This window comes from Carassius auratus, chromosome 47 (assembly GCF_003368295.1).
Source record: "Carassius auratus strain Wakin chromosome 47, ASM336829v1, whole genome shotgun sequence".
NCBI classification, from domain to species: domain Eukaryota; kingdom Metazoa; phylum Chordata; class Actinopteri; order Cypriniformes; family Cyprinidae; genus Carassius; species Carassius auratus.
The window spans coordinates 4,035,283-4,107,371 of record NC_039289.1 but is presented as its reverse complement, the minus strand read 5'-3'; the positions used below and the strand labels follow the sequence as shown (position 1 = coordinate 4,107,371).

At 36.2% G+C, this 72,089-nt stretch overlaps 5 protein-coding genes and 1 long non-coding RNA gene across 6 annotated transcripts; 3 read left to right on the top strand and 3 right to left on the bottom strand.

Annotated features, from left to right (window-relative positions):
* Window positions 1-244: 244 nt before the first annotated feature.
* On the top strand, window positions 245-3,686 carry LOC113064822 (ribonuclease P 21 subunit). The gene is made up of 5 exons (XM_026235770.1): window positions 245-414; window positions 486-586; window positions 661-743; window positions 836-970; window positions 3,376-3,686. The coding sequence occupies exons 1-5, from the start codon at window positions 358-360 to the stop codon at window positions 3,477-3,479; spliced, it is 480 nt and encodes a 159-aa protein (XP_026091555.1). The 5' UTR covers window positions 245-357; the 3' UTR covers window positions 3,480-3,686.
* Window positions 3,687-17,654: 13,968 nt separating this feature from the next.
* On the top strand, window positions 17,655-19,555 carry LOC113064600 (transmembrane protein 121-like). The gene has a single exon (XM_026235440.1). It carries the CDS (start codon window positions 18,090-18,092, stop codon window positions 19,074-19,076), a length of 987 nt encoding a protein of 328 aa, XP_026091225.1. The 5' UTR covers window positions 17,655-18,089; the 3' UTR covers window positions 19,077-19,555.
* A 10,582-nt stretch (window positions 19,556-30,137) lies between these two features.
* LOC113064598 (uncharacterized) lies at window positions 30,138-30,893 on the bottom strand. Its single transcript, XR_003278849.1, has 2 exons — window positions 30,482-30,893; window positions 30,138-30,333 (listed from the first exon to the last, which is right to left on the bottom strand). It is a non-coding gene; the product is annotated as an uncharacterized LOC113064598 (long non-coding RNA).
* A 10,462-nt stretch (window positions 30,894-41,355) lies between these two features.
* LOC113064597 (amine sulfotransferase-like) lies at window positions 41,356-43,547 on the bottom strand. The gene is made up of 6 exons (XM_026235439.1): window positions 43,316-43,547; window positions 42,922-43,124; window positions 42,723-42,849; window positions 42,086-42,180; window positions 41,804-41,984; window positions 41,356-41,548 (listed from the first exon to the last, which is right to left on the bottom strand). Exons 1-6 carry the CDS (start codon window positions 43,479-43,481, stop codon window positions 41,421-41,423), a joined length of 900 nt encoding a protein of 299 aa, XP_026091224.1. The 5' UTR covers window positions 43,482-43,547; the 3' UTR covers window positions 41,356-41,420.
* A 1,206-nt stretch (window positions 43,548-44,753) lies between these two features.
* On the bottom strand, window positions 44,754-49,493 carry LOC113064532 (amine sulfotransferase-like). Its single transcript, XM_026235393.1, has 4 exons — window positions 49,400-49,493; window positions 45,598-45,692; window positions 45,296-45,476; window positions 44,754-45,040 (listed from the first exon to the last, which is right to left on the bottom strand). The coding sequence occupies exons 1-4, from the start codon at window positions 49,491-49,493 to the stop codon at window positions 44,913-44,915; spliced, it is 498 nt and encodes a 165-aa protein (XP_026091178.1). The 3' UTR covers window positions 44,754-44,912.
* A 4,446-nt stretch (window positions 49,494-53,939) lies between these two features.
* On the top strand, window positions 53,940-71,511 carry LOC113064821 (beta-1,3-N-acetylglucosaminyltransferase manic fringe-like). The gene is made up of 8 exons (XM_026235769.1): window positions 53,940-54,637; window positions 64,743-64,788; window positions 64,870-64,972; window positions 65,477-65,630; window positions 68,343-68,428; window positions 68,980-69,145; window positions 70,123-70,208; window positions 70,891-71,511. The coding sequence occupies exons 1-8, from the start codon at window positions 54,296-54,298 to the stop codon at window positions 70,985-70,987; spliced, it is 1,080 nt and encodes a 359-aa protein (XP_026091554.1). The 5' UTR covers window positions 53,940-54,295; the 3' UTR covers window positions 70,988-71,511.
* The last annotated feature ends 578 nt before the right edge of the window (window positions 71,512-72,089 follow it).

Below are 72,089 nucleotides of genomic sequence, written 5' to 3'. Positions count from 1 at the left end.
AAATCAATGATGCACATTTTCAACACATAGACCGTGCATACAGCAGATAAATAATAATAAGCTATATATGCATGCCAATATTCAGCTCTAACTATGCATACAGCTACAAACCCCAAGACCAGAAACGCAATAGAATTGTCAAGCCGCTCTGAGGCGCAGTTTGGTTATCTCACATAGCATTAGAAAAAATATATCGTTTCATCGCTGTTCCACTAGATGGCGATATACCGCAAAAATACAGTGATTTTACCGGCCGCTGAGAAGCAGAAGGAATAAAACCAGCATGCTGTTGTCATGATATGCAGCACAAGTTCACACTTTGTAGTTTTAAACACAGAAAAACGTCTATAAAGAAACATGGCCGGGAATATAAAAGATAAAGAAGCATATCAACGCTTGAACTTCCTCTATCAGGTAAGTGAGGTCGTGTTCTGTTTAATTAAGTTAAATATCTTCTCATGATGTTTTCTCATGATGGATCCCAGGCTGCTCATTGCGTTTTGGCTCAAAATCCAGAGAACATCGAACTGGCAAGATTTTACTGCTTCACACAGAAGACCATCTCCAAACGACTGGTGCTCAGACAGTGAGTGGCTTTTTCGTTAATATTGCGGATGTTAAATAAACGAATATAAACGATGACGCTTCGTTTCCTTCCAGAGATCCATCAGTAAAGAGAACCATTTGCAAAAAATGCTGCACTTTACTAATACCAGGTGTCACATCAACTGTACGACAAAAAAGTAAGTCTCTCTCTCTCTCTCTCTCTCTCTCTCTCTCTATTTATCTATATTTTTAAAGCATCAACAATGTATATTATATCTTCATATTGAAGGAGGACCCAGGCGACAACGTAAGACTATTGTGCGATGTTTAAGCTGTGGACTGACCAAAAAATTCCCAAACAACCCAAAACACAAACTGTGGGTGGATCAACCTGAGGCTCAACTAGAAAACCAGACTTCACGAGGTAAAGATGACCAGCGGCTGTCTTTGAACAGTTTTTGTCATAATTTTTTTCTTACTTAAAAGGATAGTTCAACCATAAATGTAACAAAACTCCATTATTTACTCACCCTCGAGTCATCCTAGGTGTATAAAGCTAGGAAGACATTTTTTTAAAGGTCCCATTATGTGGATTATTTTTTTATTAATGTTTTTGGATGTTTCCTGAGGTGTACTGTATACTGTAAGTATGATTTTTACATTTAAAATTTAGAGTTAAAAGGCATTTTTATATCCTGATTTTAGTCCTCTGGCTTGAATGCTCTGTTTGAAGGGGGCGTGTCTGCTGAGAGACTCAGAGTAAATAACAGTTTTTGTGATTGGCTGACATATTTGCATTTAAAATGCCTATTACATGTGGAACCCCTCTCAAATACTTTTACAAGTTTTTCTTTTTTTTTTTACTATTACAGCTGTCGAGATAAACGAATCAGTTGGAAGTGTTGTTTATAGCATTGAGTAGACAAAGTATGTTTATCGCGTGAATGCAATGATCTCGTCATTGCAACGCGTTTTCTCCCACAAAATGCTTTCACCACAACTAACAGCAAACACAGACATGAATAACAGTAAGAGCTTTGTTGTGCAGCAGAACAGCGTCATTCATTATAACGACAGTTTGGGCAAGTGTGCAGATAGACTCGCGATGTGTGATTGACAGCTCCGAACAAAATAAAGGGAGCATACTTTGATCGCTCTCTGTAGTTTAATCACAATTTAAATAACATATTTGTTTCATGCTACTAAGAGAAACAGTGTGTGAAGTTGATCGTTTCGTCACTGGCTTGATTCACTGATGCATAAACCGTATTTAACGATTTCGAAAGAAAGTCCTTTTAGAAAGAGAGTAATTAGCTACACATCAGAAATCACTGATCACAGATCAGGCATTAATGAACACTGTTACTCACTGTTTGTACCGGTGCTGTCGAATCCATATCGTAAAAGTCTGTAACGCCTGTGCTGACATTGAGACCGAATTAAATGTGAAAAATAAATGTAATCCATTTTCTCCAAATTCTCTGGGTGGGCAAAGAAGAGAAAGGGGAGGTAACCTTTCCCCTTATGACGACATAAGGGGAAGATTCTAGATTGGCCCGTCTGAGCTCTCGTTTACTCAAAGGCAGAGCAGGACACCCATGGCTTGGCTTACACCTATCGAAATTTCTAGCCACTGGGGGACCATAAACAGGCTATGGGAAACTAATAATAATGTTAAAAAACCTTGTAAAGTGAAATATTCTTGTCATGGGACCTTTAATATAACTTAATTTGTCAAACTTCAGAAGGTCAAACAGACCTGTAGAAAATATCAATTTCAAAATCTATTTTAAGCTTTCATATATCCTCAATTAAATTTGTTTGTCCCAAATTTGTACTAAAATATTTCCAAGTTTTTTTGTTTTGTTTAAGCAGTCAAAGCTAAGCTAGCAAGTTAAGTGACTAATATATGCTATTCTAATATAATAGCAGAATAATAGCTAACAGAATTAAAAAAAAAACAACAACAAATTATCCTGTTTGTTGCAGTAAAATCTAAGCTAGCTGGTTAATCAGCTAATGATATGCTAAACTGTCAAACTAATCAGCTAGCAAGTGAACTATCTAGAAAAACACACCAAATGCTCCTGTTTGTAACAGTGAAATATAAGCTAACAGGGTAATTGGCTAGTGATAGGTTAATCTTTCAGGCTAATTTGTTACGGCTATGTTAGGATACCAAGCTAATCGGTTAACAGCAAGCAAAGCTAATTGATTAACTAACTGAAGAAAACCAGTGTTCCCATTTGTAGCAGTGAAGTGGTAGCTAGTGATCGAGCTAATCAGCTAACCAGCTAAAGTTTTTGAGTTCTGATATACCCATTTGTAGCAGTCAAAGCTAAGATAGCAGGCTAATTGGCTAGTGATACTAATCTAGCAATTTAATCTCTTTAGTTGTATGTTAAAATTGCCGGGTAATTAGTTATTCTGTTACACTTGCAGGTTACATTGCTATCTTTATGCTAAGCTAATAGGCTAATCGCCTAATGGGATGCAAAATTGATTGGTTAACCAGTTGGTTTGTAAGATAACTGAAAAAACAACAACAGAACAACAGATGTTTGACAATTTTTTTTTTGCATCAATTTAATAATATACATAAAATATTATTTATATAAGAGCGCATATATCATACACAATTTTGTACAAATGACACAATTCACCTTTAGCATTGTATCTGGCCTCTAATATAGAAAATTGAATTCAATTCTGTTTATTTCGGTCCTTACAGACAGCTCTTCACAAAAAACAAAATCAAATGTCCGAGCAAATACTTTCTGAATACTTTCCATACCCACTGTACAGTATCTTTTATTCTTCTGTCTGCAGATGCTGGTCCTTCTTCAAAGTCCACAACCCAAGAGAAAAAAAATGATATTGGCTCATCGTCCAAAATAGCGAAGACTCAAACAAATCTGACTAAACCTTCATGACACTTTAGTAAACTGTACATGCATTGATATAACTAGATAAAGTTAACTTTAAGGGGTGGTATTTTTATTTTATTATTGTTTGTTTTTGCAGTCTTTAGATTTGCTCAAAAACAAATTTTTATTTTGATAGAAATATTGATGTGCAATATTGTTTTTCTTCGGCTTTGAGTGGATTTTTTGAATTGCAATAAAGTGGCTGATTTACATTGCTAATGGATTTTATTCTGTTCTTTTATGCATACATTAATATCATTGAACTCTACACAGCTTCCTGCAACAGAAGCGGTTTCTTTTATCACCGGGAGCATATGGAAACCTGGTGGGAATTCAGTTGCCTGCATAAAAATGCATTGATCTACTGTTGCTAAATTACCTCTTTATCCAAACCATCAATTAGACACATGCCTCACATTTAGTAGTAACTTGAATGCGTTTTAGAACAATGTTTCGAATACAGCTTCTAAAAGGCCTTAGTGTTTTTTTTTTTCCCAGTCAGTTGAACTCTGATAGTGTCTTGATCTCAGGGTCACACTTTTACATCCCATATCGGGTTTAAAAGTTTTGATATTTGTACTTTTGAAGTTTTTGATGAGAACAAAAGGCTACTCTTTTGCGCGTTCATGAATTATTAACATATGCATGCACAACCTCTTTAGTGTCATGCTTCAAATGTTAGATGTGCAAGTGATGTTGCATATTCATGATATCCTGCACCCTGGCGATTATTAAGACATTTACACATGTATGAGTGTAATTCAGTTAGTGCTGATGTTGTTAATTGGATGGGATATGGATCTTGCTGAAAATGCGCAGTCCCGAGGATATTTATCTATATTGCTTGTCAATATGGAAAGTAGCACCAAGAGGCTTCGTCAAAGCCGAAGAACCCCTCCCACTTCCTCTCATTAGAGAACGAATCAGTTGCCCTGAAGGCCAGAAAAAGATGCATGGGAAGACAGGATTTAATTCCATTTGCGTCACATAATGTCAGAAGGAGTGCATTAGAAATTAAAATCATGTGGTTGAGGAATCGTGCTAAATGATGATGATATGGACTGGAGCTGTATCGAGGAGCATCAGAGGTGAAAGAAAGGTTGAAAAAGTTTTTGATGAAATGACTCATACTTTCTAGTATTTTCACGTCTCCATATATACACATATATATATATACACACACATAAAGAATTATAAAATAAGCAATTTTTTATAATATTAAACATTTAACAACATTTAAGTAATTTAATGATATAGTGATGATTTTCCTAATCTTATATTTTAAAACCTGTTATCTTAATTATTTTTGAAATCATATTTTTACAATGAAAATTAATCCCTTTGAGGATTATTATTATTATTTTGTGTACGTTTTCACCTCAAATTTTCACTTCTGCCCAAAATTATTATACCATATTTTTGAATATAAATATATATGAAAATCTATGTAAATGAATGAATGGTCTTGAAAGTAAAAAATGCCCAGTCACATTACTGTAATGAGAATTTAAGGAGTATATAAGCCTTAACTGTCATGATGGGGGAAAAAAGGGCTTATTTTATTATGCAAAAAATATCTGATTTAAAAAAAAAAGTTTTTCTGCTTTGGATTTTGGGTAGAAATGTGACCTGCATATATCTTTGTGAGACTAATGGTTTGTCGCAGCTGTGGAATATTAATATAAAATCCAATCGAGGTGCAACCATGCATGCACACATCGGTCATTTTACAAATTCCTTTGAATTTGGCTCCTCCAACGAGACTGGATTTGTTTATAAAGTCACTTTATTGACCCCCGAGGGGAAATTTAGAATGACTGTTAGGCTGAAATTAATAACCAACATTTATACTGCAGCATGCTTCGAAACGTAAGCTGACATATGACTCTAGAGATGCTAAGTCATTGGTATCCTCTGCAGGGTGCATATTGGCAGTATATATTGTTGGTGCACAACTGTTCAATATGCTATGAAAATGTGCTCCAGGAAATGAACTGACCCGTGCTCTCAGTGCTATGACATTTCTGTAGACTGATTTTAAGTCTGCCATGTTCCATCTGTGGGAAAACAAAACCATTTCTGTGTTGTCAGAAATATTATGCATGCCCAATAGCAATATCGTTTTTGGCAGCACTGGGAATTGGACAAAAACAGGAATATTAGAGCACAAAATATCAGGCCACAAATAACGTACTGCATTTATCTGAAGCAGTGAAGTATTTTTGGTATTATAATCGCACTATACAGTACGTACATCCATTTGAGGTTGGTCCACTGCAGGTTATTTTGACAAAAAACATCCAATTAAATGGGAAGAGACTGGATTGACATGAAACATAAAACAAAAAAGTTTCCTTTTTATGTCATGTTTAAACCTGTGCACTTGAAGGTGTAAATAACAATAATAATAAACAAAAAATATATATATATATTTTATTTAGCTCTTTTTGTGACACTTAACACGACAAACAAACAAATAAAATAGATTTTTTTTTTTTCAAACATTTAAGGACCAATTACACAATATTATATCACGTAAGTAAATAAATATAAAATGATTAATAAATAAATATTTTTTTAAAATACTGAAGGACTTATGCAAATTAAATTATTTGGCTCCTTTCAGACACTCAAGGACACCTTACACAATATAAAATTACATAACTAAATAATAATAATAATTATTATTTTCAAACAATGAATGTCTCCTTACAAACACGCACACTTAAAAATAAAAAATAAAATGTGTCTCTTTTCAAACACTCAAGGGCATGTTATACGAAATAAATAAATGAATAGTAATAATGATAATAATAATAATAATAATAATAATTATTATTAGGCTTTTTTCCACAAACGTTTAAAAAATTACAAAAATAATAATAAAAAATTATGTAATCAATCAAACAGCTTATAAACCAGAAAGAAACCAATCATTTAAAATTACAAACAAACTGAAATAGCCATGTATAACATTCATAAAGTAGCCAGTTTTTCAAAGCAGATTATGTTTTATAGATTATTATGGGCAATATTTTTCTTTCCGTACATCATACCGAGTTGCATTCGCAGAATGAATAAATACTTTCATAAAAGCCTTGACAAAACATATTCTGTGCTTGGCAGCACTGTACTGATGTTACAGACTGGGGTGCAGTGTACTGAGTGTCAGCAAGCCATAAACACTTTAATAATTTACATTTATTGATAAATGATAAAACCGAGCCAAGCTTTCACAAACCCTCACAAAACATCTCTGCAATTATTGGCCTGCTTATTGGCTGGTTTGGATCCACAGCACTCCTACAAATTGAACAAGAACAAGAAAAGAGCTAAAAAGATTATCCACAACACAGCTGAGGCTGCCAACTGTGATTACCCATAAGCACTCGTAGGCAAGTGGTATTAGTCACAAGAAAAATTAGATGGGAAAATGTGGCAAGAATGTATTGGAGGATGCACAGATGTGAAAGCGTCAGGCGCTTATCTCTTTATATTTAAATATCTTTTAAATATAGCAGTGTGCAAAATCAATTGTATCTTCTGAAGATGGGCGCTGGACAATGAAACTGGTCTTGTAGGAAAACTGCCATTATCATAAGCATAATTACTGGCTTTTTACGAGACCCGCTACACGAGCCTTTATAGTTTATGAGGCACTATTAAACGAAGAGCAAGCTGTGAATGTTGTTCTGGATGAGTTTATGGAGCAATATTTTCTTCACCTTTTTATATATTGATCTCTGAGAGAAACAAAACAGTGGTTTGCTGCCATTTTACACCAAAAAAAATAAATAAATAAATTTCCTGAATGCAAAAAAAAAGTGTATACGTACATAATAATAATGCATTAAGTGCTTCAGTATATACACAAAAAATTATATATATATATATATATATATATATATATATATATATATATATATATATATATATATATATATATATATAAGTTGCCACTTTTATTTATTTTGATTCTTATCTTTTTAACTATATGTATCTGTAATTATATATAAAGTAAATTATTTATGGTTTTAATTCATCATCAGGCTGTATATAATTAATTCTTTATTGATTTGAATTTCTGTACTTTTGATTCATTTATATTGATTTATTATTTTTCCATTATTTATAACTATACACACACACACACACATAGGCCTATACATACACATTGTTCCACAATATATATCTAGTACCTCTCACAACAAAATTCTGCCATATTTGTGGAAAGACCTTATTATGTACTTCTGCAAGATGCCACTAAAATACGTCTAAAAAATATATTTTTTACGGATTTCCATCCAAAGTGGTCTCTCATCCCTCGACAGGGGGACAGGCTTTCATTAGTCTCCCGCAACAGGTCTAGAAGACCTCCCTCCTCTCCTTCATTTTACTCAGTTACGCCAACAGCTGCCTCAAATTAACATGCTCCTTCAGGTATGCAAATGTATGCAAATGTGTGGGCGGTTGCCCCCTCCGAGCTTTGAAGATGAAGTACAGAGGAAAGGAAAGGTTGAAGAGATGGGAAAGCATGCTTTGGTAAACATCTGTTTGGGCCTCTGTGCTCACTGTCCCTGGAGAGTTAATGAGCCAGATTCAGCTTTAGCAAATGTTATCAATGATTACATATGTCTGATTAATGGTATTCCCACACTTGTGATTTTTGTTTTTCTGTATATCATTGCGTCCTGCATCTCTCTCTCTCTCTCTCTCTATATATATATATAATTCACATTTTCCTTCTGCCTGCAACAAACATATCTCTTTTTGTTTTATTTTGAATAACAGTTACTTAGTAAAACATTTATAGCTTAGACTGTCTATCAAAATGCCAGAAGAAGAGACATATTTTGATCAAAGATGTTCTGATCTGCTGGGTAAACATAATCTAAAAATATGTCTTGAATACTGAAACGACAACAGTGGCAGTTTTTTCAGCGCCACTTCAAAATACCATGGCCCAAAAAGTTATTTCGACACTGGAGGTTTAGAGCTAAGTTAGTTAAAAATGAATGAGTGGCATTTGTAAACAAATGCTGCGAGACCTTTCACAACTTTACTTGTCTGGGCCATTTTTTTTGCAGTGACTTTTTGATCTTTAGATGATTGTTTGAGTTTTCCCTCAGGCTTCACGAACATTTGACAACCAAAACATGTCCAAAATGTGTTTGACCTCAGTTTCAAAACCTTTAAAGTGTTCTACACGGGCAATTCCACAAAGAGAATTCAACAAACATTTGATTTCAGTGGAGTTTGCCGTTAGCATGTTGCTAAGCTAATCACAAAATACACTGAGCATTCCTATACATCAGACGAACAGATAATTGGTGAAATTATCTATTTTAAAACTTAAAATATGTTCTTGATATACCGTAAGTCTCTTGTCTGCCATCTTGGATTCGTTTTTTTCCCTCAGCTCATCTCAAAGTATTATGGGATTTCCTACTCTGCAAAGGCTACATGCGCTGCTCCATTATAGTCTATAGCCGAAACTAGACAGAACAGATCTGTGCATGTTTCTCTCCTGATTCAGATGTGACTGACCACCTTTTCACAGGAGAAAGCAATATACTAAGGGATAGCGGATGCATATTTCAGCCAGAAGCAACTGTTTTAAGTTAAAAGCATCTTAATGATGGATTTGTGTTATACAAACACACAGCTTTTAGCTTCATAAGACGTTAATTTATGGTCTGGAGTTCTGTGGATTATTGTGATGTTTTTATCAGCTGTTTGGACTCTCATTCTGACGAAGACCTGAGATTAAGTAACTATTAACTATTCCTTTAAATAAAGCAAAAAAGCACTTTAAAGTTCAACCAATTGCATTTAATATCAATTAAAACTATGACATTTTAATTTAACCGCAATTAACATGCAATGAAATGTGCTTTTTTTTCACAAGGGTATCTTTTGTTTTACTCTTTAAAAACCTAGAAAACTACTTTATGTGAAATGCTAACGCTAGCTTTAAAATAAATGCCACTTGTTTTGATATCGAATTATGCAATGCATTTTTAAGTATGTGTCTACAACCTTTTAGGTGCCACTGCACATTATTTTCAACAGCTCCTGAATCCTAGCGGTTGGCTAGAGGAAGAGAGAACACAAGCAACACAGAATGCAGTGGTGCATGCAGGGACACATGCATTACACAACATTAATTAGGCTAATTTGATGCGGCCGAATGCATTTTTAGCAAGTCTTCTCATGACTTTTTAATACGAGCACCATAAAACTCGGGAAAAGATGAGGGGTTGGAATTATTTTTGTGGGTCAGAGGCAGCCTTCCTAGAGATTTCTAGAAACTACTGCGATTAATCAAGTAGGCTCGTTAAAAATAAACTGCCTGTGATGTGATGGTTCTCAACAACCACGTGATTGCTTTCCATTTAATTGCAGAGCAATAATCATAGACTCGGATGCTATTTATGCTGACATTGTGCTGTGTGTGTATATGCTTATGATGCAAATTTACACACAATGCATTTTTTTCTGTTCAACTGGAACAAAGTGCAGAAATCTACCGAACAATACACTGGTTGCACTAAAAAGAACCAATTCATTAGTCATTTGTTCACAAACCAGACTACACTTTTTGCGCTACACGTTCACTTTTGTTTGTTTTTCCGTTCGTTTGTTGAATGAACAAAGCGAAAAATGCTTTGTAACCGTCATTCTTTGCTTGAACTGCTCTGTATTTGATTCCTCAAATTCTATTCCAGCTACATTTTGGGATTCTGTATAGATTCCGTTATTCTGTAGATTATTTACCATAACGAGTCATCTAGATACAGTGAAAAACAGATGTAATTTTACATGATGTTTTAAAAAATGCAGCAACAGTGAAATCAGATGCTGAAAAAACCATGCACACACATACACCGACATTTTAAAAAATCTGCTTGCAATGCCGTATGCAATTCTAATCAGATGCTTGGACATTTTTCGATGCTTATCAGCAAACGGACCCATTCACGTATGGACCAACACTGCCTCCATAAACATGCTGGGAATTTATGCAATGAACCAATATGTTAACTTGCAGTTGCTAGCCATAAATCTGACAGTATGTGTTGACGAGTTATTATCGGAGAGAGAGGTACTGTACTGTAAGCTGCCACTGTGGGTGAACCATTTGAAATGAATCTCGATTTGCCTGAGGGCGACATAGTCTGCAATCTTCGTCTGCAGTTACCCAGGCAGAAACCAGAGATCTCGAACTCCCACTCAGCTCACACACACGTACACACAATCAAGTTATGTTAAATAATGCACAAATGCATTATGATCTTCTGTTGCATGTGTACATGATGTATTTTTCTCAACTTAAGTAAGTATCGGTCTTTTGCACTTTGTTTAACTTTCTTAGCTGTATTCTGTTCGGTGCCTGATTAGAGATGACAGAAAATCCCTTAACTAATTGTGCATTTATTCACGTGTTTGAACATATCAGATTATATTACCAAAGCCAGTTTTCAATTAGCACACAGTATACAATGTAAAACAGGATTTGGGGCTGAAACTTCTTAATATTGGTAGTATAAAATTCACACTTAGTACGCCATATTATTACTAGTGTCAGTTGCGTTACGTTGCTTTTACATATCCTCTCCTGTGGCCTCATGGGAAAGTAAATTATCCATTTAATGTCAACTTCAGAATCTAAGCAGTAGTCGTTTTCCTGAATACTTTTTGCTGTCTGTTTTTTGAATAATATGAATTAGGACATACTGCTCTTTTGACGTACTGTTTTTTGCATAAACGGTAGTACGGAAATAGGCATATTTGGACAGTGTTAGAATATTGTGCACGAGTCTGGCATGTTTTCTAGTGTTTTGTTGACTTTTTTGGACAACTGTCATGTCGAAAAGAGTTTCAGTGTATCAGTTCTTAAAAAATACCTTTGCTCTGCAGAAAAAAAATAACATTCAGGTATAGAGGGTGAGTAAATAATGACAGACTCCTGATTTTTGGATGAGCAATTCCTTTAACAAGCCTCTACTGAATATCCTGTGAATTTGTGTGAAAACTTGAGGTGCATGGAAAGAGAAAAAGGGGCGAGGGAGAGAGAGAGAGGGGAAGAAGGAAGGAGAGAGGTAAGAGGAACAGGTCTTATGCCCGAGGACAATTCTTCATGGTGACAGAGAAGTAGGCCACTGCTAAAAATGAACGCTTGGAGCCCGATCTCTCTTACTCACAAAAGCACATTCAAGAAAATAAGTGTTTCCTCTGTGCACACAAAAGGAAAAAAAACACAATAATCTTCTGCAGACACAATCTTTCCTTTCATCGACAGACGGGTCATTCCTGTAATTTTTGAACTCTGTGAGAAAAATTCACTAAGAAATGGTTGGTTTTTATTTGCACACTCTTTCTGTATTGCTTTCATGGCTGATTCTGAAGGAATTCTGAAAAAAAAGAAGAAAAGAATACCAGACAAAACCATGATAGCGACATAATTTTGGTGGGAAAGCAACTACATAAACCATCAGAAAGTATTAGCAATGCATTTGATAAATTGTGACATGATTTCATACATGACAAAATTACAGAAAAAAAAATTGCGTCCTGATTTAAAAATAAATAAATAAATAAAACATTTGAAAATGTAATTCATAAATAATATTATTAATATTTGAAACATTTTAATTAGTAATTTGTGCTGAAATACTATGTGCAAAAATAGCAATTTATATTTAACTTCGTATGATTTTTATTATATTTATTTTAACCATGCTTTGAATTTTTATAAAAGGCAAACCTAATACCACAAAACATGACACAATTCATCAAATGCATTGCTAAAACTTTTGCGTAGTTATTTCCCCTCCAAAATGATGTCACTTCCTGAAGGTTTTGTCAGATATTCTACAAAAGACTGCATGGGAAGCAGAAGGCAATGAAAAATGCATAAAATATCATATAATGATATAAAAATATCATATAATCGTACTTATATGACTGCCATTAGTTCGTAGCAGTGAATGAAGATGTATCATATCGATCACAAGTGCAGTATGGAGTACCTCAAGGCTCAGTACTAGGGCCGCTACTCTTCACGCTTTATATGTTACCCTTTATATGTAACCACCAATTTGAAAAACGAATGGAATGCATAGTCGATATAAAAAATTGGATGACGGGTAATTTCTTACTGCTAAATTAAAAAAAAACCAGAGGTGTTAATTATAGGACCCAAAAACTCTGCTTGTAATAACCTACAACACTGTCTAAGACTTGATGGTTGCTCTGTCAATTCTTCGTCATCAGTTAGGAACCTAGGTGTGCTATTTGATCGCAATCTTTCCTTAGAAAGCCACGTTTCTAGCATTTGTAAAACTGCATTTTTCCATCTCAAAAATATATCTAAATTACGGCCTATGCTCTCAATGTCAAATGCAGAAATGTTAATCCATGCATTTATGACTTCAAGGTTAGACTATTGTAATGCTTTATTGGGTGGTTGTTCTGCACGCTTGGTAAACAAACTACAGCTAGTCCAAAATGCAGCAGCAAGAGTTCTTACTAGAACCAGGAAGTATGACCATATTAGCCCGGTCCTGTCATCGCTGCACTGGCTCCCTATCAAACATCGTATAGATTTTTAAATATTGCTTATTACTTATAAAGCCCTGGATGGTTTAGCACCTCAGTATTTGAATGAGCTCCTTTTACATTATACTCCTCTACGTTCGCTACGTTCTCAAAACTCAGGCAATTTGATAATACCTAGAATATCAAAATCAACTGCAGGCGGCAGATCCTTTTCCTATTTGGCGCCTAAACTCTGGAATAACCTACCTAACATTGTTCGGGAAGCAGACACACTTTTTAAATCTAGATTAAAGACCCATCTCTTTAACCTGGCATACACATAACATACTAATATGCTTTTAATATCCAAATCCGTTAAAGGATTTTTAGGCTGCATTAATTAGGTAAACCGGAACCGGAAACACTTCACATAACACCCTATGTATTTGCTATATCATTAGAAGAATGGCATCTACGCTAATATTTGTCTGTTTCTCTCTTGTTCCGAGGTCTTTATTTAATTTGGAATTTAACTGCTGGTTTCGTCTGGTAAGAGGAGAACTGGCCCCCCAACTGAGCCTGGTTTCTCCCAAGGTTTTTTTCTCCATTCTGTCACCGATGGAGTTTCGGTTCCTTGCTGCTGTCGCCTCTGGCTTGCTTAGTTGGGGTCACTTCATTTACAGCGATATCATTGACTTGATTGCAAATAAATGCACAGACACAATTTAAACTGTACGAAGAGATGACATAACTGAATTCAATGATGAACTGCCTTTAACTATCATTTTGCATTATTGAGACACTGTTTTCCAAATGAAAGTTGTTCAGTGCTTTGACGCAATGTATTTTGTTTAAAGTGCTATATGAATAAAGGTGATTGATTGATTGATAAATTGGTTATATAATATATATAAACATTCCAATTATAAAAAGTTTATATATATATATTATATAAATTGACATTTCTCATTCTACAATTCAAAATGAATCTACTTTCAGTTTATAAAATTTGTGAGTTTAATATTTTATCTATTATAGACAGATAAAAATGCACTACATAGCAGGAACGATCCAAGCGTTGTATTTGTGGGTTACTGCAGTACCACCTCTTATTCCAATTTTAAAGACTTCAAGTGCAAGATTTATTTAATAGTGACTCACTGTAAGCAAACTCTTTGAAAGATTTACACGGATTACATTAACACATCAGCAGAAGGCAGAAAACTTCTGTATTTCATCCTACTGCATCCCGGTCCCATGTATAATGCATGTTGCTGAGGTCCGAGCACTTGTTATATTGCTTTCACTGTTTATTGCCTCTCTGATCGAATACGATTACGAATGCTCCCAGTTTGCATCTGCATTTCCCCGTATTTTGCAGTAATGGAATTATACCTCCCTCTACACTATACAGAAGATGCTCAGTGTCACTTACATTTACAACTAGCAGATTTAATTAAGAGACATAAAGGGTATGTTTCATTTCGTTACGCTGAGGATATGGGGTGCAGTATATTCTGCGGCAAGTTTGGAACTTGTAATTGCTCAGGTTAAGCCGAGGGTAATTTTGTACTCCTTGCCAAGTTTGTGTTAAAGTGGCTCATTAAACGAGACAAATGTGCTTTCGGAGTGAAAAATTTGGACGCAGCCCATTTGATTACCTAGTTGGTGCATTTGATATTTTTTGAAATGGCATATTACTTATTTCTTTTCAGACAGCCAAAAGTTAAGCATACTATAATTGCATAGTATTATACTATTTTATACTATATAAACCACTATGCCGCTGCACTGGGTACTTTATCCCACAAGGCATTGCACACAGTCTCACAAATTAACTGCAAATAACAGCAACTGCATTGTTTAAGATTCTTCTTAATTAAAACATTACCAAAACTACACACAAAATTAGATTACAATGAAAAATATTTTCAAAAAAACTCCATGCAACGTGCTCATTTTTTTTTTTTTTTTTTTTTTTGGCATGCAATGCTACATACAAATGATTATAATGCTTATCAGTGCATGCTGTTCTGTTTTACATATTATTTAGCTTTTTTCCAAAATAAAAACAGCAGTGTGCAGTACATTAGTATGCAGATTCTTCTTAAATTCGCCTCGCTCTGTTGAATCATTTATTAATGGTCATTTATGGCCATGTACTCATCTGAGTCACTGTCTCATGGTGATTGTGAATGGATGCATATTTTGACACTTCGATGGTAAAGACTACCATCTATCAGACGATTCGGCCTACTGTAATAGCTCTCAGTGGCACATATAGATTGATGTCTGGTGCTTTTCAGAAGGGGGCAGGGAAAGTGATCAAACACATCCAATTAACAAAGGGAGGAATTGGCTTCTCGTTGTTGGAACTAATGGTCTGGATTCTTGTCAAATATTCATGACTGTCTAATGCTCTGCTAATCTAAGTTGGGAGGACATTTATAAGTAATATGCTTTATAATTAACAACAAAGTCTCGGTGCATTTTTAATTCATTGTCGATCATTGTGGTTATTTGATTTGAAGGTTTATGAATAATGGCTGATATAATCAGTCATACCCATGTGGTTTGTTAAATGCATATAGTTGATTTTGTCGACATGTAGGACTGCACAAGCATATAGATGAGCTGAAAGCTAACAGGCTTGGACTAAATGCCATAAAAAGCTTTGTTTGGTCCCGAATTTGCTCTCAAACACCTGTTATTTCGCAGTTCAGGTTTACTTCAATGGAGTTTAAATGTGCAGGTATATCTTTAGCTAGTTACACTTTCATTTTTTCTCATTTCATGCTTATATCTCTATCAGAAATCTTTGTTCTTCCTCTTTAGTTCATAAATGAAAGCTTTGACCCCAGCCCTCGAATCAAACACAATATTTAACTCTCTTTCCAATTTTCATAATAGCGTGCATATGGTTTCCTCTTCACTATCGAGAACCTCCCCAGCAATACATCTACATATGTATAACGAGAGCTCTGAAAACATGATCTGAACTGAACTTTAGTTTTGGTTGAAGTTAAAACTGCATTCATATTTTTTTGATATTAATGCTTTAATTAATTTACATTTGCATTTTACTAATAATTATAATTCAGTATTTTAAAAAGGACAAATTAAATTGATCAAAAGTGACAGTAAATACATTTGTAATGTTACAGAAAAAAAATATTCCTTTGAACTATTTTAAAGAACGCATGGCTAAATGTATTATTGTTTCCACAAAAAATATTAAGCAGCAAGACTGTATTCAGCATTGAGATTGATAATAAATGTTTCTTGAGCAGCGATTTTTATACTAGATGATGATTTCCGAAGGATCATGTGAAGAAGACTAATGGCTGCTGACAATTCAGCTTTTCCATCAAAGGAATAAAATACACTTAAAATATATTTATTTTAAATACATACATATATATATATATTTATATATATATATATATATATATATATATATATATATATTTTTTTTTTTAATGTAACCCGAACCCTAACCCTAACACTAACCCTAACCCTAAGAACATAGGTATTTTAAATTGTAATAATATATGAGTTTTTACAAATGAGGTCCCCATCTAGAACAACTATCTTTGTCCTGATGTACACAGTGGTTGCTTCTGCATTGAACACCTTTACTCACTCTCTTTGTTTCAGTCACAGTCTCTCTGAGATTTCCTCTGTCAGATCAAAGACCCCTGGACCACTACACAAGTCACGATTTGAAGCAGAACTTCTGAGGAACTGAAGGTCTGAAAGAGGGAATCCCTAAGAGAGCTACTGTTTGTAGACCCTTGGTCTAGTTGTGACAGCGCAGCTCTGATCAAATGAAAGCTTCACGTGGACTTTATCTGGAGCTGTTGCTGAGCGTTCCTCTTTGACACCCAACGCCTGACTGCGCATAAGTGGAGGAGAGCGGAGAGAGGGAGGAGAGAAGAGAAAAACAGCAGGAGGAGGGTGAAATCTTTCCAGACTATATGGAGGAGCCACAGGCTGCGCACAGCACGTTCCTCTATAGTTTGAGAGGATGAAAGAGGGAAGATTGAGATTACTGCTGCAGAGATTTCGGAGGTGAGGGCAAGTGGAAACTTATTGACTTCTTCGACGTCGACACTGGGGTGGAGATGAGAATAAAGTGATTTTAATCCACAGGAGGCACAGGACTGTGGAGGAGTGCCGTGCTTGTAATCCTTCAGGAAAGAGGTCATTTTCTTATAGATAAACTTACTTTCAAATACTTTACCTTACAACACCGATTTTCGTAGGAGGGAGAGATCTGAGGACTGGATCGGATTTGAGAATTCGGGGCTTCAAAGACGTTTTCTGCTGCAATTCTTTGGAGAAAAACATGCACACATAAAAAAACAATCATGCAGGCTTACTATTCCGTACAATCTGGAACGATGAACCTCACAGGAGAAGCATGTCAGCTTTACTCTCGTGTGCGGCGCTCTGAGGAGTAGTGCTGGGAACGGATTCACTTCTGGCGTTAAATGAGAAATTTATCACAGCCGATCATTCCTGACCCACTCTTTCAGAGCATGCGGCTTATTTCATCTTCCCCTCTTGCGTTTGGAGCTGTGAGAGTCTTCTTTGGAAAATAAGAGCAGGTGGTTGTGCTTACAGACGGCATAAAAATACTTAAGACTCTGACTGTGAATGATGCAATTAACGATTTATGGAAACCAGCTGTGATCAGTATGCATAGGTTGCCTACGTTCACTCAGAGAACTGTGGGAGTGAGTTAAGACGAGAGGACTATTGACTGACAGCAATATCAGGTTTGCTGTGTGGTACCAAGGAGTACATCATGTGCATTAGCTTCTGGCTGAATTTAGAAACAGCAAGTGTGGCTCATTCTTGATATTTTCCTTGTTTCCTCATTATCTCTTTCTCCCATTACGCCCATCATTTGGAGAAACAGGTTGCTGTGCTTTTTAGCAGATTTATATACAACATTGTTTCCAGGACTGCTGTGCCTTTGGAATGAACAGTTTAGGCAACTTGTATGGGTCTACAAAACTCTGATTGAATGTTCAACCACTCATAATTTTTTCCTTGTCCCTCATAACCAACATGGTCCCACCGCCCCCTTCCAACAAGCCACACGTTTGCCTTTCATGTGTCCTTATCATGAGCAGCATGGCGCTGCTGGACGCCTACCTTGTGGAGCAGAATCAAGGTCCACGGAAGGTGGGTGTCTGCATCATGGTCATGGTAGGGGACGTGTGCTTCCTCATTGTGCTGCGGTACATTGCTGTATGGGTCGGTGCAGAGGTACGAACTGCTAAACGTGGCTACGCCATGATCCTTTGGTTCTTCTACGTCTTTGTGCTTGAGATCAAGGTGTATTTCGTCTACCAGAACTACAAGGCAGAAGGCGAGAGAGCGGATGCTCTTACCTGCAAGGCGTTGACAGTGATGCTTTCTGTGTTTGTCCCGGGACTCTACATTACGCTGGCAGCCATCGATCACATGGAATACGTTCGTCCGCTCAAGAAGAGGGAGGAGTTGAGGAGTCGGCTGTTTTGGGTCGTGGTGGATCTTCTCGACATTTTGGACATTCAGGCCAGCCTATGGGAGCCTCAGAGAAAAGGGCTCCCTCTATGGGTGGAGGGCCTTACTTTTTTCTACTGCTACATACTACTTCTAATACTGCCGTGTGTGTCACTGAGTGAAATTAGCATGCAAGGTGTGAACATTGTGCCGCACAAGATGTTGTTGTATCCCATTCTGAGTCTGGTCGCCATTAACGTTATTACTATTTTTATACGAGGAGGAAATATGGTGTTTTATAAGGACATCCGGGTGTCAGGAATACTCATGGGTAAGAACGTCCTCGCCATTGTCCTGAAAACCTGCAGCTTTGTGCAGTACCGGAGACACCTGCAGGAGGCGCCAACACCCGCTCTCGCTCCGGAACTACAGAGGGACGCAGTGCCACAAAGTTCCCGGAGGGCAGTGCCAGTCGCAATGCCCATGCCTGTCACCATGCCTACTCCGCAAGTAGTCATACAAGATCTGACCACGCTTCCAGAAGAGCCCGAACTTGAGGAAACATGACAAAATAGGGAATGAAAAGAGTTTGCACTGAGGATACTAGGACAATACACAACATGAGGTTTCTTGTCCTAAGGCTTAGGTTAGGGTTAGGGTTAGGTTAATCCAGGTGTACACTGTATGATTTACTACTTTAAGATCGTTTCTTATTTTATGATGATGTTAATGACTGGATACATACCAGACCGTTCTGCACACAGGCCAGACATTTACCAGGACTTGACTGCACTGACTAGGCATTTTAAAGCACCACTTAATCATTTTCTTCAGTATTTGTCTTTCCCTCCCAGTAGAAATATCTAAACGTCCTTAAAATAAGATAAATATACTTGTATTTTTTAGAATATTTATCTTAACATACTGGTAAATTACCTTTTCTTCTTTGAAATGTAAACATAACTACATTTGGTTAGATTTATGCTTAAAAATGACAATATCTGCAAATGGCTAAATGGCAAATATATTAAATTAGTCAAAAAACTGATTACATTTTTTTTTTTTTTTTTTTTTGCAGTGCAGTCCACATATTATTCTTACTTTTTAGGGTTAATCACTAATTTTGCCTTGAAAATGAAAAAAGGTGAATACATGGCAAAATTCATAGAGCGTACACCTAGTTTTAGTGAATAAATGTGATTACATTTGTTGATGAGATGACACATTTTGTGAAATGAAGACACAAGGCAGCTGTGGATCTGGGGTCCATTCATTTCCAGAAAAAGTCTTTCAATCTGGAATGTAATAGTTTATAAACATCATCAATTAACGAGTGGAATGCCAAGCAAAATAACTCCGAGTGACCCTATGATTGTACGATCACAGACAGCTGCGAATATTTCATCTGCTTTCGTTTCTTCTGGTGGGTGTTAAAAGTGTGGTAAATCATAATGTTTTTTTTTGCAGTACTTAATCATCATCTTTTTGTAGTCTTGAATAAATATGGTGAAAAGTTGTGTTTTTGAACGAGTCGTAAAACAATTAATTTCTCTTAACTCATCACAAAGTGAATGTTTTATATTTGATGGAATTATGCTTGATATGTTATTTGTTTTGATGTTTTATGAAACCAAATGAATGCTATTTTGTTATTAAAACAATGTTTTTGCCGATATCTGTTATAGTTTTTTTTTCTTTCTTACTGAAAAACTATTTACAATCTCAGAACACCCTAGCAACTCTATAATAGCACCCTAGCAACCACTCTAGTGCAGTGCCAAAACAATTTCTTGAGAAAATCTAATATTCACTCCATTCTTTGTTCATTTTGAGCAAAGTTACATAATTTTGCTAAAAGCACAAATCTCAATCACGTTATTAGGGCTCTGAATTCGTCACGTTATTAGGGCTCTCTTATCTTGTCAGTTCAAAATGATGATAAAAACCAGCTTGTCTTTTTTTCTACAAAAGTTTTCATGATCAAATGCAAATTTAGAAAAGTTTCGTCTTCATTTCTTAAATTATTTGCCGCTGTTTACGCTCTCCAAATCTCTGAGGGCTCTTTTTTATTTAAATCCAACAATCAAAGCTCAGCCATACTGAGTATTTCAATAACAATAAGTAAAACACTGTGTGCCTTGGGTGAATTAAAAGAAATGTTTTATGACAACGTATACCCAGAGCTTCAATTTTAGCATGTTGCTATAGCTACTGTTAGATCCAGTCGACAAATATAGCACAAAGACATCTCATGAAAAAAATAAAAAGATCTCAGTAAATACACCTGACAGCTTCTTATTCCTTCAGTGACAACGTAGCTGCTACTGTGCCTTATCGAAAGACATAAAATCAAAAATGTTTTACCTTTCAGTTAGTCAGTAATTTATGGCTGTTTATTCCTTGCCAGGTAATTTGTAAGGTGCTCTGTATCTTAATACAGAAATCCTCACACTTGATGACTACACATTTGATGTAGCTGCTTAAAGAAAAACATATTTCACTTCCCCTTGTTCACACGAATGCATGGGACTACGTCTTTCAAGCTGCAAAATCACAAAAAAGCACCTTAAAAGTAGGTCAAATGACTCGTGCGCTATATTTCAAGTCTTCTGAAGCCATATGATAGCTTTGTGTCATGAAATCTGTTTTGAATCTCACACAAGACACTGTTTTTATTTTCAGCATACTGCACATTGTTTACTAAAACTGTATGCAAGGGTAAAATGAACTAGAATAATGGAATTAGATCTTGAATCATCTGAAGTTATCTTGAGGTCCCATTTGAAAGTTTGCTGAGACTGAGAACCACTAAGCTAAAGCCGTGACAATAAAATCACTTCACCTGTTGGGTCAAAATCTAAATGTTACCATTGTATACAAATAGCAGACTATGCCTGGACAATTTGTTTTATAACCAATTGATAGTTGCCCACTGAAAAACCTCTTAAGTAATGACTCGCTGGGTCTGCTTGAGAATACAGCTCTCGCGCCACGACGATAATAGCCCAATTACAGAAGCAAAATTGTGTGAGTTGTTATTTTGGACAGAGGGTGGTATTAAACTCGCTGCTATTTGCCAAGAAAATGGAGGCCACTGCTGCATCAAGGGATTATATGTCAGTCAGTCCTAATGTGGGTAAAAATGAAAAAAAAATTGGACTGTAAAGACATGGGGCAGCTGCCGGCAATGCTCTAGCGAAGCTAACTACTAACCCGCAGCTGATAAATGCATCCGGAGGGAGCCATGAAAGTCAAATCAGAAATAGGGGACAGCATAAAAAAAAAAAAAGATTCTCTTTGGGTATTCTAGATATGCACATAATAGTGTGATTTTGTGTGGATAATAAACGTCTCAAGGCTGTTGAGTTCAGGATTTGAGTGAAGATATAGAAAGCTAGATAGATACAACAAATGCTCTGAAATGACTTTACCTTTCAATGACGTCACCAAGCCGTCCTATGCTTTAGCCCCTCCCCTTAAACAATTTTTAAATATATAAACCTATTTCATAATTCGATTAAATACCGATTGAAAATTGTTTAAAACTCGACCGTGTCCACGTCTGATGAAAATTCACTCATAATCCGTGATGGAAAATCAGGAAAGCTTTAACACACTTCCCCCCCACTATGATTCAGAGCCATTGGCACCTGTTGACAGAACCAGTGGGTGGCAATTAAGCTGCATTTGGAAGAACATGGCATTTCAACACATTGCGGCTGCAGTCATATACTGGAACAGCTTCAGGGGCATTTAATTGGACATGTCATTATCCGTCAACACCGCATTTGGATTCTTAAATTATACAATTGTGTAGTTTTGTTCCCGCCGCACAGCCTACAGGGGGTCTCAGTCCTCTTGTTTCCACTTCAATTAGTCTAACAATGCATTCAGCTGGCCGTTGTGCCACCGCAGTGCCCAGACCGCCACACAAGACCAAAACAAAATGCATCATCCAGACACCCAAGAATGCCGTCAATCTGCTGAAACTCTGCTTAATTTAATACAACAATTAGGTACTACAGTAACACCTTATGCTCTGAAAGTTTCTTATTAGCTCTTCTTAGCTGTCTCAGATTGTTTACTTCCTCAGGTATAATGTGGTTAGATAAATGCACCCAAGTGGGTGAACAGCCTAGTACATAACTGAAATAAACATTTTCAATATTTCAAAGTAAATTTTGGAACAAATCTATATATTTTCATTGGGATAATTAACCCTAGAATGTGTATATTTGCATGCATGTGCATGCATATAGCTGTATACTGTTACATCGTGGTGTTGATAATGTTAGATTTAATGAGTCTTCATAGTAAGAAGAAATCAGAATAATTTTTGTAAATTTTGACTCTTTTGAAGAAATAATGCCGGGCACACAAGCTAATCGGACGGATTTTACACTTGTCACATAATGGCACTCCACACACTATAGTAGCAAAACGATAAAATCTAGGATTTTTTGTCCTCATGTTTGTGGTTTCTCATTTTGAAAATCTTATAAGATTTTAAAAATCTTTTAGTGTGTAACATAAGCAACTCTGTGAAGTATAATTAGGACTACACCTTTGCATATTGAAATACATGCTCTAAAACAGGGGTCACCAAACTCAGTCGTGTAGGGCCAGTGTTCTGCAGAGTTTAGCTCAAACTTGCCTCAACACACCTGCCTGAAAATTTCTAGTCTGCCTAGTAAGACCTTAATTAGCTGGTCCAGGTGTGTTTAATTAGAATTGGAGCTAAACTGCAAAACTGGCCCTCAAAGACCACGCTTGGAGACTCCAAACGTTAATACATTTCACCCTATCTCGTGTCAATGAATCGGCTGATTCTTTGGTTGTTTTCACGTTTCATCAGTCAAAAAGTCTTTATTTGGCTCAGCTACACTGATTGCTGGACGGCTTTGTCCATTTTAGGTACTTTCTGGAATGTCAAGTTATTACTTCTGTGGGTCCATTTTGGACTTTCTGCACAAGAGTGCCCTCCGGATTCCAGTATGAATGAAACATACACTGCATGAGAGTGTTCAGCACTCATTTTGTATATGAATAAAACATCAGGTCATGCATAGAATATCTTTCCTCTTTGAATTATAATCTGGATTTTATGATCAGGTTTTATGCTCTTCAACTTTAGAGCATTACCAGTGGATTGGTGCGAGAGTGCACAAAGAAAAAAAGTGTTGTGATTGGCTGAGAAGTTTTCTGAGGTGTGCTGTGATTGGTTTGCACCCCATTTTTCCTGTTCAGTCAGTACGGTTGGACGAATCGCTTTGCACTGCAATCTTGCCCCATCGCCAAAGTTTTTATTTTCTTATTTACAATTATGCAATGAGCCAAAAACTGTTTAAACACATAATTGTGTTACTCAGGCAACGTGGTATTATTTTTTTTATCCCCACATCTGATCTCTGAAGTAAACATCTCTTTTTACATAGAAATATAGGTAAAGTGATCAGACACCATCAGATCATTTAAAGTTAAAAAAAAAAAATGGTCTCTTAAACTGAGCTTATTAAGCAAAGGTACTTCTCGTAGAAGTTTAAACTAAAAGAAACATCACCATCGCAACAGTGAGATGCAGTTGTCATTGCTGCCTCACACCTGAGGGAGTTCCTATGGCAACATGAGCCTCAGGTGAACAGCTTCAGCTGTTCTGAAGCTCAAAAAAGAAACTCAGAAAGACTTTAAGGAGAGTCAACAATGAATCATGCTCTATGAGGGCATTGCCATATTAAAGACTGCTTCTGTACCTCTTTGAACATGGCAGATGGTGTGATAATAGACCAGTTTAAAAATCAACATTAAACCACATTTGTAACCCATTTAACCTCTGTAATATGATGTAATTTTGGGTGGCACATATGTCTGACAGGTTAATTTAAGAATGTCATAATACCATTCGCCATAGTTTTTCCATAATACGGTTGCTATATTATCACAGTTGTCAGTGATTGCATTGTTTCTGGGTTGAAAGGCAATTTATAGCATCATTATCAGCTATTATTTGATTAAACTGTAATGAAGACACTTGAAGGCATATGTTCAGTTAATCAAAGTTTTGGCTTTGTTCGGTCATTTTTAAAAGCCATTTTGAATATGATAAAGCATCTTAATATTCCATACACATTCATCCCATTGTTAACAACTCCATATGGGGCATGTTTTATGCGGAGGTAGGAAATGAATAGATCAGTGTCAAGACACAAAGCAGGCTCCCTTTGAATGTTAAACACACACACACACAAAAAAAAGATAAAATAAAATTCACACTTTTGATGGTGTATATTCAAAATCCAAAGAAATAATTACTTTCCATTAGGTATGAAAGTCTAGATAAAATTTTTATAAGAGTGATAGTTTCAGTGAAAACTGATTTGTTCAGCGACCAGTGAGTGAAAGAGGAATCAATCACGCCGTTTGTGCCTAAGAGAAGATTTGAGAAGCCAGAGCCGCTGTGAAAAAAATCTGTCACCGACTTGTTTACATTGTCAGAAGTACTTCTCTTGAGGAGTCTTTCAAACTCTTTGTCTTTCTGCTTAAGATGTTTTGCACACATATCTGTCATATTAAACCCTGACAAGGTGCTGCCTGATATGATAAAAAGCAAACAAACAAAGCTGAGGCACTGTGGGACAGCTAAGTTTGTTTTAACCAAGCTTTATATGCAGCTCATGAGTTTACATGCTCCTCACAAAATCTGATGTCTAGTTGAAGGATAGATAGATAGATAAATAGATAGATAGATAGATAAAGCAGTTTTTTTTTTAAATGCACAGATAGTTTGAAAAAAAAAGTCAGACTTTCTTTACTATTTATGGATTTTCCCAGATGACCAAGGTAAATACATCTGTTTGAAGTAGTACAGAAGCTATATTTTAGTCTAAATTAAGAAGAATAAAATAAGGTACCCTAGAAACCACTCAAAATACATTGGTAACCACCTAGAAACCCAAAACATACTAAAAAACACATAGAAACCACCCAAAGTACCCAAACACCCAGAACTTTCTAGAAACTAAATAAAATACCTCAGCAACACCTGTCAATAACCCATAACAATCCAGAGATCACCTACATACAACCCATAACCATCTAGAAATCACCTAGGCACCACCCAAAGAGCCAAGAACCAGTACAAAATGCCCTTGCAATCACATTGCAGCCATGCACTACATTCTGAGAGCTGTAAGATTTTCCTGGGCAAGCACAAGCAACATTTTCTCCAAATCTAGTTTTGGCAAGTCTCTTATATGCCGCTATTGATGCAGAAATTACAAAGACTTTCACCTTTAAATAAATAATTTGTTTCATTGTTCTTTGCCCCTTTTGGGAATCTAAACTCAAAGGAGAAATGCTAGGAAATTCTATTTTATGAATTTGATGCATTCGTATTTATGTGCTTTCTGTGCCCATATTGAAATGCAAAGTCTAAATATTTATTTTCTTTTGTTTTGTGTTTCACACCCTTAAGTTTAGGTGCTATGCAAATGCAGACCTTTGTAAGTCCGCTGCAAATGGCACTGGGCTGATTTAACCAAATGAGATTTAACCTTCAAGTGTTTCAGCCAGAAACAACCATTTTATATTCAAGTAATATGGCTTTGCTTGGAACAGTGATAACAATTTGCCTGCTTTCACTATGTCCTTTTGTCACACATCCAAGCTTAAATCCCTGATTACCAATGCAGTTAACGCTAACTTGGCACAACATTAATCCCATCTGCGCCATGCTGCATCCATAAATGTGTCCTTAATTCCCTTTCACCAACTCATTTGTAAAATCCAAATACCCATGGTCATAAACAAATCTTTAGTCTTGAGGAGCACACATGTGGGACTTGGGCAGCATCTTGAAAATCCACTTTCCTTCTGATGGTCATCAGAAGGATAATGTGACGGGCGAGAGAAACTGAGGGGTGCGGTAATTCAATCCAGGCGGCAGTGTGCTTCTCAGCACTCCGTCGGCTAATGTCATTATGGACAGGACTGTCGTAATGTGTCAGGGGACGTGGCGGAGGTGTCATGGAGTCAGCGTCTGTAAGGCACACAGCTCCCTCCTCATTTAGCAGTAGATTTCCCAGCAGGCCACCCCTGAAATGGATTGTTGGCTTTTGGCAAGGCAAACCACTATATCTTACAAAATCTTTTAGGGGAGAACTGAAAAAAATGTGAAGATACTGTCTTTTGGTTTTTAAGGTGTTAAAAATATTGTCTTCTTGATGAAGTAGCTTGAAGTCAAGTCAGAATGATCCTATACTTATGAGTTGAGCAAGCAAAAATGCCACTTTAGGTTGTATTTATCAGTGGGAAACTTTGGCCTTTATTAGTTTAAGTCATTGATTAAACACTTGTGATGGAAATAAATTGGTACTGACCATTAGAAGTTGAAAATTTAGACTGGACAATTTAGATGTTTAATGTACCATTGGTGAAAAAAGTGAAAACTTGTCTGAAAATGCTTATGACCAAACTACGTTACCCATGGTCCTACTTTTCTATGATTTATGTAAATTGAAAAAAAATTAAATCAAACAATCAATTTTAATATCAATATATGCGCTTCATATCATCCTTCATGTTTTCTCACTGACACTCCAACTCCTAAAATTTTCATATGACTTCATGGTTATGTTCATGAGCATTTAACTGCGTTTAACAAAACTGGCAGTGATTTGTAAATTGCTTAAAATGTCCAGGTTTTGGCTTTGGTTTCCTATTGACATGCTCTCTATAATCCTCATACATCATGTATATATACACATATTTGCATTGCTTTGACTGTTCTCTATAGATCCCACCTTCTCACACACGATTGGTCAATTGTGTCAAATGTCTGCACACTACTGGTCAAGCTACTTTTCAGCCATTACCTTTAGCAAATCTGAAAACAATAAGAAAACCAAGCCAAAATACAGACATTTTAGGCAGACCTTTAGAAATCCCAACCAGGATATGAGGATGTATGGTCACCCTACACAGCTTAAATGAATCATTTGAACTTCTCATAGCATTAGAGAAGCTTCCCGTCTTTGTCAAGAATTGACAACAAAAGGAAATGTTTAATTATCCAGTTCAATTTCAAGTTTCAACCAAAATCATTCTTAAGTCTTAATCACACACTTCCAAAAGATGATTTGAACACTTAAAATTGACAATGATTTTAGGATCACGTGTTGGTCCTGTGACAATATTACTATCATCCAATTGTAATTAGTGATAGAGGAAAATTTTATGTTAAGGTGTATGTACGCCATAATTCAAGGTTGAGGACCAACTGTTTCTTTAATTGGAATGTTATTCCGGGACCAACAAAAGTTTATCAAAAATTAAAAGGAGCAAACCTAAAATCATGCATCAATATATTCCGTTTTAATGTCCTTGGGCATGGTCTTTTTCGTTTCCCAATCCCACTCCACTCATTCCACTCTTCTATCCATAAATATGAAGATGTCAACAAAGTGACAAGTTGGTAATAAAATGCAAATCTGTTGTGCATTGCAACTGTCTGAAAGGAGTCTCGGGTTGCCTTGGGTTACTTTCCTGCGCATGAAGGCTTAGCAATAACCCGTGGATGAAGAATGATGGTTCTCAGTTTAGCATTCCCCGATCCCTCCTTGTGTTCCAGCAATTACTCCTTTGGGTGGCCCAGTGGCCATAGAGCATATGACAAATGCTACAATCTTCTGTTTACCCGGAGCATCAGACTCTTTCTAATACCGGAAATACGACTGCATCTTTAACAAGACAGATTTAGGATGAAGGGGAAGGGATTGTGTACTTTAGATTCCTGAGACAAGATTTCTAAAAGCCTCAGGTGACTCAAAGAAAGGAATTAACTGCAGAGGAATGACTCCGACATAAAACCAAAGGTTAAGGAAGGCCACTAATCCACCGTTCTGTATTCAAGCGAGGATGGTATCAAACATGAAAAGTCTTAGCTGTAGAGTCCTGATTTAAAATCAAGCCCTTCTTTAAATTTGCAGACTGCATTAAATCCAGCCCCTTAAGGGACGTGATGGACTCTAGGTGCACAAGGACCAGCAAGTTAGGAAGATATATAGCCATGATAGTCCCATCCATTACGCAAGGATGCAAATTAAATGATTAAGTGAGGTCTTTACCATCGTGTGGCTTGAGCCAAGGGGAGTTTGTTCTAGGATTGCAAGGTTAAGGAAACCCTTACTACAAAGTGGGTAAATCCAAAAGAACACAGAAAAAGCTGAACATTAAAAGTTTAAACTCTGACGCTGTTGAAAATTGTGATGTCTTAATCATGGCAATTTCAAGATATGCCCGTCTTCGAAAACCCTGTGGTTTCACCACAAACAACCTCGGCCGTGTTTAAATAGGTCATGATCTAGACGAAAGGAAAATATTTTTGGATTTTGAGAGGGCAGATACAAATGCGAGCTGACTCATCCTCTTGACGGATGTCTGTGTGAAACGGGTTTATGTCTAGTGCCCTTGAGGTCAAAAAATTGGATTAACTTCATACGGTGACAGTTCAGATAGTTGATTTTCAGCATATTAAGTTTTGCTGGTTTGAACTGTGATTTGAGACAAAAAAAAGAGAGGAATCTTTAGTTAAGGAATAAGTAGCTCCATCTAGTGGTAAAATATAAGAATGTCAGAATACATTTGCGGAACTTAATTTTAAGAAAATGTTTAAAACCTAATTAAACAGCAAAACACATTGGATATTTGAGAAAAACATCACATTAAAGTCAAACCTGTTAACAAAACACATCTAAATCCATATCTGTTTATCTATTATTTGCTATTCATAATAAGACAAATAATTAACTCAAGGTGCCACAGATGAGCCATGATTGGTCCATATTTATGATATCCATAGGCCGAGATACAACTATTTGAAAATCAGGTATCTGAGGGGGCAAAAAAATAAAAAATCTATATACTGAGAAAACAGCCTTTAAAGTTGTCCAAATGAAGCTCTTAGCAATGCATATTCAAAAGTAATATTTTAATATATTTTCTGTTGGAAATTTACAAAATATCTTCATGGAACATTATCTTTACTTAATATCCTAATGATTTTTGGCAAAAACAAAATCTATAATTTTGACCCATACAATGTTTTTTTTGGCTATTGCTAAAAATATATTCCAGGGACTCAAGACCAGGGTCAGATATGGCAATTCTTGTGCAGATCGGGCAACTTTTTGCGATCCTTGGTGGCATTACATTTCGTTTTCCTATTTAAGAAGTTCTCCACCTTCCAGCTCTTTTTCGGCTCAATGTACTTCTCAGCCAATTCCAGCTCCATTTTTCTTTTTTTGCCAAAAAATATTATATTAAGTACGAAGAATATTAAGATAATGTTCCATGAAGATATTTTGTATATTTCCAACCGAAAATATGTTAAAATCTTACTTTTGATTAGTAATATGCATTGCTAAGAGCTTCATTTGGACAACTTTAAAGGCGATTTTCTCAGTATTTAGATTTTTTTGCACCCTCAGATTAAAGATTTTCAAATAGTTAATATCTCAGCCAATTATTGTCCGATCCTAATAAACCATACATCAATGGAAAGACCGGTTGACACTTAAGACCGGTTTTGTGGCCCAGGGTCACATATGTTCTCCAAAAGAAACATCTAAACTACATGTTCCATAAAGTATATTTCAAAAATTGAAAAAGTCAGCGAACAGTATAAAAAGAAAGACAGATTTTCATTTCTTTAGGTAGAAAGGTTTGTGCCCCTGGGCAACCAACTCTCTCTGTTTCTGCTTGAAATTAAGTTCCTTTTCTCTCTCATGCTCTTGCCTCTGTTGAGCCCTCTGCTGGTTTTCCTGTTGTACTGTATACACACACACACAGATGGACAGAGAGAGAGAGATTAGATATAAAATAAATCATAAGCCACAATATTACAATTATTACAACTGTAATGATGTTTTATATAGCTTTCTTTGAGTTATTAAAGTGGTGGTATATTTTAAACGTACCATTCTCTTAAGCAAGGCTTTCAGTTCTTCCTTTTTAGTGTCTGTTCTGGCTTTTCTGAGTTTCTTTCTCAATCTGAGACAAATAGCAGTAGGCATAATTCATACAAATGAAAACAAACAGGAGTTAGCAAGGCATTTTAGCAGTGGCGGATCTAGAGATTTTTTTTCCTGGTGTGGCATGAGGTTTCAGGAGGGGGGCCATGGACATTATTCATAATTTAAAAGGCTGCGGTTTTCATTAAAAGGGTGTTTTGTTCTCTACACTACATTACAATGAATGGGAGTCAAATCAGAGATGTTGCTGGGTGTTTTGATGGATGGTGTGGGTCTTAATTTGTGAATTCTGGACCCTTTCTCTGTGTAATCAAAAACAAAGACATGAAAGTAAATGTAACACGGCTGTTTTAAACAGCGTCAGTGTGGTGGTTATAAAAATAGATAAAACTAATAATAATTAGTGTCATCAATATGTCATCAAAAAAATAAATAAACTGAATGTCATTAATGCATAGTGTATGATTTTGGATGATGGCGATTGGTATTCCTTGCCTAGTATGGATGATTGATCATTTGATTATTTTTGCCTTGGAACTTTCACCTGCTGGGGGAGGGGCGCGCTGCTGAGACAATACAGAGACTCAGAAGATATTGCAGCAGCTCCGTGTCCTGTGTCTTTTATTGACTCTTTTTCTCCCCTAATCAGGTATGATATGAGTAAATCGTAGGGAAAATACACTTTATATAAGTCAAGGCTGTGAAAAATGGCAAGTGTCATTGTTTGAAGTGTATTCATTGTGTATATATCTATGTCTAAAAGTTCGGTTCAAGTTTCCCGCGTCTGTATCACATGTACAACTAGTGAATGCTAAACTGATGGCAAAGACTATGCGGTCATAGAAATGTGAAAGCAGAGTGAATTAATAACATATTGGTGTTTTTGAGAACTAATTTAACAAGTTAAGTTACAGGTGGCAATGCTTAAAGGAAAGGAATCTGTTGGTTCATAAGAGAAAGTGTAATATATGTTTATGCTAATGGTGTGTAAAGAGATAATTAGTTTTGCTGACATGCTATGATTCCTGAGGTAATTTAAGAAGTTTAAAAGAGTTGAAGATATGGTAGACGGCACATATGTCTAAATGTTGAGTATCACATGAGAATATTGTATGTAATATGCAGTACGTATTATTAACATGCATTGAGATTCAAGTTTCTATTGAAATTATTTGTTTAACTTATGGAAACAGTATCTGTTGAGAAGCTATATCTGTGATTAATTCTATATTTTTTTTCTGTATATTGTTTTATCTAAAAGAGATATGTTGTTATACTCTTCACTGATATGAGAATGCAGAAATATTTGCATTAATGTGAGACAATACAGAGACTCAGAAGATATTGCAGCAGCTCCGTGTCCTGTGTCTTTTATTGACTCTTTTTCTCCCCTAATCAGGCGGTTAGGGTACTACATTTTGGAGGCACCGCTGGGATTAAATGCAGTGAAGGTCGGCGTCCATAGATGATGGTCTACCTCCAGTGTCATTCATTCTGACTTGCGGCTGAGGAGAACAGAGTGAGAACGTCTGGCGTCCACGTTGAGTCCGGAAGAACCGTGCGTGCTATCTGAGGTTGATCGTTGATACCCGGAACATTGCCATTTTCCGACCAGCTAAGACTGCTTTTCTGCATCACACACTGCACACACCCACAGCCCAAGTGAACCATGGATCAATTAGAGAATTTAAGACTTCAAGTTGTAGGAGCATTGTATTCACTATCAAGAGAAAACCTTGTAAAATTGTGTGTTTCTCTGCATATTGAACATGATATCGACACAAGCCGCTCGTATGTCATTTCTACACTTGTGAGACATTTTGAAAGGGAGGGGTTAGAAGAACTGGAAGATGGGGGCATGTCAGAACTTTTGTGTGTTAAAGACAAAATTTGTGAACTTCAACTGGGGGGTGAAAATATCTCTGAGCAACAGACAGCACAGGTGGTTCAGAACGCGACTTTAGTAGTGCAGGTCACAGAGCAAGAAAGGCTACAAAAAGAAATTGATACATTGCAGTTAGCCTTGCAAAAACTTATTGAACAAAAACATAACACTGTTACAAGCTCACCGCAGGATGTTAGTGTCTCACACCACACAAACACGCAGCTAAGCTATGACACACAGCAAAGCTCAAAACCACAAACTACCAACCTAAATTGGCCCTCAGCATCGACACGACCAGTTATGTCAACATGGAGCAGAGAGTTTAAAATATCTGGCCAGATAGGTGAACCTGGGCAAAAAGACAAACTCTCCTTCTCAAGTCTAGCTCACCAAATTGAACATGGACGGAGCAGAGGTTTCTCTGAGCTTGAAATTGTTGATGCTGTAATCCGAGCAATTGCGCCAGGCATGCAGCTTCGTAGCTACCTAGAGGGTAAGACAAATCTTACACTGCCCACATTAAGACGGATTCTCAGAGCTCATTTCCAAGAGAGGGGTGCTACCGAGCTGTATAAACAACTCACCTCAGAGGTACAGAGCAGCAAAGAGACCCCGCAAAGCTTTCTTGTTCGCTGTCTTGATTTAAGACAAAAGATTCTGTTTGCATCACAGGAGGCCGAATCCAGTTTGAAGTATGACCCAAAGCTAGTCCAGAGCATGTTTCTCCACACCATCCTGACGGGCCTACAGAATGACAGCGTTAGAGGTGATCTGCGACCTTATTTGACACAAACTGATGTAAGTGACGAACTACTCTTTGATAAAGTCAATCTGGCTTGCGCCCACGAAGCTGAGCGCCAAAGTAAAAAGAAACTCATCCAGCCATGCACCACTAAAGTACACATAGTTCAATCCAGCGATACCCCTATGGAGAAAAAGGGAAAAACACCACCTCAGCACAATCCAGATAATCACGAACTTCAGATCTTGAGTGAGTTGAGAGAAATGCGTTCAGGCATGGCGCTGTTGAAAGACCTCAGTGCGGAGGTATCTCAAATTAAAGAGTCAATCAAGCAACCTCAGGTCATGTCCACTCAGTGTCCCCCTCTAAATAGCGCATCCCCGCCACAGACTCAATACCCTGCACCGACTCAATACCCACCTCAATACTACTGGCAGCCTTACGACCAGAGGAGAGAGACAGTTCCACGACCACAGTGGCTCCCAGCACAACGCTATCACCCTCCTGCGACTCGAGTAAGGAAATGTTTTGCATGTCAACAAAGTGGATTGGATGTCTACTGTAGTCACTGTTACAAGTGTGGTGGTAGCGACCATTTCTCAGCTGGCTGTCGAGCACGGATGCCCATGACACACAGGGATGGTTCTTTAAACGAGGACGGGTCACGACCGCGGGACAGGCAGTGACCAGTGCGATGGAAGGGTCCCGTCAAAGCATATGGAGACACTGTGATACTGGTAAACAAACACTGTATCGCTCAAAAGCATGTCAATCTAATCACTGGACAGAAAATAAGAAGCAATGCAATCAGTCCTCCAATGTTATTATAAATTCGGCCATGTCAAAAGGGAAACCAAAAGAAAAAGAGTCTATGTGTACTGCTTTAGTAGGGAAGCAGTGTCTTGTACAGTGTTACATCCAAGACCAGCTTGTTGATGTATTATGGGATACAGGATCTCAAGTGTGTATAGTGGATGAACGGTGGAAAAATGAGCACTTACCAAATATCAGACTGAGAAATGTTGCAGAGGTAATTGATGCGCCTGAAGGACTCTGCCTTGTGGCAGCAAACGGACAGGACATACCTTATGCAGGGTGGGTGGAAGTGACTTTTGGGTTAGCATCAAATGAAGTGAAAACAAAAGAACTGGTCATACCTGTGTTGGTAATGAAGGGCAGAGAGCTTCGTCATCCTATCATCGGATACAACGTGATTGAGCAAATGATGAACAACAAGGAATTAACTCAGCCAATCTCCAATGAATCAGTGGAAAGAGAAAAAGTTCAAGCTTTCATTGAGCAAGTTCATGCAGAAATGTCATGCGGATATTTAGTCAAAACCAAAAAAGAAAATGTTAATGTGCCCAAACACACATCAGTACAAATTGAATGCAGAGTACAGTCACACCGACCAAAAGAAAATACAGTGTTAATTTTTGAGCCTGACGTTAACCCACAGTGGGTGGAGGGGTTGGAGTTCTGTGAGACGATTGTAACCCTGCGACAACATGCATCTCCCCACATAATTGTCAGTGTACAGAACCCTACAGATCATGACCTACTGTTAGCAGGCAAGATGGTCATAGGCACCGTGCAACCTGTACAGGCGGTGTATCCAACTGCTACTTGTGAGGGACCTGACTTAACTTCTGTGAGGGTCAATCAAATAACAAATGAAACCAGACATAACTCTGACATCGCATGGGAACCACCGCTGGACTTAAGCCATCTCAGTGAGTCTAGAAGACAAATTGTAAGACAGATGCTGAGAGAGGAAGCAGCTTCCTTTTCAAAATCCGATGATGACATTGGCTGCATAGATGGGCTGCAGTTGACTATCAAACTAACAGACACGATCCCAGTTGCACGCACTTACCAGTCAGTACCGCGTCCCCTGTACAAAGAGATGAAGGATTACCTACACGATCTCATTGCCCAAGGATGGGTTAAACAATCAAACTCATCGTATTCCTCACCAGTGGTCTGCGTCCGGAAAAAGGATGGTAGCTTGCGGTTGTGTATTGACTACAGAGAATTAAATCGAAAAACAACCCCCGACCGACAGCCCATTCCACGTGTTCAAGATATCATGGACAGTCTTGGAGGGAACAGCTGGTTCTCACTACTTGACCAAGGAAAAGCATACCATCAGGGTTTCATGGCCAAAGAGAGTAGACCAATGACAGCTTTTGTTACGCCATGGGGATTGTATGAATGGATTCGTATCCCTTTTGGTCTGATGAACGCTCCCGCGGCTTTCCAACGCTGCATGGAAGAGTGTCTGAAAGATCTCCGAGACGATTGCTGTGTCCCCTACCTTGATGACACGCTAGTGTTCAGCAAATCCTTTGAAGACCATGTCAATGATGTGAGGAGAGTCCTGCAGCATTTAAGGCAATATGGGATCAAGCTCAAGCCTAGTAAATGTGAGGTGTTCAAGCGGGAAGTTCGTTACCTGGGGAGGATAGTGTCCGCGGAAGGAAGTAAAATTGACCCTGCTGACACCGAGGCTGTGAGAGCTCTGGGAGAGAAAAGACCCAGCACGGTGGGACAGTTGAGAGCCGTACTTGGCCTGTTAAGTTACTATAGGCAGTACATCAAAGATTTCTCCAAGATCGCTGGGCCGCTCTATGACTTGCTGAAAGGAGAAGTGGAGACAAAGGACGACGGACACAATGGAACCACCACCAAGTGTACAAAAAACAAAAAGAAAGGAGTGCCTTCCCAGAAGCCCATTTTATGGACAGAAAAACATCAGCAGAGATTGGAGACATTAATAGACTGCTTGGCGGAACCTCCGGTCCTTGGGTTTCCTGACTTCTCGCAGCCGTTTATACTCCATACGGATGCCTCAAACCAGGGACTTGGTGCTGTTCTGTACCAAAAGCAAGATGGGAAACTTCGAGTAATTGCTTATGGATCCCGTACATTGACAGCCGCTGAAAGAAACTATCATCTTCACTCGGGGAAATTGGAGTTTTTAGCTTTGAAGTGGTCCATCACAGAGAAGTTCCGTGATTATCTGTACTACGCACCTACCTTCACTGTGTACAGCGACAACAATCCGCTGACTTATGTATTGACCAGTGCCAAGCTCAATGCGACTGGGTCCAGGTGGGTTGCGGAGCTCGCGGATTTCCATTTCACCATAAAATACCGCCCTGGCAAAGAAAACATTGATGCAGACAGCTTATCCAGGATGCCACTGGAGGTTGGAACAATGATGGAGCAATGTACGGAGGAACTCTCATCCGATTGCGTCGAAGCAACCATACAGGCTGTAGAAGTTCAAGATCTTGCCATGTCATGGACAGCCATGAGTTCGCCATATGACCCAACGGAGTGTGCTGAGTCTGGCCAGTCTTTTTCCACCGATGATATACGTCAAGCGCAGAGAAGTGACACCCACATTGGACCTGTAGTACGATGTAAGATGGCTGGCGAAAAACCCTCCAGACACTTATTAAGGACATTCAGTGCACAGGGTAGAGGTTTGCTGCGTCAATGGGACAAATTGTGCATTGGAGAAGATGGAATACTCCGCCGGAAGACAGCTACCCGATCTCAGCTTGTGCTGCCTGAAATATATAAACAACGGGTCCTTCAGGAGTTACATAGTAAAATGGGGCATCAAGGAGTGGAGAGGACAACGTCATTGATTGGAGACAGATTCTTCTGGCCAAAAATGCAGGGTGAAATTGAACATTTTGTGACCAAGAGTTGTAACTGTCTGAAACAAAAGAAACCAAGTAGAGAAACCAGAGCACCACTCATGAATATTGTCACCACTCACCCATTTGAACTCATTTCCATTGACTTTCTGCACCTGGACAGAAGTAAAGGAGGGTATGATTATATCCTGGTGATAATTGATCACTTCACAAGGTTTGCACAAGTGTACGCCACCACATCAAAATCTGCAAAAACTGTCGCTGATCGAATATTCAATGACTATGCACTAAAATTCGGATTTCCCCAAAGGATCCATCATGACCAGGGAGCAGAATTCGAGAATCAGTTGCTCTACCAGTTAAAAAAGAATTGTGGAATTGCAGGATCGCGAACAACTCCATATCACCCGCAAGGGAACGGACAGGTTGAACGTTTTAACCGGACGTTGCTCCAGATGTTAAAAACCTTGACAGAAACGCAGAAGTCCAACTGGAAGGAGTCATTGAACAAACTAACTTTTGCCTACAACAGTACGCGATGTGAGGTTACTGGATTTTCACCGTTCTATCTCTTGTTTGGGAGATCGCCGAGACTACCTGTTGACTTGCTCTTTGGATTAACGGCAGCAGAAGGGACTAACAACCATAAGGAATACGTAAAGAGATGGAGGCAAGGAATGCAGGAAGCTTTTGAGATTGCCAAAGAGAACAGCAAGAAGACTGCAGAAAGGAACAAAAGGAACCATGAGGGTAAAGTAAAGAGCTCAGTGCTGCACCCAGGAGATCGTGTTCTGGTACGAAATCTCACACCCAGAGGAGGTACAGGAAAGCTTCGCAATCACTGGGAAGACGAGATACATACAGTTATCCGTCGAGTGGGAGAAGAAGGCCCTGTTTATGAAGTCAAACCGGAACGAGGGAAGGGAAGATCAAGGGTTCTACACCGAAACCTCTTGCTACCATGTGATTACCTGCCAGTGGAAATGGAGCTCAGCACACTACCAAAGACAAAGAGAAAAGTGGATAAACCTACCTCTGTAGAAAGGGATGATTCTAGTTCAGAGGAAGACGATGAAGGATGTAGCCAGTGGTACTTACCTGCGGTCTCATCTCAGCAACCTGTGGAAGGAAACAGTGAGTTAGCAAGTGGAAACTTACCAGTTATCTGGCCCAGTGAACCTGAAAAGGAAGGGGAAGAAATTGGTCTAGAGGTCATGAAGGAGCATGAAACAGAAGTTCAAATGGAAAACACGGAGATACCTCAACAGGAAGCTGATGTGATGGAGGAGGAACAACTTGGAGAAAAAGCTGACGATACAGCAGATGAACATCGAGTCTTGTGGGAAAATAACAGTGAAGACGAACTGGAGTGTAGATTGCCTAAGAGAGAGAGGAGACCACCAAAGACATTCACTTATGATTACCTGGGTACCCCTGCATGCTATAGTGTAGAGCATACGAACACAATGGCGTGTCAGCCCACACAATATGAGATGCAGAACATGACTCAGTGGACTTACCCAGCACCACAGTATCAGCCAGTATACTTTTACACATACAGAGACTTATATGCACACTAAAAAGAATGGATTAGGAAATGAAAAAGTATTAGGGCGACGAGACTATGCAGTGGCCTACACATATCTTTATTGATGAATTGAACATACAGTTAACCGGCAGTGCATACATAAGTTAGAACAGTTGCATACAACACAGCACCACCTAAAGAAAGAAAGTAAAAACAAAGTAATGTCGGGACGACATGTATTTTCGAAGGGGAGAGTGTGGTGGTTATAAAAATAGATAAAACTAATAATAATTAGTGTCATCAATATGTCATCAAAAAAAATAAATAAACTGAATGTCATTAATGCATAGTGTATGATTTTGGATGATGGCGATTGGTATTCCTTGCCTAGTATGGATGATTGATCATTTGATTATTTTTGCCTTGGAACTTTCACCTGCTGGGGGAGGGGCGCGCTGCTGAGACAATACAGAGACTCAGAAGATATTGCAGCAGCTCCGTGTCCTGTGTCTTTTATTGACTCTTTTTCTCCCCTAATCAGGTATGATATGAGTAAATCGTAGGGAAAATACACTTTATATAAGTCAAGGCTGTGAAAAATGGCATTGTTTGAAGTGTATTCATTGTGTATATATCTATGTCTAAAAGTTCGGTTCAAGTTTCCCGCGTCTGTATCACATGTACAACTAGTGAATGCTAAACTGATGGCAAAGACTATGCGGTCATAGAAATGTGAAAGCAGAGTGAATTAATAACATATTGGTGTTTTTGAGAACTAATTTAACAAGTTAAGTTACAGGTGGCAATGCTTAAAGGAAAGGAATCTGTTGGTTCATAAGAGAAAGTGTAATATATGTTTATGCTAATGGTGTGTAAAGAGATAATTAGTTTTGCTGACATGCTATGATTCCTGAGGTAATTTAAGAAGTTTAAAAGAGTTGAAGATATGGTAGACGGCACATATGTCTAAATGTTGAGTATCACATGAGAATATTGTATGTAATATGCAGTACGTATTATTAACATGCATTGAGATTCAAGTTTCTATTGAAATTATTTGTTTAACTTATGGAAACAGTATCTGTTGAGAAGCTATATCTGTGATTAATTCTATATTTTTTTTCTGTATATTGTTTTATCTAAAAGAGATATGTTGTTATACTCTTCACTGATATGAGAATGCAGAAATATTTGCATTAATGTGAGACAATACAGAGACTCAGAAGATATTGCAGCAGCTCCGTGTCCTGTGTCTTTTATTGACTCTTTTTCTCCCCTAATCAGGCGGTTAGGGTACTACATCAGCAATTATATATTCCCAATTAACAACTTAAATAATAAAACCATTGCATTGTACATTGCAGACTCCATCATCTTCAAGGTTACTATCTGTTTCATCTTCATCATCATCATCATCTCCAGGTCCTTCATCTTCATCTGCAGATACATCTTCATCTCTCAATTCCTCCTCATCCTCCGCTGAAGTTTGCCTCTTGCTCTTTACTGAGTAAAGCTAAGTTTCTCACCATCTCTAAAACATCCTCTTCATCATCTGAACTCTGATGATCCAGAGATTCCAAATGAATGGTCTGATTACGGTTGTGTCAAGTACAAAGTTATAGTTTCAAATGATAGATTTCTACATGACAATATGAAAATCATATTATCATTCAACTACAGTAAGAACTAACATTATATGAAAAGTTGCAGTTTCTTAGTATTTCTCTGAAATGGTCGTAAAGCTGCAGTAGGGAACTTTTGACGCTCTAGCGGTTAATAAACAGAACTGCTTGCGTCTTGCGGAAGAACATCGTAGCCAGAACTACTTCTCTCTGTTTATGTCTATGAAGAATCACAAAGGATTACACCGCGCGGTACCCCCGAATCAATCTAAAATAGTCCGAATATAAACACTTATTATAGGTGCACCCCTAGTGATTCAGGACAAGCTAAAAACACGGTTTGGAAAATGGATTCGTGGTGTACTCGCTTATTATGGTTATTTTTCTACATTTTGAACACAAACAAAGTTACGGACCGCAGCTCTGATTGGTTGTTTTTTACCGGGAGCGCATGACTTTCTGCAAATGGCAATAGGACCACTGGGAGGAGCCAGATGAGCTTGATTTTTTCCACAGATTATCTGTCTCATATTCTACTGTCAGGACATAATGACATGTTTAATAAATATATAAAAAATATTTTTTTTTTTACAAAAGTTCCCTACAGCACCTTAAGTTACTTACTGTGGTGGTGTTTTAATCCGGACACCTACAGACAAACATGCTAATATAATGTGGAAAATATTAACACGACATGTTTATTGAAGATGTAATGTAGTGCCACTTAAGGCAAAGAACAATAAATGTTAAAAATCATTATGTCACAGAACGAGCGAAGATGAATGGTTGAGAGAAACGCGCTTCACAATCTCACGTGGAAGTTTGAGAATAGCACATGCGCGTCACGCTCCTATCACAATAAAAGTCCTAGTATAGTTATAATTAGTTAAAATAATTGTGGGACATTTTTATATTTCTATTTATTTTATTTAATACGATAGCTTTGTAAATCCATCCATACTAATCCGGATAAGCACCACTAATAATAATAAATCAGTATTTTGGAATTAAATGTAATATTATGTTAGATTTAATTCTAATTTTAGTATGCAAAGTGACTTTCCAAACCAAGTCCTTTCATTTAAAAATATATACGTATTTCTAAGTCTTTCAAAACAATAATGAGATGGGAGTTACAATTAATATTTTGGGAATAATGACTTTAAATTTTGCGATTTACATTAGTAGCCAATTATTTCATTCGTTTGTTTGTTTAACATTTACAACATAAATTGAAAAAATTATTACACTGATCAAATATAAAATAGGCTGAAATTTACAGACTGGAAATTCATTGTTCAAAATAGCCCTGTTGTTATCTGCTGTCAGTTTTGATATGGTCCTGTAGCCAACACATCCATTCACACATTATGCCTTCCCTTTATTATTTTGATAGTGCTTTATTAGTTTGTAAAATGGATTTAACAGCTTAAGTTTTCATCCCTGTAATTCTGAGATGTCCCAGATCATGTTAAGAGGTGTGTCCTTCATTCTTTCCTGATAGACGTGGTCAAAATATTCATTCTGAACCACGGTTAAAGAGTTCTTCCAGTCCCCAACTGTTCCTGTAATACAGCAGGTTGAAAACATTAATATAACATTTTCCCACTGCAGCTGATATGTCACACTTATCACATTTAATACTGAACTTTTAAATAATGATTTATTTGAAAAGTCTTCTGTCACTCCTTGAAGAGATGTTGTGTTAAAAATGATTAGATTGTCCACAGACCCGATTGAGACATGAAGGGAAATGAATAATGCTTAGAAATATGAAAATGCTTAAATTACCAACTCATAATTTTTCGCTTTTGTCTGACCTTTGCGTAAAAAAGGTCCTTTTGGACAGTCTGTGTCAGTCAGAGAAAGGGATTCATAGTTGGCCAAGGGATCTTTCTTCATGTGCTTGAACGTGGCTGTTTCCACCACTTTATCGATCGCTGCGTCTGACAGACTCTTTCCCACAAACTCACAGATTTTCACAATGACGGATCTCAGGTCCTGATAAAAGTTAAAAAAGTCATACAAATATTCATATACAGTAACTCCAAAGAATGTTTAATGGAAGGCTCAAAAGGTCATATAAGACAAGCCAGTCTCACCTTGATCATTTCTTCATAAGTAAGGATCAGGATGTTGTATTTGTCTTTATTTGTGATCCATCCTTTAATGTGGTCAAACCAACAGCCACCAAGCACTGCAAACCAGAAACAGGCAGCATAGCCACCAAAAACAGGCTGAGAAAAAAAAGGCAAATTGTAAAATCTGCAAACTACTTTTTTACTATTTTCCAGAACTGCAAACTCGTCTTCAGAAATACCTTCAGAAGGTTCTCAGATACTTTGCTAAGGTAAAGAATTCTGAAACATGCCCCTTACTTAATAAGAACCACGAGCTGAAGTGTTGTGGAATACATTAAAACAAAATTTTTAAAGGCTTAATACAGATCAACCACCTCCTCTTGCACCACAGAATTAATGTTCACCACAGAATTTATGTTCCAGAATCTGGCAGTAAGTTTTCAGAGTTTATTTTAACTCCATCTCCTACTCTGAAAGGCCCATCTTGCTGTTTCCTGACTTAAACTGGTCATGGTACCTCAAGAGTCATTCTCAGCCTGTCCAGTGTCCAACACTGTCAATATTACCAGTCCATAAAAACAATTAAAAAATCAGCTATTTAATCTACTATATATCTAAAATTATATATAGGCCTAGGCTATAATGTTTTGGCTCTTACTGCATCCTGTAAAGAACTTTTCCAGCATCTCATCGAAGTTCTCAGATGAATCCAGGCTTGTCATGTTGTTGGAAAAATGGAAATATGACACCATGACATCTTTAGGGTTTCTCATGACGTATATGACCTGACAGCAGAGACAGATGTATAAAAAAACTGTGCATGACATCAAGCCATTGATCGATGGATATATACACACTTTTCCTCGTCTTTGCAGCATTTTGGGCATCAGCGGCTGGAGTAAATGAGAACAGAAGAGTCTTGGAGATGGACGTGTGTTGTAGTCTCTCCCCGTTATTCGATACTCTAGCCAGGGCATCTGGTAATATGTGATTTGGTTGGCTTTGTCCGGAAAATCGTCAGCGTATATTAATGTCATGATCCGTTGGGTCCATACTGAACCTTAGAGAGTGACGTAGGTAGACTTGAATTGACTTGCCTTGAATTTTTGGTATATAACTTTAAACATGAATGTGGTAATGCAAAGTTCACACTGTTCTTTTAGCTTAAACTGTGGCAAAGTAAAAGTATGCTGAAAGTTGGACTACAGACGTAATAGAAATCTCATGAATACAGCCTAACATCGGACTTACCGGATTTGGGGAAGGTAACAACAAAGACATCATCGTCCTTTGTTTCAAAATCCAACAAACTGTCAATATATTCAGGAGTGAGATCATAATTGTCTCCGAGATTCATGACCGTTCCTTTGTATGTGAACATTTTGTCACTTAGCATCTTGTATTCCTGCTGAGCCATGTTCGACTAGTAAAAAGTGTAAATAGCTAAGAAGACCTTGATTTATGCAGGGCGAGTATCACTGAGAACTGAGCTGTTACACAATAGTTATATGAAGGGTTTTTTCTTTTTGTGTAATTCATGGCCGACCTTTGGACTTTGGCTGTCAACCTTACAGTATATTATCATTTCATATAATAAATGCAGTAGTAAAGTTCAGAATGTCAATGGAATCACAAATATGAATGCAAAGACATGGTGTAATGCACATGCAATGCACTGGTTGCATGTGGTACATCTTTATATTTGTAATAATATTCTAGATCAGGGATTTTCAACCTTTTTTTTAATTTAATGGCCCCTGTTGTAGAACACAATATTCAAAGGCCCCTTGCATGCTCTGAAATAAAAACGAAGGGTGAACAATTGATTTCAGTTTACATCTTGATTTTATTTGTATTATTTCTAGCATTTTAATTCCATTTAGTTAAATTATTTTAATATATTAACAATAACTTATTCATTGAAATATTTGAAAATCTTTTTGGGGCCCCTCTTGGAGGTTTGCTGAGGGCCCCTTTTGAGAACCACTGTTCTAGATATGCTAAGAGAATAAAACATTCAATCTATAACTAGTTGTAAATGTTGCACCAGGCACTGGGCCCCATGCTTGAAAGGGCCCCATGGCGAACGGACCTAGGGAAATAATATTTAAAGCCTTTAACTTAATGCATATAGAAAGCTTTTCTTTGAATAAAAAAAATCAAAAAAGTGATTAAAATGCTGAAAAAATATTTAAAAGATAGGCCATCCGCAAACTATAGTACTTTTAAAAAGGTCACAATGGTGTTCTTTTCACACTACAAATCACACCACGAGAACCAGACGAGTCCTCTGCACAGACCCTGTGGCCCGCTTCGACCCCTTCACCATGTGATGTAGTCAATCATTAAGCAGAAGGAAAGGGATGTTCTGAGTGATGAATCAGTTTTAGCAATAAAAAAAATGTCTTAATGAAACAGGATTCAGAACCCATTTTGATTAATTTGATTGCAATTTTATTTTGAAAAGCGGAAAGTCACAGTTCATTTCAAAATTGATTTTCATATTTCATTCTAATGAAAAGAGTTTTCTTTTGAATGAGTGATGCAAAACAGACAAGAGGCTGAAGTAAAGAAAAAAGTCAAAAACTGACTGGAATAGTTGTACTTTTAAATTTCACACCACATGACCACTGAAATTAACTTAAACATGTATTTATTATTCTCTATTATTTTCGTAATGTATTAAAGCTCAGAAGGCCAGTTATACACTCATCATTGTCTGACTGTTGTCAGTTTTGATATGGTCGTGTAGCCAACACATCCATTTATATATTATGCCTTTTTTGTGAGTATCGTGATAGTGTTATCTCTTTATTAATTTGTAAAATGGATTTCACGGCTTGAGTTTTCATCCCTGCAATTCTGAGATGTCCCAGATCATGTTAAGAGGTGTGTCCTTCATTCTTTCCTGATAGACGTGGTCAAAATATTCATTCTGAACCACGGTTAAAGAGTTCTTCCAGTCCCCAACTGTTCCTGTAATACAGCAGGTTGAAAACATTAATATAACATTTTCACATTGCAGCTGATATGTCACACTTATCAAATTTAATATTGAACTTTTAAATAATTATTTATTTGAAAAGTCTTCTGTCAGTCCTAGAAGAGACGTTGCATTAATAATGATTCGATTGTCCACAGACGTGATTGAGACATGAAGGGAAATGAATAATGCTTAGAAATATGAAAATGCTTAAATTACTAACTCTTAATATTTAACTTTTGTCTGACCTTTGCGCAAATAAAGTCCCTTCGGATGGTCTGTGATCGTCTGAGGAAGGAATTCATAGTTGGCCAAGGGATCTTTCTTCATGTGCTTGAACGTGGCTGTTTCCACCACTTTATTGATCGCTGCGTCTGACAGACTCTTTCCCACAAACTCACCGATTTTCACAACAACAGATCTGAGGTCCTGATAAAAATGTGTACTTTTCATACAGATATTCATATACTGGATATCTAGAGAGAAATACAATAACTCCAAACAAAGTTTGATGGAAAGCTCAAAGGGTCATAAGCCAAACCAGTCTCACCTTGATCATTTCTTCATAAGTAAGAATCAGGATGTTGTATTTGTCTTTATTTGTGATCCATCCTCTAACATGATCAAACCAACAGCCACCAAGCACTGCAAACCAGACACATCCATGAAGATATTTTGTAAATTTCCTACCATAAATATATATAAAAAATTTAAGTTTTGATGACTAATATGCATTGCTAAGAATTCATTTGGACAAATTTTTAAGGCGATTTTCTCAGCATTTAGATTTTTTTTGCACCCACAGATTGCAGACTTTCAAACAGTTGTATCTCGGCCAAATATTGTTTGATCCTAATAAACCATACATCAATAAAAATCTTCTTTTTTAGCAGCTTTCAGATGATGTAAATCTTAAATCTCAATTTTAAGACACTTAAGACTGGTTTTGTGGTCCAGGGTCAGAAATGTTCAGAATCATCAGATAAGATGCCAAGACAGCTGCCACATCTGCGATGAGTATGGCTTTCTCTATTCGTGGATCTTGATACTGGAGATGAGGGAGCCTGGGATTGAGCTGGGGTTGAATACTGCTAGGTACTCAAGATTAAAATGAGATTGGCAGAAACTGTGTGGCTTATGTTGTCTCATTAATTAGCTGATTAGTTCAACCCCATTTATACTTCCAGTTTAGTTCAGTTCATTTGTCTGGTGTTTTCCATGTTGTGATTGTGGTTTGCTTACCTGCCTTTGTTTGGATTTATCTGTAGACATTAATAAAAACAGTTTTAAGTTTGAATCTTCCTTAGTAGTTTCTTTAGTAACTACTTATACCCTTAAGAAAAAAATAAGTTTATTAAAGTGTGCTATTAGTATGCTTCTTTTAAACTTAAAATAGGAAAGTATGCTTTTAGTTAATTTAAAATGACATTTAAGTATACTTGACTTACGCTTACAAAAAGTCAAAATATATTTGAGCTATACTCCTAGAATTTGTGTTTTCATTATTATACGGTAGAGGGCGCTTGTACACATCTTTTGCTCAGAATTAAAAAAAAAAAAAAAAAAAACACAAGTGAAGAAGAAACACCAGATACTTACACATGTTACATGATCATCTGACATTAAACAGCATCAAAACTGTACTGTTATGGGATAAAATGTCGACAGATGAAGATGCAATAATTACAGTCAAGCTTTGGGGTGTTGATCGACTCCATCTACGTTTTGATTATCATTCTGAATCCAATTCATGGTCTTTTTTCAGCTTTTTGTTCAAAATTATTTTTTCTTTTTTTTATTAAACGTACCCACATTTAAGTTTTTAAAAAAAGAATGCATGAAGCTAGAATAACATGTTTTTGTTTACAAGCAGATGCCCTGTTCTTTCTTTGGATGTTTTGTATGTTCAGATATTCATACAACAAAATATATACAAATTCAAACCTAAAAAGGGACATAGTAGTATACTTAAAAGTATGATGTAAAGTTTACTTAAAGAAAACTTATGAGTATACTTGCAGAATAAAACTACTAAACTAGTACTGTAGTTTACTGAGACTATACTCCAAAGTGTACAAAATATTTAATTAGTAAACTATCAGTATACCTTTAAGTTCTCTTTTTGTATAATTGCAGTTCAAACTAAAAACATAGAGGTGAACTATTTGTGTACTCAAAGTTTGCTATACTGTTATACTTAGAGTATACTTAAAAGTATACTTCTATATACTAGAAAGTGGGCCAATTTAGTCCCAAGGAGTATTGAAACAGAACACTTACATGTATACTACTAGAACACTGATATTTGTATACTTGCTACATAAAAGTATACTTTAAAATATACTTGAACTTTACTTAAGTATACTTAGTAAAATAAACTTGAAGTATACTACTTTTTCCTAACGGTATACACTTTTCTTAAACATTATTTTTATGCATTTTATCCTAACATCGCACTTACCAGATTTAGGGAAGGTAACAACAAAGACATCATCATCCTTTGTTTCAAAATCCGCTAAACTGTCAACATATTCAGGAGTAAGATCACGATTGTCTGCCAAAGTATAGACTGTTCCTTTGTAAGTGAACATTTTGTCACTAAGCATTTTGTATTCCTGCTGAGCTATGTTTGAGTTCTTAGTGAACCAAATCAGCAACACTAAAGACTGTAAATGGTGAACAAGACCTTGATATATCCACGGCAAGAAATAGCTGTTGCTCAATAGTCAGATGAAGTGTTATTTATTAGTTCACGGCAGACACAGTGTGCCAACCTAAATTGTAATTATCATTTCAAATAGTCAATGCTATTTTCAGAAGGCAAATAATATCACAAATATGAACGCAAAAACTTTGTGTAATGCACAGATTGTGGTTGCTTTTGGTACATATTTATATTTTCAATAATATTCTAGATCAGAGGTTCCAAGGCTCATTGAAGTTAACTTTTCTTAAGTTTCAGGAACGAAGGGGAATAAAGGAAAAAATGTGATTTCAGTTTACTTCTTGACATTATTAAAATTATTGCATTTTGATTGAGCCCCATTCGGGCCCCAGTTTCCTAATTGAGAACCACCATAGATAATCTAAATATCAATAAAACGGTCCCAAACAGACACAGAAGGAAAGGTTTCATGTGATTTATCTTTTTGTCATATTTCTTTATATAGGACAGTTTCAGCATAATTTAAGCCTAACATCATAAACAACGTTAAAAGGTACGCAACGGTTAAATTAACAATGAGGACAATTTCAAGAAAGTTCAGCCTATAACAATTAGAAAAATTATAAAATATAAAAATTACAATTATTAAGCAATTAATTTTAAGTTAAAGCCTTTAACTATAGGGGGATTTTTTTTAATCAAGTGAACTGAATAGAAAAATAAAAAAGGTGATTACAATGTTGAAAAACTATTTAAAAGTTATGCCATCCTCAATCTATACTAAAGAGGTCGCATTGGTGTTCTTTTCACACTACAAATGACCAACTGACCAAATGACTATTGAGTCCTCTGCACAGACCCTGTGGGCCTGCTTCGACCCCTTCAACATGTGAACGGGGTGTTCTGAGTGATGCCAGTCCAAGTCTGACTTGTGATGAAACCTGGAATTAAATCACATCATGTTCCTTTGGTCTGGCCAGAGGAGAACAGTATGCCTACCTATTAGATTAAATGAAGCAAATATTTAGTTACATGTGAGTAGCCCAACACCGTCACCTTGTTAACATGCGTGGTCGGGTGTGTGATACACATCAAGATTTAGGAGCCTGGGTTTGAAACAGAGATGCTTAGGTTTGTCGAGCATGTTTCTCACGGGTCACCTGATGCTTCCTTTGGAGAGATGAACATGCAAAAGGACCAGGATTAGCAGACTTCTTTTACACTACTTGAAGATCTGAGTTCAGATTTTATTCTACATTCTGACATAAAAAAAATCCTAGGTCTACACCTAGATAAAACTAATACTGATAACAGATAATAGATAATACACCTATATAATCTTTTTTATACATTATATATTTAATGTACATTGTATATATATATATATATATATATATATATATATATATATATATATATAGTTTTTATAATTAAAAGTGTCTGTTTTATAAAACAGAAAATTGATAAGATGCGATAAATAATGTAAAATGTTTGTATGTCATTTTTATTTTATACATATAATTTCATGTATTTTCCTGTATAACAAATTACTTTCATATATACACTGTTTTTAAATATTATTTTTATGCATTGTTTTTTTTATTAATATTAGGTGTTTAATATAACACACACACACACACACACACACACACAAAGGATATATAGGCCTTTTGATTTAGATTCTTAGTGCATCCTGTGAAGAATTCTTCCAGTATATAACCGAAGGTCTTAGATGAAACCAGGTGTTTCATGTTGTTGGAAAAATGGAAATATGACACCATGACATCAGGTCATTTCTTTTAATATATGATAAAGAAAATTAAAACACAATAGTAAAAAAGTCGATTGTAAATAAGAGTTGGGGGCAATTTAAGAAAGTTTACCTCTAGGTTACCTCTTTGTCCCAGGGTAACCCCATCATATGAAAACTTTTGAAAGTAAATAAGATTAGGATGCAATCGTAGATCGATGCACGAACACTAACTTCAACAAAAAACAAACAAACAGGAACATGAGCAACTCGATTACTTTTAGGGTTGAAATGATTTGACACTGAAATGATTATATTTATGAACTATGCACTTGTACTTGATGGTGTTTGCTGACATCCACTGGTCATTTTTGGGAACTAAAGCATCTTAGTAATAAGCAATATTTCACATAAACTAATATCAGAAGGTTCTAGAATTGTAACTGGGGTGGGGAAAAATACTATTATGTGCTGCATAACTGTCATTGTCATCATCTTTTCCAGTCAAAACATATTTCACACTGTCTTGGATCAAAGACAGCTATGGATATTTAACTTACTTAATTTCTTGACTATTGGGTCTTTGAAAAAAAAAAAAAGAAATAAATAAAGAAAAAAGAAAATACATTTTCCTTTTGATATTTCAGTCGTCAATTCTGGTATCCATTTTATTTTTATTTGTATTTTTAATTATTTTATTTTTTTTACAGGTTTTTTTGAATCAGATGCCTGATTTTTTTTTGTGTGGATTCCTTGATCAATGTGACTTTAAATCACTTTTTGATTGAAAGTAAACTGTTAGAGCAAAAAACTGTTAAGCATTAATGAATGTGTACAGAGGGGCAGACTTGGTCCCAGATTTGGGATCCTTAAGAAAAATGATGTTATTGGACCCCAACACCATGTGCTCTTTTACACCTAACCCTTATTTTGTTCACTCTCTCTCTCTCAGTTTATATTTTATTTACCTCTTCACAACTTAAGTAAATAATTATTGAACCTGATGCTGAAGACATTATATTAATTGTAACAAAAAGGATTCAAATGCCATAAAATTATCAAATTTAAAATGATAAATTATAAAATTACCAAACATGTTTAGCCAATATCAGATGGGGCCCCCTAATTCCCCGGGGGCCCTAAGCGGCCACGTACCTTACTTTTTGGTTAAGTCTGACACTGGTGGTGATAATCATCTAGATTAGCCTGGGTTTGAAATGATGATCGTCAGGTTTGTTGAGTCTGGGAAGCTATGGGAAGCCAAACAACCTAAACGTGGGATGAAACAGCACTGTGGGCAAACACATCCTCCTTGGGCTATTTAGTGTGACAGGTCAGTGCAGCGTCAACTCTTTAATACAGAGCGGTTTCATCCCACTTTTGGGTTGTTTGGCTTCTCATATTAAGCTAGAGTCAAGAGCTCTTTCCACGCCTCTTTTCCGATGCATGGGTCACCTAATCTTTCCTCTGGAGAGCCGAACATGCAAAAGGACCAGGATTAGCTAACTTCTCTTAGACTAAGATCTGAGTTAAGATTATGATCTACAATCTGATACATCAAATCCTACACCTCTGAGAACTAAATTTTTGAGTAATTGGTTGAGAATAAATTCAGCAAATTTTCATTTTGGGGGTAAACTATTACTTTAATGAAAATTTTACTTAAAAACTTAAACTAAATGATTTTTTTTTTAATTGTATTTTTTCTATATTAAACTTTAATAACCCTTAGGGCCCATCCAAAATGTAGATGAGCATGTTTATTTATAGATATGGAGAAATTTATAGATCTGGATTAAAAAGCTAAGGATAAAATATGAGTCCTCTATCCATAAAATTGCTTTCTCCAGTAGAAAAGTTGCTTCGTCTGAATCATGAGAGAAATATGCACAGATCAAGCACCGTTTACAAGTGAAAACAGTCTAAAACCGGTCTAATCAAATATGATCTTGGATTTTGATGTGAGATGACAACAGGAGATTGACCACTGGAGGAAGTATCATTAAAGATTATAGAATCATATTTTGATGTCTTGTATATTGTTTTTGCTCTTTCATTCTGACGGCACTCATTCACTGCCGAGGGTCTATTGGTAAGCAAGTGATGTAATGATAAATTTCTGCAAATATGTGTTGATAAATAAACTTCTTTAAATCTTCTTCTTGGATGGCCTGAGGGTGAGTATATTTTAAAACTATATGCATGCTCATAATAAATTAGATAGTGATTGGAATATTTGTTCTTTAAAAATTAATTAATTTTACAACACGACCATTAAGATTCAAAAACTCTAAAAGCTATAAAGAATCTTAAAAAAAAATCACTTTAATTTTTTTTTTCAATATTAGATGAAAAGTTTATATTATTCATACTCCTTTTCCCCCTTTAAATAAAATGAAAGGTAATGAAACTTTTTTTAAGTCTGTTTTCAGGTGGAGTAAATAATGTGTTTCAGTCTTTTTGACTGTTGGTGTGTTTCATAAACAACCAGAATATAAAAGAGGCCTCACATAAACAGAAAAGTTAAGTCTGTTAAGTCAACAATCTGTTTCTTCAGATTGTTGATGGTAACCCGCACACCTGCCGTCTGCAGACACTGGTGTTTGTTTGTAAACTTGAGTTCGAAGGCTTTTGTTCTTTTTTTTTTTTTTTTGAAAGATCTGAGACGTTTATACAGGCGTTTTGTCTGCTCTGTCCAACACTGTTGTCTGCACAAAATACTGTATATCTACAATGAATCTCACATTCAGAAACACAAGTCAAGAGGCACGTAAAGGGCTTTTCAATGCATAAAGAGTCTGAAAAGGTCTGCCTTTGTTCATACTAGGGAGCAATGTACTTGCAGTTTTAAAAGGATCTTTTCAGGTAGGCCGTAAACCGATCCTGGGCCTTTCCTGGCCAGGGTGTGCCTGGGCATCTCTGATTTACCTAAGGGACCAGACGCCCGTCCATGGGGCTGCCGAGGGAGGGGGGATGGAGAAAGGGAAGCAGCTGGTTACTGGTTGCAAAGGATGAATGGATGAAAGAGGAGAAGGCTGAGAAATTACAAACAAAGGTGCTGATGAAGGTTACTGCATAGGTTTGTGTTGATCATGCCATCCTAAATCCTCTTGACCTGAGGAAAAGTTTAAGCCAGAACATTACAATAAAGTATTTTAACACAATAAATATTCCAACTACTTGTATTGACTACATGACAAGTGATGCTTGGGATAAGAGTAAGGAAACCACATTTCTCTGGCACAAGTTAAGAGTGAAATGATAAAGTAGTTCAGGACAGATGCCAGAACGCCTACAGTGTCATACAATGAACCAGCAGAAATAAAATAGGACAGAACGATCTAACAACCTCCCTCAGAGTGAGTCCTCTGAAAACATTGCCTCAAGAAATACACATTCTCATACAGTATGTCGTCATCATTATTTGACTATTCAAAGCACTAGAGATGACATACTATGACATTTTTAGCATTATGGGGGAATAAAATGGGCAACTCGTTTCTCTTGCTAAGTGTAATTTCATAGTTCACATAAAAATTAAATAATAATAATAAAGAAATCCAAAATTACAGCTTGATGAAAAATCTTAATATTTTGTTCAGGTGATAGTTATCTTGATTAATCTGTTTTGCTTTGGAAAATTGTTGATTGTGTTCGTAAATTATGTGACAACTGACATCACAAATTTATGACAATTAAGTGTTTGGAATAGTTTGTTTATTCATTCTTAGCTTAAATTGTTGTGATTTTTTAAAAACGATGTTTAAGACGTTTATTTTATTATTAGGCTGCATATTAAGGGTTTTATTATTTATCAATTATTTAACATTTTTATTATCAATAATATACTTTTATATTTAACATTTTAATTTGACAAATTCACAACTTAGTTGAAATGCTGAAAAAACAATCTGTTCAACTGATATTTATCTTGAGTCATCTATAATTAGTTGAAAAACTTTTGGTGACAACTTAAATCACAAATTTATCATAATAAATAGTGAAACAGTTTATTCACTCTTTGCTTATATCACATGTGCAATTTTATATTTTTATGTAATACACTATTTAATTTTTAATATATATATATATATATATAAAATATATAATGCATTTGAAAAACAATGACGATTGTAATGTTAGTGGAGAAAAAAAACTTTCTGGATGTTTTCTGCTATTGGGGAGTTAAAATCTAACATATTTTGTATGGCGATTTTTTTTCTATATATGTTATTGCAAAGCAGCTTTACAGAAAACTACTTACATTTTATTACCTTCACCCCTTATAATTGCATTAACAGATTTTTGCAACGACACAACTATACAGCAGGCTACGTAAGCTAAGTGTAGGCTACAGTACGGATGCGGATGCACCTTTAAAAAAAACATTACGTTCGGTTTTGTTCCCTACCGCACATGAGTTTACCTTCAAATAAAGTTTTCAACAGGAAATTTGGTTTCTGTGCGCATTTACAGCCAAACACGTTATCTTATCAGTCACCATCGGAGCGTCACTGCGGAAAGTGGGCGGGCCGTTTAAGGTTTGCGAAGCCTGAGGGTGAATGAGTGACAGTTCATCCATCCTCCGCTTTAACAGAGCGCATGGGGCACCAGCCAGGATCCGAGCGGAATTACCAGATGAAAACTTTCACGGAATCACAATGAATTTAAACGACACCTTCCAACCCACCCAGGGACTTACTGGTTGTTGTATTTCATTATTATTTTTCAAACAGTCATGCCTTTTTTGCGCGCGTGTGTGCGCTCAAATGTCGCCTGTTGTACTTCAACAAGTTTAATATGCGGCCAAAAGTGAATGATCTATTTTAGAAGATGATCGTAAGGAAGTTGTTTCATGCACTGCCTGTCTTCGCTCTGACACTTTTCATCCTGGTTTTGCTGGATTTGCAACTGCGCTCCCGGAATGACCAAAACCCCACCGCGCCTTTTGCGCACGAAAAGACTCCATCTATATCAAGAACTACCGCTGTGACCCAACAAAGAGATGTTGTTAATAACAAACAAATTCCAAAACGTCAGAAATGGAGGGAGATAAAGCCACAACCACCTTTAGAACTCACTGACATCTTCATTGCAGTGAAAACCACTGGCCGGTTCCACAATACCCGCCTTGCTCTTCTCCTGGAGACCTGGATCTCCAAGACTAAAGACCACGTGAGTGTTCCTTGAATATGACATAGACAAAATTAATGATTAATGCAAGAAAATCCTTACTGATCAACCACCAGTCGAGGTTTATGATGGTTCCTTGATCATTTTGTGAGTCATAATCATTATTTGAGACAACAGTCTCACCCTACAACTGCTGCTGATGTCACGGGATGTCTGGCAGACGTGTGCACATCCTGTGGCATCAGACAGAAGTTGTGTGCAAACGCATTTGTGAAAGCACAGGTGCAAAACCTCAGAGTTGCATGATGCCAAAACTAATCAGGTTTGTTATGACTGTCTCACAAGTGGCACCTATGAAATTCTCCAACCCCCAAAGACTGATTGGTTGTATTTCTTTGCTAAACACTGCAATTAAAGTCATTTTTCACAAGCATGGATGAGCCAATTTGATTAATGTTGGCATAGTGCCGCAAAGACTGGCCCACAAATGGGTGCACCTATATTAAAACACAGTGATCTGCCCCACTTCCTGTTTCGTCTGCCTTATGCCCGCTTGTAGACTGAGCACTTCCTGCCTGTGTTCTCTAATTCAGCAGAAGCCTTGTCACGAAGGGTTGAGATGGACATTTAGGTCCTCTTTTTTGTCACAAGAAGCAGAACTCACAGCTGTGACCTTTTGAAAGATAAACTATAATGAAGATGACTGACTGAAGCCAGGTTCTGTTCCTTCCACTTTTTTTCTTTTAAGACAAATGAATTAGTGTGGTGTTGAATTAAAGACATTTTTAAACTCTAAATACTTTGTTTAAATATGTTCAGGGGTTTTACCAAAGGATTCAGACTGAAGGCTGTAGATACTGAAACCATGTATGATTTGACAGATCTAAAAGACCAGACCAAGTGTGTGGTTACAACAGCGGTTCGGTGAATTTGTTTGCAAAAGACCTGCAACGTGTCGTGGTCACATTTCACCGCCAAAAAAAAAAAAAAAAAAAAAGAAAATGAATATGATCATATTCATTATATGATCATGGTTTTATGACCATATTCAAATATTTTGAACTTTGACATTATGAAATAATTTAGCAATAACAATTAAGCATTTAAATGTTTCCGGATTATAAAGTTTTTTTTTTTTTTTTTTTTTGCAATCCTCAATTTGTATAGGCTAGTATATATATAAACATGCATTTTTAAAATATTATATTAAATACAGTATTTACTTATTTTATAATAATTATAAATATGATGATGATTATTATTATTATTATTATTATTATTATAAAATAAGTAATTACTATATTTTGTATAATATAAATAATATTTGAATATTTTATGTTAATAAATCACACACACAACAATGCAAAAATATTATTTTTAAGCAATAACACAGTTTAAATTAAAATAAATTAATAGCAATAATAATAATAATAATAATAATAATAATAATATGAGTAATAATACCACAATACAAAACAATTTTTATAACATAAACATTATACACAAACAATACAACTTTTATATTAAATTTAATATATATTCTTTAGTTTTCTTTTGAAAATAATAATATCATTGTTATTATTAGTATTATTATTATGTGTTAAGTAATTAACAACACAAAAATCTTAATGGTTACAAAAATAGCTTCCAATTATTTAAGCAAAATAAAATGTATTTATTTTCTGAAATATGGCCCAAAACATAAATATGGCCCAACTCTGGTGTTACATGGACCTGGTTGTCACTTAAATTCATGTTGCTTGCATGACACAAAATATTTATGAGTGAAACCCTGGTCCCTAGGATTAATTCAGAGAAAGAAATACATAAACATTGGTTATTATTGATACTTGAAATACATAAACATTGGTTATTGATACTTGGCAAAAATAATAAAATAAAATAAAACCTTGACCATCCCCCTTAATGGACCTCCATTTAAACTTTACATTATTAGATTTGACTGTGGCCTGCTGTAACATGACATTAAGAAGCAGAACAAAGCCAGACTGACATACTAACACATGCTTACACACATACACACTCGCGGTTTGGCAGGCGCTAACAACACAAGGAGGACTTTGAGAAGATGTTAGTGATTGGACTTGCTGAGCATGAGTGGCTTGTCAAAACAGATTCCCAATCTGCAATTCAGAACATACACTTTCAAAGGAGCAGCCTTCACTCTAGATATAAGATGACAAGTGTGAAATAGTGGCACTGCTGATCCAAATTTTTGTACAATCAAAGAGAAAGTGTGTGAAACACTTGGGGCTAAAATTATTCTCGCATGGTTTACTGATACTTTTTTTTTTGTGTGTGTGTGGAAGAAATTACTCCAATGTTCAGCAGTGTGGCACTCTAAAATTCTGAAGTGGAATTGTTTGATGTTGAAGTTTTGCATCAGATTTTGGCTCTCAAACAAGAATAAAAAAATAAAAAATCCCCGCTTCTGCTTTATTGCTCCTGTTTTGAGCAAATAGTGAGTGTAATGAGGAAGTGTTCATCTCATGTTTGAAGATTCAGCGTTTCTTTCCGTGGAGACAATGACTAATTTTAAATATGATTACTCAGTATTTAAATATTCTGACGAAAGGTGCTTGCAAACATAAGGGTATTTTGTTTGCGTGACAATGATTGTACTTAAAACTGAAAAGTTTTTTTTTTTTTTTTTTTTAGTTTTGGGAACTGACTACAATGTAGTCAAAATTACACCCGTTCACATTGATCTGCGAAAACGATTAAAAACGCTGTATTATGCATTTGAGGCCAGTAGTTGGCGATGTCACTTTGTAAAGTAATTTCTGTTTTGTAAGTGACATTTCAATAGGCATGTTATTTGTGTGCGTGTGCCATCACAGTTTTCACAAATTCAAATTTTCGCAGTTAACATGAATTCAACATCAGTATCATATCATTTTTTATCACCTACACATTGAAACCTGTTTTCAAAAGTTTGCGTCTTCAGGTAGCCTGGTAATACCAGACTCTGCTACTTCACTTTGCTTCGTAGACAGAGTCTGGAATGGCATAATAGAGAAGTGTTTTCTCTTTCGCTAGGGGGCGCTTGTCTGAAGTTTAAAATTATTGGTTACCCATAAGCCAATCAGATACGTTTAGTTATGACGTATGTTATGCGCCTATACAGCCGCATCGAAGCACAGACATCATGCATCGAACTCAAATCTATGACTGAACTTCCACTGTAAACCTGTTGTTAAACACTCTTCTTGTTCTGGCTTCAGTTTGAAAAAGAGTTGAATGTTCTCCATAACAGAGCGAATTGCATCCCGTGTCTCGTTTCCCATTTCCGTGGTCGTTTCGGTTTTCGATTTCTCTAACCTACAATGTAAAACTCGGTGCTTAGCATCTACGTCACGGCTCTCAGCCCGCCCTCTGTTCGTTGATTGGCCCGGCTGTTTCAAGACCGGTGGCAAACAGAAAGCTCTGACGCTGTATCAGACTGAGTACAGAAGCTAAATTAAATTGAGCGGAAGTAGGAAGTCTGACGTAGTCAGGCTAGTCTTCAGGCCCCCAAAACACTGTTTTTGTATAAATGAACAGTCAAAACGCATAAAAAGTTTTCTTTTTTAAGGTTTCATGTAAACACCCTCTTAGATGGTTTCTAGGGTAACTTGGCACTGTAATAATTTACCTGTTAATTTACATTTTGTACATCATGTACATTTTTGTAACACAGGCAACAGTTCATTAAATGAATCATAAAATATACAGGTGCATCTCAATAAATTAGAATGTTGGGGGAAAGATAATTTATTTCAGTATTTCAGCTCAAATTGTGAAAGTCGTGTATTAAAAAAAAATCAATGCACACAGACTGAAGTAGTTTAAGTCTTTGGTTCTTTTAATTGTGATGATTTTGGCTCAAATTTAACAAAAACCCACCAATTCACTCTCAACAAATTAGAATACTTCATAAGACCAATAAAAAAAAAAACATTTTTTGTGAAATTTTGGCCTTCTGGAAAGTATGTTAATTTATTGTACATTTACTCAATACTTGGTAGGGGCTCCTTTTGCTTTAATTACTGCCTCAGTTCATGGAGATGATCAGTTTGTGGCACTGCTGAGGTGGTATGTCAGCCCAGGTTGCTTTGACAGTGGCCTTCATCTCATCTGCGTTTTTTGGTCTCTTGTGTCTCATTTTCCTCTTGACAATACCCCATATATTCTCTATGGCAGGGTTCCTCAAATCTGGACCTCGAGATCCACTTTCCTGCAGAGTTTGGCTCTAACCCTAATTAAACACATCTGAGCATGCTAATCAATGCCATTAGAAAATCACAGGCAGGTGACTTTGATCAGGGTTGGAGCTAAACACTGCAGCGCATTGAACCTCCAGGGCAAGATTTGAGGGAGGGGTTCAGGTCTTGTGAGTTTGCTGGCCAGTCAAGCACACCAACAACATGGTCATTTAACCAGCTTTTGGCAGTGTGGGCAGGTGCCAAATTCTGCTTTAAAATGAAATCAGCATCTTCAAAAAGCTGGTCAGCAGAAGAAAGCATGAAGTGCTCCAAAATTTATTGGTAAATGGGTGCAGTGATTTAAAAAAAACAACAGACCAACAACAGCAGATTACATTGCACCCAAAATCATCACAGACTGTGGAAACTTAACCCTGGACTTCAAGCAACTTGGGCTATGAGCTTCTCCACCTTTCCTCCAGACTCTTGGACCTTGGTTTCCAAATGAAATACAAAATTGCTCTCATCTGAAAAGAGGACTTTGGACCATTTGGCAACAGTCCAGTTCTTCTTCTCCTTAGCCCAGGTAAGACGCTTCTGATGTGTCTGTGGTTCAGAAGTGGCTTAACAAGAGGAAAACGACAACTGTAGCCAAATTCCTTGACACGGCTGTATGCCTTGACCCCAGACCCAGTCCAGTCCTTGTGAAGTACGCTCAGATTCTTGAATCGATTTTGGTTGACAATCTTCATAAGGCTGCGGTTCTCTCTTCGGTTCTATCTTTTTCTTCCACACTTTTTCCTTCCACTCAACTTTCTGTTAACATGCTTGGATACAGCACTCTGTGAATAGCCAGATTCTTTGGCAATGAATGTGTGTGGCTTACCCTCCTTGTGAAGGAAGTCAGTGATTGTCTTCTGGACAGCTGTCAGATCAGCTGTCTTCCCCATGATTGTGAAGCCTAGTGAACCAAACTGAGAGACCATTTTGAAGGCTCAGGAAACATTTGCAGGTGTTTTGAGTTGATTAGCTGATTGGCATGTCACCATATTTTTATTTGTTGAGATAGTGAATTGGTGGGTTTTTGTTAAACGTGAGCCCAAAATCATCACATTTTCAAGAACCAAAGACTTAAAGGTCCTGTTTTACGCGCTTTTTTGAAGCTTTGATTGTGTTTACAATGTGCAATATAACATGTGTTCATGTTTCGCGTGTAAAAAACCACAGTAATTTTCACACAATTCACCTATCTGTATACTGCTGTTTTCACAGTCACAAAAACGGGCTGATGTCTTCCTTGTTCTATGAAGCCTCTCCTTCAGAAATACATAACGGGTTCTGATTGGGCCAGCGGTTCCTGTGCTGTGATTCGACAGCAGCCGAGAGCAGGCTGCCCTCCTGGTAACGCGATTGGGCTAGAACGCACGTGCTGGAGATGTATTTTTGAGGAGCATTTTTACTGACGAGATGCTCATGAAAACCGCATTCGTTTTTGCAGAGCCCTACCATCTAGTTAACAAAGCTAAACAGTGTTGCCCTTTGTGTAATAAGTTACAGAAACTGTTAAACGCACCAACTTAAATAATAAAATACACTTACCGGTTGTGGTCCATAAACAACGCCTTCTCCAGACAAAGAGGGAACTGCTCCATCTTTCAAGAATAATCTTTGTGCGAATCTGGCATTAAACTGATTGAGATTGAGAAAGTTGTCCTCAGCAAGCTGTCCTCAGCAAAATGAGCTGCACATAGTTTTAAATGTGCATTATAATTTTCAGGAACCAAGTTAAACATAAATTGTAACCATTAATCTTAAAGTACAGCGTTCCTGGGAAGCCCAAACAAAGATGATTGGACTCAGAGATGAAAAAAAACAACGTTTCAACAACATGGCGACCAACACAAACAGCTCTTCCTTCGTCTCCGTCGGAGCGCAACAAGGCCACGCCCCCTATTTGTGAATTCATGTGGGCGGTGGTTAGTCAAAAAAACTGTTTTAGTGATGTTATTACTGCAGGAACTAGAGGACTGTAGTCCAAACAGTTCGTTTTTTGTAGGCGAATTCTGTTAAATCAAATATCTCGCTTGGCATTGAACTTTGAGCTTTAGAATTTTACAGATATTATTTATACTCTAACAACAACATTACACACTAACTAAAGTTTAAAACATGGAATCACGAAGAAGGGGACCTTTAAACCACTTTAGTCTGTGTGCATTGAATTTATTTAATACACAAGTTTCATAATTTGAGTTTAATTACTGAAATTAACTTTTCCATAGTATCTAATTTATTGAGATGCATCTTTATACAGAAATTGACAACACATTATCAGAAAAGTATGTGTTTAGAATTGCAAGATACTCCATAAACTTGCAATTCTAAGAAAATAAGTCAGAATTGTGAGATATAAACCCCAAAATTCTGAGTTTAAATTTTTTTTTTAAGTTGTTTCCAACACAGAATAAAAATTGCTACTTTTTATCTCACAATTTTTTCTCTGAATTGTGAGATATAAACATAGAATTTGGAGTTTCTAAACTTGTTTCTAAATTTGTCATTTTGTTTTTGTAGGGAATTTCTAGCATAGGTTGTTGCTAAGTGGTACTAGGACATTGTTCAGAGGTTGCTAGGGTGTTCAGGGTGTCTTTGTGAGAGTCTGTTGATATGTTTCAGTTTCTCATTCAGTGCAAGTCTTTGAGCTTAATTTTTTTGGTTCATTTGATTTAGTCTGCCAGGTAAAAGTCATACATTTCATATCTTTTGGAAAGTAAGCTTCATTTGGAAACTATGAGAGTTATTTCCCAATGTTTAATGCTTACAGTTAGGGATTTGTTCAAATTACTTTCAAGTTCCAACAGCGGGTTTGTAAGCACAGGAGGTTATTTGTGTTCGTCAGTTTTGGTGCTTCTGTTTGTGTGCCCTTGCCTCTGTGCCAATAAGAGGAAGTGACAGCCGCAGACTGTGTTTCGAAACAATGACAAAACGGAAGTCTATCTTAACAGAGGAAGTCTTAAGCTGAGGAAACAGGAGCAAAGTGTTGAACAACTATGACACTTTTAACAAATGTCAGAAGAAGAAAAAAAAAAACAGAGCAAAGACCCTTTTGTAAAATTTTCGTTATTCAGCACTTTTACAGACTAATATCGCATTTTGTGTTTCTTTCAGTGATGTGTGTATATGAGCCTTTGACATTTTAATCAGAAAACTTTTTTAATCAGAAAACTTTTTTTCATCAGCTTTTTATCGGCCATCACATTATGTGGCCTCTCTTTTGTAATTTGTGCCATTTTCCCACTCCATTCATCCCATTTGTGATTATTTCTTTCCCTCTCAAGTTGGGCAGACAAAATGTAGGCGCCTCGTCTGCGAGTTTCACTTCATTACGCCACTAATGGGCGGTTGTGGTGCCGTTTAACTCTTTGTGTATCTCCAGACAGTGTTTTAGAAGCTGCTGTCACCAGCTGCTTAACTTTATCCAAATTGAGTGCTAAAGATTCACCCTTATGATTTATGAAGGAGCTTTGGGTGTGAGTGGGCCGTTTCCATTCGCTCCAGCCCATTGGCTTTGATGGCCGTGGCATTGATCTGTGTGCTTCGATTATTCCTCTTGTACTCAAGGCCGGCAGCGGGAGCGGGACGTAGACTTATGATGTGAACCATCTGGAGACATTGTAATGAAGCTAAACTTTCAGAGTGACATCTCCACTGCCTCATGGGGAATACAGACTCTAGCATGGGTGAAGTTTGTGTGTATGTGTGTGTGTGTGGGAGACAGAGAAAACGGATGAGTGGAGGAATATGGTCGCGGCTGACCACAGATAGGATGTGTCTCTGTCTAGCAGGAAATGGCTCCTAAATATGCTCCACAGTTGCTAGCCGTGGGACCTTTATTTATATAAATTCGGCTTTGTGGTTACAAGCAACACCAAAAACGTTCATTATCTTACATTATATATATATATTCTACATTCTGACATTGTATATTATGAATATTATTGGCTCGTGATGAATTGCTTTTGTTTTACTTTCAGTCGCTTAATGGATAAATGGCGCTACATGCGTAAATGTTTATGTCTACTAATTAAGTCATGAATATCCTGTTTAATGATGATAATAATTGTTATAATTAAAGGCCTATGATTAGGTTTTGAATAATATAATAATACATTTTTGTAATTCATAATTGTAATTATTCGTTTTTGTGTAACACAGTCTAGGCAAAACAATTACGACAAAAAAGGAAACATTTTGACCAAATTTTTTTGTCCAAATAAAATGTGTTGAATTTATATATTTTTAATAATTATAAAGAATTGTAGTAAAAACTCTAATATATAATATTTAATATATAATTAAAGGTACAGGTTGTAGGGCCTGCCACTAGAGGGCGCACTACCAAAACAATAACAATCGCGTGGTTTGATGACGCTAATAAGAAGGAGCATGGAATGATGGGATTTCTTGTCTTTTACCCAACCGCTGACGGCCATCAATCAGACGATATGAAAATGATTTTCACTTGTTCAACAAATATATACACTCCTGTACATTCAAACACAATAATTGGGCATAACGCGAGTTCAATGATTTGCGCGAATAGATTACACACAAAGTCAATGCAAAGATGTGATCAGACTATGGATCAGACACGTCCTCGCGTGGGTCTAGAGACGCGATGCCCCGCGTTTGGCGTGTATGCCCAATAATACTAATCTTGTTTATCGTTATAATAGCATAAGTTTTCTGTAAAGATACAAATCATAACAACTCACCTGTCGAGTAACACACAAGAGAGATCGGCATCTCTTTCTAGTTGAAGTTTGTCACGAAGCTCTCTCCATCTAGAAAATGCAACACAGGTATTGATACTCACACTTTCTCTCCTCTTGTCCCAAACTCTTCTTGGGTCGTTTGGCTGCAGAAAGTAAACAGTAATTATGTTGCATAAATAAGTAACACAATCCACCAATGTTCTTCACAATCTTCTTCTTCTTGAGTGATTTGCGGCAGCTCAGACACTTTCTTAGCTAGTGGTTTGCTGGACACTAGACACTACTTCCGCATTTGTCCACGACACTGTTGTCATATGGTTTCTACGTCAGTAAAGGCTGTAACAAAGGGTAACTAACGTCATTGACAAGCGACTGCACTGCCCCGTGTCACTGTTTAGAATGGGGATTTTCTCACGATTTACTAGTAGTTGAAAACATTAGCGATATTCTTAGTAATCAGCTGGACATAATATATAACACTAGCCTAGTGGTTTTTGGATAATTTACTGCAAATATCTTACAAATTGTACCTGTAAGATTAAAAAAAGAAATTATAAAAATGCAATATTTTGTTGGAATATTCTTTATATTACAACTGTTTTCAACAATGTCAAAGTTTGATATAAAACATATCTAAAAAAAGTTTATATATGTTTATATATATATATATATATATATATATATATATATATATATATATATATATATATATATATAATATTACATTAATTTGTTGCTGTGTAAGTGAAGATTGATGTAAAAAACAAAACAAAAAAACATTGTCATTGTGTATATATATATATTATTTGAATGTTAATTTAATATTCATCAGGCTATTTTAAGTGGCTTCAAATGTACTTCATACAATTATTTACATAATTATTTTATAATATTTTTGTTTGATAATGTTTCCAGACAACTCAGTTATCTGAGCGGTAGTTTTTAGACTCCTTTACACAAAAACACACCATTGAGACAACTTTGGCAATTATAAATCAGACTTCTAATGGCTAGGAACACAGGTGCCCCAGCTGTTGTCTCACAGCAGTGCATGATGGGAGTTTGGATGTTACTTGTCCTCATAAGACCACAAGGCTAGTACAACACCATTTCAGAATTAATATGCAGGTTTTGCCTCATGAATCTGTGTTTGTTTAACTTTTACAGACGTTCATCTTCACAGACAGTCCAGATGAAGAAGTTTCCTCTGAAGGTAGATCATCTTTCTTCTGCAGGACTGATCTGAGCGTATGAATCTTTGCCCTTCACTCACTGCATGTGTCTTTGCTCCCAGGATTTAACATCATCGTCACCGACTGCCCGCCGGAGCACAGCCATCAAGCTTTATCCTGCAAGATGGCTGCAGAGTATGACCACTTCATGGCCTCTGACAAAAAGTGAGTTGGCCAATAACACAATGTGACCTTATGGTGCGATTCAATTTGAAGATGAAAAAGATGTTTTCATGCAGCCACAGATTTTCTCTTATCTAATAGTATGCATTGGTATGTGTACTTTTTATCTTATTTGACAAATCCAGAGCCTACAATAATCTGTTTTAAAGGTACAATGTGTAATATTTACAGTTATCTATTTAAAGAAATGCAATATAATATACATCTTTACCTGAGTCAGCAACCATAGCTTTTCTAAAGGGAGGGGTGAGCGGGGGACTGAGCCGTTGGTTGCAATTATAAAATAAAATTTACACACTGCACCTTTAATAATGATATATATTTCACATTTAAACAGTTAAAAATTTAAACTATACACACACACACACACACACATATACAGTATAATCTCTCTCTCTCTCTCTCTCTCTCTCTCTCTCTCTCTATATATATATATATATATATATATATATATATATTGTGATTATTATTATTTTTTTGCCACAGGTGGTTGTGTCATGTTGATGATGATAACTACCTGAACCCTAGAGCACTTCTATCTCTCCTGGAGGCCTTCCCAGCGGACAGCGACATCTATGTGGGCAAACCAAGCCTGGATCGGCCAATGAGAGCCCAGGAGCTGTTGGAAGGAAATAAGACAGTCAGTTGTTGTACTGATTATTTATATATATATATATATATATATATATATATATATATATATATATATATATATATATATATATATATATATATATATATATATATATATATATATATATAATAAACATTTTCTGAGCTTTATTGCTTACTGATCTGGAAAGTTCTGTCTAGTTTTTAATGTATAGCTGGAGAGAAAAGCTGTCAGTTTTGACAGGGGGATTAATCCAGTCATGTACAGTGTGTGATGGCAGTCATGTCGAGTGTGTGTGTCTTTGTAGTCATGCTGTCTTTGGAGCTGTTTCCTCAGTAGTGTGTGTTTGTGTGAGGTCTGCAGGAACAGACAAGCCATTCAGTTCAGGTTTCCTCATCCTTTCTCGCTCTGTGTTTCTCTGCTCTACTGATCTCTTGGGTCACAGAGGCACCTGGGTAATAAAAATGAAACCTGTCTTTCATTTCTGCTGCCCTGCTGGACTCACTTCTGTTCACTGGAATGAAAGAATATAAAAAAAGAGGATAAGTTATACCCATCGTACCCATTTCTTTAGTCCTTTAGTTTTTGTTGTTCATATATATGATCGTTTGTTTTGATGATTAGGACACAAAACCTGCCAAAAACTATATGTCTGTTTCATATTTGTCCACAAGATCATAAAAAAAAGAATATATATATATATATATATATATATATATATATATATATATATATATATATATATATATATATATATATAGATGCAATAATTCTATTTAAAATAGCTCATTCAAAAAAATTTTTTTTTATATTTCTTTAATAAATCTATGAAGTATGTTTATATAAAATTTTTTGAATAATACTTTATGAAAAAATTTATTATAAAATATATCATATTAATAAATACAAAATATGTTCATATTGATCATATTTATGTCCATGTAGAATGTTTACATTTTATATATAATATAATAGTATATATTTTTTATTTTATGATTACACATATAGTATATATTCAAATGATGTTTGCTTTATAAATAAAAAATGCTATATTTTTAAATGAAGTATTTTAATACATATTGAGTATATGTCTATATAAAATGTTTATACAATTTATTTAAAATATCTATGTTTATATTTTATTTTACATTTTTTTCTACACTTTCTGCCTGCTACCTTTTTTTTATATATATAATAATTTTGAACAAATAATATAATACTACAGCATATATACATACATATATATATATATATATATATATATATATATATATATATATATATATATATATATATATTGTTTAATATATAAAATATTACAGTGTTTTAATTGAAATATATATAAAAAAAATGCTTTTTTTTTTTTTTTTTTTGTGGTGTTTCTCTACAGATCCATTTTGCCTGCTTTCTTTGCTTTGTTCTTCAGCATCTTCCTCTGTATATATCACTGCTTTTTCTCAGTCGGACACTCAAAGCCCTGTTGAATCTAAACTGCTCTTTTGTTCTGGTGTACCCAACCTTATCCATCCTATCTGCCTCTCTCTGTGTGTGTTTTTAATGTCCACATTTGTACATCTGGCTGGACAGACCACAGCTCCCTACAGGGGAGAATACAGTCGAACGGATGAGAGGACAGAAAAGGGCTGTGTGTTACCTTGAGGGTAATGGCCACACAGAGGAATCAAGGGAGGGATAAACAGATGGGGCAATGAGTAGCTGGACATGGTCAGATTTATGCACCTGTTGCTTATGATGCTCCACAGAATCCCACAGGAAATCAGACCTGCTCAGACTTTCAGGATAGCCAAGAAATGATGATGAGATTTTACATATAGAGAGAAAGTTTAAATAAGTGAAAATCTGAATTGAAGGAAGTAGAATTTTTAAATTTTTTTTGCATTAGTAGTTGATTCTCTTTTTATATTACATTACACCAGTGGATGACGACAAGTTTCTATCTGTGATTAAGTAAATTAATAATTTATCCAGTCAATTAATTCGAAAGCACAGATTCATTCAGGAATTTAAGAAGGCGATTTTATAAGTGAATCACTGAATCAATTCTAAATAATTAAGGAACCAAGCAGTAATAATTTATATGAACCATTTATTCATCAGATTCGTTCAAAAAAAAAGGAAAAAAAAAATCATGCAGGAACAAAAGAAGTGACTGTTTTTTATGAATGAGCCAATGAATCATTTATTCAACCGATTCTTTCATAAACACTAACTCATTCAGGAACAAAACAAGTGACTGTCAATGAAACATTCACTTTACTATATGAATATTAATATTATAAAGTAATATTACATATAGTTCAAATATATAACATTATATAATCCGGTACATAATATAATATAATTTTGCCATATAGTTAGTTTTTGTTTCAGATGTTTTTCAAATTTATACCATTTGCACAATGTTTTCTGAGGAAACTGCTTTGAGATTCATCAGCAAGAGTTTTTGCTTAAATACCTTCTTTAGGTGAGGCTTTTACTCAAAACCTCAGCGAGTCTCCACATGTTCTGCTGTACAACCATCACACACTGACCGATTGCACCACTAGAGCTTCAGATTGTTTTAGAAAATCGATTCTTTGATCATAAGGAAATGTAGAATATGAAAATGTGAGCTATTTAAGTTTTCATTTATGTGCAAAAGTTTCTGTGCCATATAGAGCCACATCCTTAGGCTGATGTGGAAGCTGACTGGTTGACTTTTCTTCTGTTTTGTTTCAGAGGGATGTCCATTTCTGGTTCGCTACAGGAGGGGCTGGTTTCTGTCTGAGCAGGAAGCTGGCAGAGAAGATGGCACCCTGGGCAAGGTGAGGCGTGTGTGTTTGACTTTGATTCTGAAACCATTTCATGCTTATGTTAGTACTTGTGCCTTTACCACAAAAGGTACCCCAGTTATTTCTCCTAGACAGCAATTGCTGTATCTTATTTTGGAGGCTGTGTCCTCCGTAGGTCACTTTTGGAATCTGCGTACATTCAATTCAATTCAAGTTTATTTGTATAGCGCTTATTACGATATAAATCATTGCAAAGCAACTTTACAGAAAATTAAGTTTCTACAATATTTAGTAATAGCTTATAAGTGGTGATCAGTTTATGTGCAAATTTTAACAAGACATAGTCAATGATGTCTTAAGAAAAGTAACTGTAATAAAAACAACTTTTATTCCTTGTGAGGTGTAAAATACTGTAATTTCTTTTATATGTTGCAATTTAGTAGTAACTTTTCCTAAATGAGACTGATCAGATGATGTACACAGCTTTCAAATGCAACCTCCGGCAAACGTAACCTCCAAAATGAGATGCAGCTAATGAGTTTTAACTGAGATTATATGTGTTATTTGCATGTCTTTATTCGCAGTGGTCCCAGGTTTGAGCAGACCTCCGCTATAATCATGTTACCTGATGACTGTACAGTGGGCTTTATAGTTGAGAGGCGTCTGGGAATCTCAATGGTCCATAGCAACATGTTCCATTCTCATCTGGAAAACCTACTTCTTCTTGTCCCTAGCGATATCCCAAAACAGGTGAGATTTTTTAGTGGTGGTTGTTAGCATTGCTTATTTAAGAAAGAAAGAAAGAAAGAAAGAAATAAAGAAAGAATTGGTATGGAAATTAATGATAGCAGTCTTTTGAATTTTGACAAAAGTATACTTTGACTTAGGCTAGTAAGAATTCTCCTGTAAAACTTTAGCATTGACAACACCTTAGCATACAGCAACTTTACCACAGCTCGAATCATGCTAATTGTTGAAAAGAAGTGATCAGAAGTATTTTCAGAAACAATTACTTAGACTACCCTAGCAACCAACTAGCAATGTCCTTGAAACATCTACTGTAGAATACCTTAGCATCCACCAAACAAAATGCTAACAATCTCTCAGGAAAGCATTCACAACAACTTAACAAAATAGCAACTTTAGCACTGACAAAAGCTATTAAACATTTTTTTCAGACCTTTTTTTTCCCCCAGGGTTTGCTACAAAACTGGATATTAATATTTAAGCTCAAAGAACTAGATACTAAAATTATATCTTTAAGAACTGCAGCCTAATATTTTGTCAAAGAACTGGATGCTAATATTTTACCCCAAAGAACTGAAGGCTAATATTTCACTTTCAAAAACTGGATGCTAATATTTTACCACAAAGGACTGGATGCTAATATCTTACCTCAAAGAACTGAATGCTAATATTTCACCTCAAAGAATTGGATGCTAATATATTACCAGAAAACAAACAAACAAACAAACAAACAAACAGATAACAACAAAACAACAACAACAAAACTAGATGGTAAAATTTTACGAAAAAGGACTGGATGCTAACATTTTAAGATGCTAGATGCTAATATTTTACCTTAAAGAACAGAAGACTAATATTTTAGTTGCAAAAACACATTTTGGACCAAAATTCGATTTATTTTTTATTTAAAATCAGACTACTTAATTCTAACAGCATCCTATCTGTTCTTCTTGTTTGTTTCTCTACCCCTAAATCTAAAGGTGACTCTCAGCTATGGATGGTTTGAGAATAAAATGAACAGTGTTGAGCTAAAAGGAGTTTTTACCAAAGATGAAGATCCGTCCAGGTTAGTCATGCACACACCTTCACACACCCACAGGCCCTGTAGAGACAGATTTGTTATATGTGACTAAAAGATGACATACACACCCGCTAACTCCACGTTATTTTGTTAATTCAAGACAAACTATCAGACAAAGTGAATTTTAAGTTAGATATAACCAATTTTACTGATGTAAAAGCATGTTATCACTTTACCAAAGTTTCTGAAATCTAATTTCATGCTAATATTTTTATGTTCATATGTAAAATATGCTTACCACGGTGAGTGTGATATCTTTTCGCACACCTTTCTGCCTGTGTTAGCATTAAACATCCAAGCCTTTTCTGTTACCACCACAAATCCATGCTTACACACTTTGTGAGCAGATATTTCTTACGGGCAGTTTAAAAGCACTTCCTCGTATATCTTAATCGGCTTAATCTGAATAAATTAGTCTGTACTGCCAAACTCTTCACAGGTAAAAAGATTTTGTGTTTTCCTCGAGATATCGCATACTTATTTTTGAGACCCAGTTAAGTTTGGTTCCTGCTCAAACTTCAACCAAAGCTTGTAGGAAAGCCATCAAACAAACTAATACTTTTCTTTTTTAAAGCATTTGTTCAATCTACATTTTAAAAACTCATCATAGAGTGTGACTATGATGCATTTAAAATGTTTTTAGCTAATGTTGTTCTGTTTTTTTCAGGTTCAGGACAGTCCATTGTCTTCTGTACTCTACAACAAGTTGGTGCCCTGTAGCCCTCAAAAGCGCCTTGTCATGGAATCAACATGTTCTCCCATGATGCAGTGGGCTAAATGGACAATAATCATGCATAATGTGAGAATTTCAGTGCATAAGTGTCCTTACAAAGCATTTGTGTGACAAGGAGCAAACAAAAGCCGAAAGCACTGCATTTTGGTCAAATGAGGAAACTGAGAATCCTCAACATTTAACTGAGCCATTTTATTGTTATTGAAATTGGAAGTGTAACTTCTGTCTACACGCTGCACATTTTGTTTATTATATGACCATTTGATTCCTTGAATCCTAAATATATTTGTGATTATTAAATAACACAACAACAAATCTCTGTCAATGCACTGTATATTTGTTTGTAAGTGTAAAAATGTTTTAAAATCAGTTCATTTGATGAATTAATTTGTTTTGAACATTTTTTTAAATTTAAAGATTTCAAAACAGGGTAATCTCATTTGTTTCTTTTTGTTATCACTTGTATTTGCACTGTATGTATTTTGATTACTGTAATACATTTGTACTGTGTATGTTTTATATAAAAACACTTAAGATAAGTGGATATCCTCTAAGATATGTTTTGAAATACATTTTCATACAGTTTTAGATAAATAAAGATTATTTTCCTGTATCATGATTCTGAATTATTTCTGAACTCAAATATATTTATTGTGGTTGTGTGTTTCCTACATTAGACAGGTAGGAATAATCATGGACTGGCCCTTTAAGGCTTTGATAGACAGTGGGTACTGGCCTTTTAAGACCACCTGCCAATCAAATGAATCAAGCAATCAAGTGGGAGGCGTCAGTAAAGAGTTTAGTACACCAAACAAGCTAGCACAATTCCAGATTATACATTACAAGGCCTAAGCGACCATAACATCTTTCCCTGAGTGGATTTGATTCTTTGTGTTATGTCTGCTGGTGGCTGATTCCCCTTTGATGTACTTCAAAAACCTTTGAAATATTTGCCTGTATGTGTTTATATGTAGAATTAGTTGAGTTTTTACTTGGCTTAACTTGTTTAGGGTTGAAAGGCCTGTGATGTGCTTTTGAATGCACTTTTATCATGTGGAGGAACCTTTGAAAAACTGATTTAAGGTTACTTAGCATTTTAATAAGTTTGACTGACTTTTGGAGATTCCATCTAT

Coding starts and splice junctions, on each gene's coding strand:
- LOC113064532 (XM_026235393.1), bottom strand. CDS start 49,493: ATGGTGTCATATTTCCATTTTTCCAACAACATGAAACACCTGGTTTCA. Junction 45,477..45,597: donor CTTATGAAGAAATGATCAAG/GTGAGACTGGTT, acceptor CATTTTTATCAG/GACCTCAGATCTGTTGTTGT. Junction 45,041..45,295: donor GGGACTTTATTTGCGCAAAG/GTCAGACAAAAG, acceptor GCTGTATTACAG/GAACAGTTGGGGACTGGAAG.
- LOC113064821 (XM_026235769.1), top strand. CDS start 54,296: ATGATCGTAAGGAAGTTGTTTCATGCACTGCCTGTCTTCGCTCTGACA. Junction 64,789..64,869: donor TGAAGAAGTTTCCTCTGAAG/GTAGATCATCTT, acceptor CTTTGCTCCCAG/GATTTAACATCATCGTCACC. Junction 70,209..70,890: donor AAAGATGAAGATCCGTCCAG/GTTAGTCATGCA, acceptor TGTTTTTTTCAG/GTTCAGGACAGTCCATTGTC.
- LOC113064600 (XM_026235440.1), top strand. CDS start 18,090: ATGGTCCCACCGCCCCCTTCCAACAAGCCACACGTTTGCCTTTCATGT.
- LOC113064597 (XM_026235439.1), bottom strand. CDS start 43,481: ATGGCTCAGCAGGAATACAAGATGCTAAGTGACAAAATGTTCACATAC. Junction 42,181..42,722: donor AAAGTTCTTTACAGGATGCA/GTAAGAGCCAAA, acceptor TCTGGTTTGCAG/TGCTTGGTGGCTGTTGGTTT. Junction 41,549..41,803: donor AGGACCTTTTTTACGCAAAG/GTCAGACAAAAG, acceptor GCTGTATTACAG/GAACAGTTGGGGACTGGAAG.
- LOC113064822 (XM_026235770.1), top strand. CDS start 358: ATGGCCGGGAATATAAAAGATAAAGAAGCATATCAACGCTTGAACTTC. Junction 587..660: donor AAACGACTGGTGCTCAGACA/GTGAGTGGCTTT, acceptor GTTTCCTTCCAG/AGATCCATCAGTAAAGAGAA. Junction 744..835: donor ATCAACTGTACGACAAAAAA/GTAAGTCTCTCT, acceptor TTCATATTGAAG/GAGGACCCAGGCGACAACGT.